The 72,089-nt window shown below is 39.5% G+C and overlaps 1 protein-coding gene across 2 annotated transcripts; it reads right to left on the bottom strand.

Annotated features, from left to right (window-relative positions):
• Window positions 1-20,689: 20,689 nt before the first annotated feature.
• Ctxnd1 (cortexin domain containing 1) lies at window positions 20,690-71,573 on the bottom strand. Of its 2 annotated transcripts, XM_058577652.1 has the most exons (4): window positions 71,068-71,573; window positions 34,587-34,859; window positions 27,430-27,583; window positions 20,690-26,139 (listed from the first exon to the last, which is right to left on the bottom strand). In XM_058577652.1, exon 4 carries the CDS (start codon window positions 26,075-26,077, stop codon window positions 25,898-25,900), a length of 180 nt encoding a protein of 59 aa, XP_058433635.1. In that variant the 5' UTR covers window positions 26,078-26,139; window positions 27,430-27,583; window positions 34,587-34,859; window positions 71,068-71,573; the 3' UTR covers window positions 20,690-25,897. The 2 variants fall into 2 exon arrangements, with proteins under 2 accessions (XP_058433635.1, XP_046294945.1); XM_046438989.2 differs by lacking the exon at window positions 34,587-34,859.
• Window positions 71,574-72,089: the final 516 nt, after the last annotated feature.

Raw genomic sequence — 72,089 nt, 5'->3', positions numbered from 1 at the left:
CATGTACAATAGTCAACTCAATGTGGATCAAGGACTTAGGAATTAAGCCAGAGACTCTGCATCTAATAGAAGAAAAAGTAAGCCCTAATCTTTATCATGTGGGATTAGGCCCCAACTTCCTTATTAAGACTCCTATAGTGCAAGAATTAAAACCAAGAATCTATAAATGGGATGGAATCAAACTAAAAATTGTCTTCTTAGCAAAAGAAACAATCTGTAAGATGAATAAAGAGCCTATATTCTGGGAGCAAATTTTTACCCCTCACACATCAGATATAGCACTAACCTCTAAGGTATATAAAGAACTCAAAAAGCTAAGCACCAAAAAAATAAATAACCCAATCAACAAATGGGCCAAGGACCTGAACAGACACTTCTCAGAAGATGATATACAATCAATCAACAAATATATGAAAAAATATTCATCATGTCTAGCAATTAGAGAAATGCAAATCAAAACTACTGTAAGATGTCATCTCACTCCAGTCAGAAGGGCAGCTATTTTGAAGACAAACAACAATAAGTACTGGTGAGGTTGCGGGGAAAAAGGTACACTCATACATTGCTGGTGGGATTGCAAACTGGTGCAGCCAATATGAAAAACAGTATGGAGATTCCTTGGAAATCTGGGAATGGAACCACCATTTGACCCAGCTATTCCTCTCCTTGGACTATACCCAAAGGAATTAAGAACAACATTGACTCAGCCACATCAATTTTTATAGCACCACAATTCACAATAGCTAAACTGTGGAGCCAACCTAGATGCCCTTCAGTAGACGAATGGATAAAAAAAGTGGCATATATATACACAATGGAATTTTACTCAGCAATAAAAGAGAATAAAATCATGGCATTTTCAGGTAAATGGATGGTGTAGGAGAAGATAATGCTAAGTGAAGTTAGCCAATCCCCACAAAAACGAATGCTGAATGTTTTCTCTGATATAAGGAGGCTGACTCATAGTTTGGTAGGGAGGGGGAGCATGGGAGGAATAGATAAATTCTAGATAAGGGCAGAGGGGTGGGAGGAAAAGGGAGGGGCAGGGGATTAGCAAGGATAGTGGAATATGAGAGACATCATCATCCAAAGTACATGTATTTGTGTCACAGACTTGATATACAACCAGAGACATGAAAAATTGTGCTGTATACATGTAATAAGAATTGTAAAGCATTCCACTGTCATTTTTTTAAAAAATCAATTAAAAAGTCAATCAGTCATCAAAAAATGAAATTATGTCATTTGCAGAAAAAGGGATGGAACTTGAGAGCATAATATTAAGCAAAATAATACAAATTCAGAAAGTCAAGGATCATGTTTTGTCTCACATTTGGAAACAGAGAGGAAAAAAGAAAAGAAAGTTTGGGGTAGATCTTATAAAAATCAAAGGAGATGCATACACTAGAGGAAAGGAACTGGAGAAGGGAAGGGAAAAATATTGGGGTGGGATAACTGGCCAAATTATACTGATAACAATATAAATATGAACTGTGTGCATATCTAAATATACAACAACAAATTTCACAATTATGTACAACTATAATGCACCAATAAAAACTATGTGGAAAAAGAATGATTTTTGATGAGTACAGTATTCTTGATTAGCAGGTTTTTATACTTCAGTTATAAAAAAAAAACCCACGCTCCTCTCCTGACCTTTCAAATTTCTGCTTATAAGATGTCTTGGGATACTCAGTTATGTTAAATCTGATCAATGATCTTTGACATTCCTATATATGGATATTTGTATTATTCTCTAAATTTCGTAAAGTTTTTGTTATTATTTATTTCAATAAGCTCTCTACTCCATCAGAATTCTGAAGGCTTACTTGGATGATAATAACCCAATTACTTGTTCTTTTAATGGTGACTCAAAGTACCTGTAAGCTTTCTTTTTCTTTCTTTCTTTCTTTTTTTTTAATGGCAGGGATTGAATATTGAGTGCTTAAATATTGAGCCACATCTTCAACTCCTTTTTCATTTTTTTTTTTATTTTGAGACAGGGTCTTGCTAAGTTGCAGAGGTTGCTTTGAGCTTGCAATCCTTGTGCCTCAGGCTTCTGAGTAATTGGGATTATAAACATTCACTATAAGCTCTCTTTATTCCCCTTCATTCCTTTTTTTCTTTTCTTTTCTGTCTGTAATGTGTCTTGTCTTCAGGCTTGCTAATTATGTCTACTGTTATTCTGTCCTGCTGTTGATGATATCACTTTTTTTATTTCATTAAGTTTATCTTTAAGCTCAAAATTTCTGTTGTTTCTCAGTTTAGAAACTTAAAATTATTTCTCTGTATTTTCTTCAAGTATACTGAGTCTCCTTAAAATATCTATTTTAAATCCTCTGACAGTTCTCCCAGATTAATTACTATCTGTCCAGTCTTTAGCACCTTCTTTTGGTTCTCAGGTTAGGTCATGGTTTCCTAAAAGCTCTCAGCGCTTGTTGTTTGACATCTTCTGGGCATTGAAACATTAGGTATTTATTCCAGTCTTCTTCATGCAGCTTTTGTTTTGCCTGTCTTTCCAGATAGTCTAAATTGATTGCTTATGTTTCTGAACAAATAATCAGTTCCACTATTTCAGCACTGAATTATTCCCACTTACTGGTGTCCTGAGTCTGTTGTTGATATGTATTATCTCTATTTCAGCAGTAGAGGGTGATCCAAGACCAAGTTTGTCCCAGAGCTTCAGTTGGTGTGTTGTTCAAAATAACAGGGTAGTACTAGAAAGAGTAATCCATTCCTACACTCCTCTCTGTGGATGAAGATTAGGGATGACACTAATTTACACTAAATTAAACTTAATTTAATTAAAGTTGTTTTCCTCATTTTCTTCCTTTATTCATGAGCAAAACCTTTAATGTGATGCCAAATGAGATGTGGTAAAAATGAATACTCCTAAACTCTTCCAATATTAGAGAGAAAATATGCTTTAAGTACAATGTTTACTTTAGTTTTTATATACATGTCCTTTATCAGATTATGCAAGTTTCAATAGTTTGTTTAGGTTTTTAATCATAAATGGACTTTAGATTCAAAGTGTTTTTTTCTGTACTGATTGAAGGTAAAGTATATTGATAAGATGTATTTTATTTGTATGGTATATTACATTAATTTTTAAATAACCACTGATATTTATAGTAAACTCATGTTTAATTATCCAATTTCAGATTGGATAGATGCATATACATCTGTGATACCTTCACCACAATCAAGGTAATAAGCATACCCATGTTAAGTGTTCTTATGACAACACACACATACATGCACAAAGAGACTCATGAGAAAATATTGGGTAATTATGGATGTATTAATAGATTTTTGGACGTTAAACCAAATGTGTGTTTTTGACAAATGCCACTGGACTATGGACTATAATCCTTTCTATATGTCATTGTATTCATTTAAAAAATAATATATTAAGGACTTCTTTGTCAACATTCAAGAGAGATAGGTTTCATAGGGTTTTCTGTGATGCATTTGTGTGGTTTATATGTCTTCCCTTCTCTTTTTTTTAAGTTTTATAAATGACATTCATTTTCATTAAAAATTTGTAGAATGAGTCAGTAAGACCACATTGGTCTGAGTATTCTTTGCATGAAGAATTTCACCTAAATATCTTTAGATTTTATGTCTATTAATCTACACATGAGACTGTTTTGATTATTTCTACCCCTACACAACATTTTTATGATTTATAGTATTCAATATTTCTGCTATTATCATGGAAGTACATGTGTGAAATAATGTGAAACATTAAAGTTTTGGGGTAATACATGAATACTCTATGTTTCAGAGGTCTTTTTATAGGAAGGAGAAAAATGACTGTATCTGCCACCCAGACTGTAGGGTATGGCTGCCTGCTTTCTGGTTTTGAGGCTGCACATGTGGCTGGGATGGCTCCTGGTGATCAGCCAGGAGGTGGTGCTGTGGGCAGTGACAGAGGAGAGGTCCATGACTCTTCCGCCCTAGTGGACAGCTTGTGCCTTCCCTTACAGACCATGGGATGGGTGTACACGTGAACTTGCTCCACCCCTCTGACCTTTATTCTGATTGGCTCCTGTGCAGTATATAAGCTGTGTGTACTTCCTTATTAAATGAGATCCTGCTTTGACTGTTCTCCCTGGCAAGTCTGATTGTCCTCCCAGGAGGGAGGGCTGGGTGTAGGCAGCCAGTTGATCTTTACCTTTCTTGGCTCCTCTTGGTGGGGGTGTGCTTTTCCCACTTCTCCCACTGGTCAGGAGGATACAGGAGCTAAAAAACCCAACATCTGGTGCCCAGAACAGGGACGCTGAACACAGACTCGGAACAGGAACACGAAGAAAGTATCGGTGAGCCAAGCCAAGCGAGTACCGAGGTAAGGGTATCCCTGGAAAGATGGGGCAATCTCACACTCCCTGGTTGATACTTCTCCTGCTTCCCTGTATGGCTGAGGGGAAGGAGGAGGAAGAAGTTTGTGAGAGGGAGCCAAGCCAGGAGCCAAGCCAGCCATCTCAAGGCTCGCCCCACGCCCTGCCGGCGCTGGGGATTCTGTGTTCCCCATCTCGTCCCACTCCACCCTCAGGCATTGGGCCACCTGGGACCACACAGAACAGTTGGGGAAGAAGAGGGAGAATCTGGGAGAGGACCCCCCCTCTGGGGGTCTACCCAAACTTATCTGCCCTCAAAGCCTGTTTCTCCCCTGGCCCCTAAGAATCAGAGTGCCATTTTTTGGTTCAAATGCACCTCTAGCTTCCCAGGAGGAGAAAGGCTTAATCACACACCAAGTGCCCCTGTCCCAGACAGCCAGGACGGGGAGCAGCCTCTGCCATATTGTTGCCCCTCCCCCCACAAAAAATTCTCTGCTGTCTTGTACAAACCCAGAAAAGCCGGTTAAGCTGAATTCACCCTGGGCCAATTCATCCAGGGTCTAGCCCACCAACAGTGTACCACCCAAGTTCCAATCTGCCTTAGATGTGTGGAGAAAACTTTAACTTTGATGTGTCCCTTTTTCTTTTTTACAAATTTTGACATCCCAGGAGCCCTCACTCCACTTTCTTGGGGAAACCTACTACTGAAAAGTTGGGAGATATGGAGTGTGCCTGGTGCCTGGGGTGGGACAAAACCAGAGGAGCTAATCCTGTAAGTAAGGGGAGGAACTGAGGGACTCCCAGCAGCTGCCAAATCCCTTTTGCTTCAGGGAACTCCCTCCTTCCTTCCCTGTACTGTAAGGATTACTCCACCTCTGTCTAGCAGTAATGTGTTGATATTACAGATTGTTTCTTGGGAATGACCTTGGCTGAATGTGTGTCTACAAGATGATGTTTTATTGTAACAATCTGGTATCTGAATGGGTTTTTGAAACTTTGCACAACCTTGCAGTTAAAAGTTGGGTTTAGGTAATTGTCTAGTTTATGATTTCAGATAATTAATGCCAGAGAACTTAAATACTTAGGATGAGAAACTGAAGAACTGTACTTCCAAGTTGGCAGGTAACTCCCAATCATTCAGTTTTTTCATCAATTTTTGAATTAGGTAGCCTGGGAAGATTTCATTAGGTGTACCAGTGCATTATTAATTTGGGCAAGGATAGTAATCTGTTCCCCTCAGTGTGTAGGATTTAGGAAAGCAAAGTGTTGGTCTGGTTTATTGAAATGACATTGAATAGCAACAGTCTTGGAAATTTTATTTTCAACATCCAAACCTGGGAATTATGACTTAAGGTTAAAATGCCTTGGGCATGAGGCTTCTGCTCAGAATAGCAGTTTTCTCTGCTCCTTCCACACCTCAGCCAGGACTTAAGTTGAAATGCAAAGGGAAGAAGTCTGCAAGCTCAGTAGGAGACTGATCTGGTGACCCAAAAAAGGGGGGGGGGGTAAATGTGTCTTTTACCTGAACTCAAACTAGACTAAACCAAAAAGTAAATTGTATGGCATTTACTAATTACTGGCCAATCATTTTTTCTAGGACCCTTGCTTTTTCTTAGATTCTACATTTTTTGAGCTCATGATTTTGATCTTACAGACCTAGGTTAATGTTTTTCTGATCAGTTCTATTTTTTTATCAACTGTGTAGTTTTTAAACATTGCAATGGAGATTTCACCTGTGAAAAGGTACAAGGCCTTTACTATTGTGTTATTTGTGCACACTTGTGTTATGTGTTGTATGTCTGTGTGTGCGTATATCCATATGTCATACACATGGTATGAAGATTGGCAGATATATGAGGAGCTCTCATGAAAAATTTTAAAAAAATGGATCCAAATATCTTTCATTCACGTGATTTAAAGGGTTCAATTTAAATGGGGTAAATAGATGAAAGTACAGATGTCTTTAAAATTAAGCTTATCAGTCATATGTTAAAAGGACAAAGGTTCCTTAAAACATTAATTTACCCATAACATTGTATTTTATTAAGTTTTGTTTCTTGTTTCTAGAGCAAATAATCTTAAAGAAATTAAACAGCTGGTTAAACAAGAACTGTTATTCTAGAGAATTGTGCTATGTTATTTCTTTAAAAGCTAAATTTAGTTCACATATAAATATCAATGTATCAATCTGGTGTCCTAAAATTGTATGGTAATTTTAGGCTTAAAAGAAAAACATGTTGGAGATTTGTTAGTATCATTTGATGTTCTATGGCTGAACCTGTTGTTGATGGGATATATGGGGTTTTGTGTTGCTTTTTGCACTGAGGTATGATTCTTTAATTGTAAGAATGAAAGACCATTCTGGACGTTTTGCCTGGTTGTGGCCGGATTCCTCGTTGTCTCCCTTGTGGCATTTTTCATGGCCATGAGGATGGGAACTGGACTTGCTGGCCTCAGTGCACCATGTTGTCAGCCCTACCTCCAATCTCAACTTGATTCCTTGGCTGCGGTAGTCCTCCAAACCTCCTGACCGCCCAAGAAGGAGGACTATGTCTGTTCCTACAGGAGGAGTGCGGTTTCTATTGAGCTCCTCCAGTTTCTCAAGGATCCAGAGCTGTTCAACTGATGGTGGTCAGGCAGCAATACACCATCTTACAAGATACTGACTGTGAACCCTATGAGGTTGGCCATGGACCCTACCAGGATGTGCGGATGTAAGCCAGGAGCAAAGGCATCTGCCTTCCTTGAGGCTTCCCATTGGGCCTGCAGACCCTGCAGGTAGGATTGCCCAAAGAGCTAGAGTGGTAGTCAATGATGGGTAAGATCCCCAGAGGGGGACAACCTAAGAGGCACACTCTCGAGTAAGGCAAACAACTGCTAATAAAATGAAAAGGGGGAGATGTAGGGTGTGGCTGCCTGCTTCCTGGTTTTGAGGCTGCACATGTGGCTGGGATGGCTCCTGGTGATCAGCCAGGAGGTGGTGCTCTGGGCAGTGACAGAGGAGGTGGACCACTTCAGGATAGGTCCAGGACTCTTCCATCCTAGTGGACAGCTTGTGCCTTCCCTTACAGACCATGGGATGGGTGTACATGTGAACTTGCTCCACCCCTCTGACCTTTATTCTGATTGGCTCCTGTGCAGTATATAAGCTGTGTATACTTCCTTATTAAATGAGATCCTGTTTTGACTGTTCTCCCTGGCATGTCTGATTGTCCTCCCAGGAGGGAGGGCTGGGTGTAGGCGGCCAGTTGACCTTTACCTTTCTTGGTTCCTTTTGGTCGGGGTGGGCTTTTCCCACTTCTCCCGCTGGTCAGGAGGAGACAGGAGCTAAAAACCCCGATACCAGACTTATTTTATGAGAAAAATAGAGCATTTGTCTAAATCAGGGATTAGAATATTTGACTTTAAGGGATTCTTTGTGTTTTTGTTTTTGTTTTTCTTGTTGAAAAGAAATAGACTATTATGTAAACCTGCCCAAGCCAAAAAAAATAAAAATAAAAATAAAAGAAAGAAAGAAAACAAGAACATAATGTGCAGTAGTTTGGCTTTGAGTTTTAATCAATATGGCAGACTAGGACTGGGGATACAGCTCAGTTATAGTGCTTGCCTAGCATGTGTGAGGCACTGGGTTTGATCCTCAGCACCACATAAAAATAAAATAAAGGTATTGTGTCCATCTACTGTAAAAAATACTTTTTAAAAAGATGGCAGACTAATTTTGATATCAAGGTAATTCTGAATGCAGAAAAATTTCTTTCTCTTTAATTTTTTTAAATTGAGAGGAATTGGTATTAGTTCTTCTTTTAATGTTTAGTACAATTCAGAATGAAATCTTCAGGTCCTGATCTTTGATGTCAGGGTGCCGGAGTCCGGCTGCAGCAAAATAACCGGGGGGTGACGAATAACTTGTGTACATTGATACAGCAGGAGTAGGAGCCGTTTATTGCAGGACAGGAGCAGTATTTATACATTCCACACAGCTTATCTTATTAGCATAAACTAGATACATCAGTCAACCAATAAGGAATCTCCACACTTAATAGCTCGCTTTTGTTACTTCTCAAACCACTCCCTCTGGCATTTTGCCAGGCACCATCCAGACTTGTTTACGAACTCTAACATTCCCCTGGCAAAATGCCAGGTGTTATTTTTGACTTGTTTACAGACTCTAATATCAGGGTTTCTATTAAAAGTCCAAACTCTGTTCAGATTTCTATTTCTTTATAGCTCAGTCTGGTAAGTTATAGGTGCACAGAAGTGTACCAGTTCTTTGTCATCCAATTCATTGTCACATGATTGTTCATAATAATATGATGATCCTTTGTATTTTAGGGGTATTAGTTGTGATGTCTCCTTTTTATCTATTTATTTGAGTATTCTCTTTTTTCCTTAATTAGTCTAGCTAAAATTTTGTCAATTTGTCAAATTTTCTAGTTCAGATTTCATTTATTTCTTCTCTGATCATTATTATTTCCTTCCTTGTACTAGTTTTGCAAGCCAATATCTCTTATAAACATAGATGCAAAAATTATTAACAAAATACAAATAAACTGTATTCAACAACACATTGACTAGATCATTCACCATACCAAAGTCAAGAGATATTTATCCTAGGAATGCAAGCATTATTCAACATGCACAAATGAATAAATGTGACACATCACAGTAAGAGGTTGGAAAACAAAAAAAAAGATTATTTCAATAGATGCAGAATTATTTAATAAAATTCACATCCCCCAGTGATTTATAAAACTCAACAAATAAATATAAAGAAATGTACTTCAGGACAATAAATGCAATATATGATAAACTGATAAATTAACATCATACTGAACTTGAGATGGCTGAAAGGATTTCCTCAAAGATCTGGAACAAACCAAGGAAGTCTAATTTTACCACCTATCTCATAACAGTGTAAGTTTGAGCCAGAGCTATTTGACTATAGAAAGAAATAACAGGCTTCCAAATCAGAAAAGAAAATGTTGAATTTATTTCTCCTGGAAGATAATATGAGCTTATGGAAAACCCTAAAGACTGCATGAGATCAAAGATGTTGGATTAAGAGAAGAGTGCATTTTCCAGTTTCTCCATGACTTGGGATTCAGGCAGTGGAAATATTGCTTCTCAGTGAGGTGGATAACAGAGAAAATTCACTGAAGCTCATTATTGAACATTCAGAGATTCATAGAGACCCAGAATTCCATGTCCTTTAAACTAAGGACAAGAAAGCACATTGAGTTAAGCTGGTGGTGGCCGCAGTGCCAGTTCACTGCAGAGGGGAGGGTAACACAAACAGAAAGAGAAACCCAGTGGACAAATTTGGTAAGGAAAACCTGTAGAATAGAAAAACAGTCTGAACTTAGCTGATTCAGAAGCTCCACAATGCGTTGGTGTTTGAAACTGCTTCATGTTTCTCAACTTATAAGTGGAGAACCTAGGAGGAGAGCAAACTCAAGGAGGTCATGATTGAGCAAGGACCTGGGAGACCACAGTGAATATGGCTACCCTGTCCTGGCTAGTGCTTATCATGTGGCCTACTGCATACCTGCCAGAACACAACTGAAACAAACAGAGAAGATTGAGCCTAGGAGAAGTCAGTTCAGAGATACAGAGGGTGACTTACAAGACCAACTAAAGAGGGTCAGAAAAGTGAACAAGGGAACTATTTCCTTTTATTTTTTGAGGATTAAGGGAATTTTTGTTTGTTTTTAATTGTTTTTGTTGTTATTTTTGTTTCTTTTGCTTCTGTCTCTTCTTTCTTCTCTTAATAGCCAAATTCTCTTGTTCTTCCTCTTTTGTTGTCTCTTTATTTTTCTCTTCCTTCTTTTTTAGCCTTCATTTATTACCTTTATTCTGCTTTCCCTCTATTCACACTTTAAATATTCTAAATTTTTTTGTGTGTTTCTACCCCCATTTTCTTTTCTCTTAATGAATTGTATTTTACCATCCTTTAAAACTATTTTTTATGTAAATTCTGCCACCAAGTTTCATGTTCTTGCAGCTATTAGTACTGTGGATAGCATGGATGACACCAAACTGTTTACTTTAATGCTAGAACTAGTTTGTAGTTGTTTGTTGTTGATGTTGTTAATTGCTGAACCATGTAGATCATTTCCATAATTTTTTCCTTTTTTTCTTTTTTATTTGTTTTAATTAGTTACACATGACAGTACAATGATCTTGTCATATCATACATTTGAATCAGATGGGATATAATTTCCCATTTTTCTGATTTTACAGGTAGCAGAATTACATTGGTCATGCAGTCACGTATATACACACAGTGATAATAATGTCTATTTTATTCTGCTGTCCTTCCATTCCCCCCTTCCCTTCCCCTCCCCTCCCCTCCCATCACTTCTCTCTACCCAATCTAATGTGACACACTTCTTCTTTTTTTTCCCTCACATCTTCATACCTGTATTCTGTATAACAAAGGGGGTCTCCTTCCCTCTTCCATGCAATTTCCATTCTCCCTCCCTTTCTCTCCCACCTCTCTTCCCTATCAAAAGGTAATTTTCTTCCCATGCTCTTCCTTCCTACCCCATTTTCAGTTACCTTCCTTATATCAGAGAAGACATTTGGCATTTGTTTTTTGGGGGATTGGCTAACTTCATTTAACATAATATGCTCTAATGCCATCCATTTCCCTGCAAATGCCATGATCTTGTTATTTTTTAGTGCTCAGTAATATTCCATTGTGTATAAATGCCACATTTTTTTAATCCATTCATCCATTTAAGGGCATCTAGGTTGGCTCCACAGTCTAGCTATTGTGAATTGTGCTGCTATAAACATTGATTTGGCTGTGTCCCTGTGGTATGCCGCTTTTAGGTCTTTTGAGTATAGTCCGAGAAGAGGAATAGCTGGGTCAAACGGTGGTTTCATTCCCAGTTTTCCAAGGAATCTCCATACTGCTTTCCAAATTGGCTGCACCAATTTGAAGTCCCACCAGCAATGTATGAGTGTACCTTTTTCCCCGCATCCTCGCCAGCACTTGTTGTTGTTTGACTTCATAATGGCTGCCATTCTTACTGGAGTGAGATGGTATCTTAGAGTAGTTTTAATTTGCATTTCTCTGATTGCTAGAGATGGTGAGCATTTTTTCATGCATTTTTTGATTGATTGTATATCCTCTTCTGAGAAGTGTCTATTCAGGTCCTTGGCACATTTGTTGATTGGATTATTTGGGGTTTTTTTTGTTGTTGTTGTTAAAATTTTGAGTTCTTTGTATATCCTAGAGATTAGAGCTCTATCTGATGTGTGAGGGGTAAAAATTTGTTGCCAGGATTTAGGCTCCCTATTAACTTCACATATTATTTCTCTTGCTGAGAAAAAAACTTTTCAGTTTGAATTCATCCCATTTGTTGATTCTTGGTTTTAATTCTTGTGCTATAGGTGTCTTATTAAGGAACTTGGGGCCTAACCCCACGTGATGCAGGTTAGGGCCTACTTTTTCTTCTATTAGATGCAGAGTCTCTGGTTTGATTCCTAGACCCTTGATCCATTTTGAGTTAACTTTTGTGCATGGTGAGAGATAGAGATTCAATTTCATTTTGTTGCATATGGATTTTCAGTTCTCCCAGCACCATTTGTTTAAGATGCTATCCTTTCTCCATTGCATGCTTTTAGCACCTTTGTCTAACATAAGGTAGTTGTAATTTGTGGGTTGGTCTCTGTGTCCTCTATTCTGCACCATTGGTCTACCAGCCTGTTTTGGTACCAGTACCATGCTGGATTTTTTTTACTGTTGCTCTGTAGTATAGTTTAAGATATGGTATAGCAATACCACCTGTTTTACTCTTCCTGCTCAGAATTGCTTTAGGTATTCTGGTCTCTTATTTTTTCCGAATGAATTTAATAATTGCTTTTTCTATTTCTGTGAGGAATGCTGTTGGGATTTTGATCAGAATTGCATTGAATCTGTAGAATGCTTTTGGTAATATGGCCATTTTAATAATATTAATTCTTCCTATCCATGAGTAAGGTAGATATTTCCATTTTCTAAGGTCTTCTTCTATTTCTCTCTTTAGGGTTCTATAGTTTTCATTGTATAGATCTTTCACCTCTTGTGTTAAGTTGTTTCCCAAGTATTTCATTTTATTTTTTTGAGGATATTGTGAATGGTGTAGTTTTCCTCATTTCCATTTCAGAGGATTTGTCACTGATATACAGGAATGCCTTTGATTTATGGGTGTTGATTTTATATCCTGCCACTTTGCTGAATTCATTTACTAGTTCTAGAAATTTCTTGGTTGAACTTTTTGGATCTGCTAGGTATAGGATCAGCAAATAGTGCTAGTTTAAGTTCTTCTTTTCCTATATTTATGCCTTTAATTTCTTTTGACTGTCTAACTGCTCTGGCTAGTGTTTCAAGAACTATGTTTAATAGAAGTGGTGAGAGAGAGCATCCCTGTCTTGTTCCAGATTTTAGAGGGAATGCCTTCAACTTTTCTTTGTTTAGAATGATGCTTGCCTGAGGCTTAGCATAGATAGCTTTTACAATGTTGAGGTAAGTTCCGGTTTTCCCTAGTTTTTCTAGTGTTTTAAACACAAAGGGAAGCTGTATTTTGTGAATGCTTTTTCTGCATCTATCGAGATGATCATATGGTTCTTATCTTTAAGTCTATTGATGTGGTGAATTACATTTATTGATTTCCATATGTTGAACCAGCCTTGAATCCTGGGGATGAAATCCACTTGATCATGGTGTATGATCTTTTTGATATGTTTTTGTATCCAATTTGCCAGAATTTTATTGAGGATTTTTGCATCTATATTCATTAGAGATACTGGTCTGAAATTTTATTTCTTTGAAGTGTCTTTGTCTGGTTTTGGAATCGGGGTGATATTGGCCTCATAGAATGAATTTGGAAGTACTCCCTCTTTTTCTATTTCCTGGAATAGTTTGAAGAGTATTTGTATTAGTTCTTCTTTAAAGGTCTTGTAAAACTCTGCTGTATATCCAGGGCTTTTCTTGGTTGGTAATCTTTTGATTGCTTCTTCTATTTCTTCACATAATATTGGTCTGTTTAAGTTGTGTATATCTTTCTGACTCAATCTGGGCAGATCATATGACTTAAGGAATTTATCGATGCCTTTTCTATCTTCTATTTTATTGGAGTATAAGGTTTCAAAATAATTACTAATTATCTTCTGTATTTCTGTAGTGTCTGTTGTAATATTGCCTTTTTCATCCCATATGCTAATAATTTGGGTTTTCTCTCTTCTTTACATTAACATGGCTAAGGGTCTGTCAATCTTATTTATTTTTTCAAAGAACCAACTTTTAGTTTTGTCAATTTTTTTAATTATTTCTTTTATTTTGATTTCATTGATTTCAGCTCTGATTTTAATTATTTCTTGCCTTCTACTGCATTTGCTGCTGATTTGCTCTTCTTTTTCTGGGGCTTTGAGATGTAGTGTGAGATCATTTATTTGTTGACTCTTTCTTATTTTGAGGAATGAATTCCATGCAATGAATTTTCCTCTTAATACTGCTTTCATAGTGTCCCATAGATTTTTACATGTTGTGTCTGTGTTTTCATTTATCTCTAAGACTTTTTTAATTTCCTCCTTGATATCTTCTGTAACCCATTGTTCATTCAGTAGCATATTGTTCATTCTCCAAGTGATGTAGGAATTTTTCTTCCTTATTTTATCATTGATTTCCAATTTCATTCCATTATGATTGGATAAAATGCATGGTAATATCTCTACTCCTTTATATTTGCTAAGAGTTGCCCTATGGCATAATATATGGTCTATATTTGAGAAGGATCCATGAGCTGCTGAGAAAAAAAAAAGTGTATCTGTTTGATTTTGGTTGATATATTCTATATATGTCAAGTAAGTCTAAGTTATTAATTGTGTTATTGATGTCTATAGTTTCTTTATTCAACTTTTGTTTGAAAGATCTGTCCAGTGGTGAGAGAGGTGTGTTAAAGTCACCCATGATTATTGTGTTGTGGTCTATTTGTCTCTTGAATTTGCGAAGAGTTTGCTTGATGAACATAGCTGAACAATTGTTTGGGGCCTATATATTAATGATTGGTATGTCTTGTTGGTGAATGGTTCCCTTTAGCAGTATGTAGTGTCCTTCTTTATCCCTTTTGATTAACTTTGGCTTGAAGTCTATTTTATTTGATATGAGTAATGGACACCCTTGCTTGCTTCCAAGGTCCATGTGAGTGCTATGATTTTTCCCAACCTTTCACTCTCAGTCTGTGTATATCTTTTCCTATCAGATGAGTCTCCTGTAGGCAGCATATTGTTGGATCTTTTTTTAATCCAGTCTACTAGCCTATGTCTTTTGATTGGTGAGTTTAAGCCATTAACATTTAGTGTTACTATTGAGATATGGTTTGTACTTCTAGCCATGTTTGTTTATTTTTGTTATTTAATTTGATTTTTTTCCTCTTTGATTAGTTTTTCTCATTACTGTACTACTACCCACTGATGATTTTTGTTGTTGTTTTTCATTTCCTCTTCATGTAATGTTTTGCCAAAGATGCTTTGCAGAGCTGCAAAATTCATTTAACTTTTGTTTATCATGGAAGGTTTTTATTTCATTGTCAAACCTGAAGCTTAGTTTTGCTGGATACAAGATTCTTGGTTATAACCCATTATCATTCAGCATTTGAAATACATTGTTCTAGGATCTTCTTGCTTTCAGCGTCTGTGATGAAAAATCAGCCATTATCCTAATTGGTTTACGCCTAAATGTAATCTGCCTTCTTTCTCTTGTAGCTTTTAAAATTCTCTCCTTGTTCTGTATTTTGGATATCTTCATTATAATGTGTCTTGGCGTGGGTCTCTTGTGGTTTTGTACATTCGGTGTCCTGTAGGCTTCTAGGATTTGGATTTCTGTTTCATTCTTCATGTCTGAAAAGTTTTCTAAAATTATTTCATTGAACAGATTGTTCATTCCTTTGGTTTGAACCTCTATACCTTCCTCTATCCCAGTAACCTTTAAATTTGGTATTTTTATGGTATCCCAGATTTCTTGGATGTTCTGCTCATGGTTTCTTATCAGCTTTTCTGAGTTGTTTAGGCTCTTTTCAAGATGATATATTTTGTCTTCATTGTCTGATGTTCTGACTTCTAATTGGTCTACTCTACTGATGAGACTCTCATTTGAGTTTTTAATTTGGTTTATAATTTCCTTCATTTCCAGGATTTCTGTTTGGTTTTTTGTATAACCTCTATCTCCCTGTAGAGTTGATCTTTTGCTTCTTGGATTTGTTTATGTAATTCATTGTCAAAGTGAACTTTCATTGTCTGCATTTGCTGTCTAATGTCTTCCTTAAGACTCCAGATCATCTGACTATGTATATCCTGAAATCTTTATCTGACATTCCTTCTGCTTTAGATGTTACCTCTTCTAATCTTGACTTGTCCTGCATTGTTTGTGGTCCTTTCTTTCCTTGTCTTTTCATATTGCTCACATTTCTTTCCAGCTCTATGTGACTATTGTGTTAATATTTCCCCCCTATATATTTATATTGCTCTTATATAGTTCCAAAATCTCTTTCTCTTGTGGAGAAAAACAGTGTTAACAGTTTCCAATATCAATAATACATCATCTATGAGCAAGTTTTCATTATTAAAACATGTATAGTTAGACTCTATGTCTACAGATGTTGGCTTCAATTATTATTTAGAATATAGTCATTAGTTTCATAAGAGGCATATCATTTCTGGTGACACTTAGAGAACTGAGGATCAGGCATAGGACATCATGTTAAGGGGGAAAGGAGTGAGGGTATGGGATTACTCTAACTTAATTAGGAGAACTCTAATGAATAGACAGGGATAATTTATGGAAGAATGTATAACTTCAAACTCCGTATCTGTATTTAGAAAATTACCCTACATATAAATAGTAAAAGAGGAAGTTGAAAGTGGGATAGAGGGAGGAAGAAAAAAGAAGAAAAAAAAGAAAAGAGAAAACAATAACAAGGAAAGAAAGAAAGAGAGGGAGAAAGAAAATAAGAGAAAACTAAAGGGGGGATGAGGTGGGGCCTACGCAATTCCTCTATATTATATTATTCTGGTGATTCAGTTCTTAAAGTTGAATTTCATGCAAAGTTCTTGGATTCACATATGTTGAGGTGTGAGGACTAGAGGGGGAAGTGTAGAGAAGATTGGATGAGAAGAGCAAGAAAAGAAAACAAAGAAAAAAAAGTCTCAGAACTCTGTTTTCTTTTCTTCCAGTAAGTGGAGTTGTCTATTCCTGGCTTGAGTCTCTGCGTTCAGGGTGGTGAAGGTAGCCAGTGTGAAAGGGCTTGAGCTTCTACAGGGAGCCTCCCTACACTTAGTCTCTGAGTTGGAAACCAGGTGCCTGTACAATTGCTGTTCTGCATTGATAGATACGCCTTCCAAAAGCTTGTGGGAAATATTTTGAATTATCACCATGGGGGTGGGGGAGTTGGAAACTGGGTACCTGATCAGCCTCAGAACTGTGCTGATAGCCACTGATAGATGGCGAGTAAGGTTTTCCAAAATGGATTCCATCTGTTAACTGTATAGGGTATTTGGTGAGGTGGGGGTGCTGGGGTAACCTTGTGCTGTGACCAGACCTTGGTCTGGAGACCCACAAGCAAAGCCTCTGTTCTGCACCACCTTCCGTTTGTGCTGTGCTGAGCGAGTGCCGCACAGCCAGGACTTCCACCTGTGCTGAGCAGAGCGAGGGCCGGGCCTTCCGTCTGCCTCCATACTTTATTAGAACATACAGAGTCGTCAATTCTAGAGAAGCAATCACAGAGGATGTACCCCATATGCCCTACTTAAGCAACACATTGACCTAATATACAAGAAGGACCCCACTCTGTAAGGACTAAAGAAAAAGTGGACTCTCAAGCTTTGACACATCTCACACATCAAAGTACTAGCAGCAGAACTGTTACCAAAGAACTAGCAGGGAAACTATACTACAAAACACATTTGGAAACACATTTAAATTCACAAAACCTGAACACTTTAACAATAGAAGGCCCTGTCCTAAAAAGAGCCACAGATAAGAGTTGAAGAGAAATCCAACCCAATAAACTCACAAATATCAACACAGGAAAGCAAGAAATATGAAAAAGCAAGGTAATATTATACCTCCTAGGTTCATAATTCACCAGCAATTGACCCCCACAGTCTCAAAGTGGGTGAAATACCAGATAAAATATTCAAAAGAATGATTATAAAAAATTATCAACAAATTCCAAAAGAACACAGAAAAATAACTAGATGAATTAAGAAAGTCAGTACAGAATATGAATGAAAATCCAACAAAGCGATAGATAATGAAAAAGATCCAAATAAAAATCTTGTAAATGAAAAGCACAATGAATCAAAATTTTAAATTAATTTACTATGTAGAAGACAGACTCTCAAAGCTGAAAAACAAAGTAACTAGACTTGAATATTCAGATAATATTAAAGAAAATAAGTAATTATGATCAGAATATACAAGAACAGTCCATGACATATTATAGTTGAAATGCCTAACGTAAAAAGAACAAGAATGGTACAAAAAGTCTGGGGATCAAGTCAAATAGATGATCTACTTATTAAAGCATCAAAGATGGCAAGTAACAAGTTCCAGCCTGAACATAAACATGCTTAGATCTAGTGCATTTGTGGCAAGGTCTATATGATCAATGGGAGGAAAATCAGCACTTTATCATTAGATAATATTTGACTAATAAAGTGTTCCACTGTTTGTTAGAGAATAAAAAAATAACATGAAAAAGTATACTAGGCTGAACACAGCCAGGTTTAGAGTTAGAGCCTTCTGTGAGAAGGACAAGTCTTATACTTTGAATATCAAATGATATTTTTATTAAAAATGGAACTGCAAATGTGATAGTCATAATTAAGTATAATTCTAAAGTTAGCTAGAATAGAGGTGTGGTTGATGAGTGTCACAGAAGTGATTGAAATCTGGCAGTTGCTAAGGATGCTCTAATTATTTGATTGTACATACTAAAATGCTGAGTGAAAACAACAGAAAAAATTGAGATATGGGTGAAAAAATACACCATCATGGGAGCCTGGATGTCCCCAGTTTATATGGCTACTGGAAGGAAAGCACATATGCCAGCCCTCTTGTTTTATAAATAAAGAACTCTTTTTGTTGTTCAAAAAGCATGCTCCCAAATTAGTTTGGGTATAGAAATAAAATTTTGTCACTATCCTGCTTCCTATGCCAGTGTCCTCAGCTTAGCACTATATCTGAAAGAGCCTTTGTAGTTCTGGTAAAAGAGGCATTTTCTTCATTCCCCAAAAAGTGACATACAGACTTCTTGTGATCCCAAAATCCAGAGACTACAGGAGAACATATGTGAAGTCCCCCAGAAATCTCTTTAGTAAACAAAGATGTATTAGTGATATGACATTGAATGAAAAATAAATTGAAGTCAGAATTATTATGTAACCATATAACCCAATCAATAAATGGACAAAAAAACTGAACAGGCACTTCACAGAAGAAGAAATATGAATGGACAAAAAAAAATATGAAAACATGTTCAACATCTCTAGCAACCAGAGAAACGTAAGTTAAAATTACACTGAAATTCCATCTCATTAACTGGAACTTATACCAATGAAATTATGGCACTTGCTGGTGAATGGACAGAACTGGAGACAATCATGCTACATGAAGTAAGCTAATCAAAAAAACAAAGGATGAAGGTTCTCTCTGATATGTGAATGCTAACCCACAAGAAGAGAGAGTGGGAAGAGGAAGGATAGAAGTCCATTGAAGGAATAGAAGTCCAAAGGGAAATGACTGGAATGGGGAGGGGAGAGAAATATCCTCCAGACAGTAGAATCAGATATAATATTCCTAACCTTGTATTTGAATACATGACTAGGATATTTGTACAACCACAAGAATAGAATCCTAATTAGAATAAATTATACTCCATGAATGTATAATATTCCAAAATACATTCTACTGTTGTGTATAACTAAAAAGAACAAATAAAATTAAATTTAAAAAGAAGAATTATTATTTAACAATATTGACAGGAACTAAGTCCAGTCAACCCACCTGAGAACATTTACTAAAGAAAATGAGCATACACATAATAAATTTTGGATTTTTAGCTGTTCCTACTCTGCTGATCTCCAGGAAATAAGGAAATAGTTTTCCCTTTGGTGACTTCCCTAACAATTCAGGGCCAGGACTTTGCTTGCTTGTAGAACTGACTTGAAAATTATGAGCCTGCAAGGAAATGAACTGATAGCATCCTTTCCTTATAACAATGTCCTCAGGGGCACAATTCACATATACAAAAAAACTCCAAGACTCAGCTGCATGAATGTATTTCTCAGCCATATTAAGAAAAGTATTAAAGACTAAGGTGGGTTTTCAGAGGATGCAGTGTGCTTTCAATAACATATATAATTCTCTCAAAATTTTATTCTTATATCTCACTGAATTATAACTAATGCATAGATATTTACAGATATAAATAACAGTATTATGGGCACATAAATTTATATATTTGTGGAGGGAAGTTTGTAATATTGTAATGATATATTTGAATAAAAATTTTATTCAACTATTTCTCATTTTGGTAAATTGGTACAACAAATTATTTATCATTCATTAAAAAGTTCTATTGTAAGACAAAAAAAATATATAAACTGATTTAGAATAGTTTGATTATACTACTCTGGTTTTTTAAAGAATTTACTATATTTGAGAATTTACTATATTTCTAAGACTAATACTTAGAACTATTTAAATAATTATATAATAAAATATGAATTTTAAATAGTTTGCAGCAATGAAATTTTAGAATATGACCATATGACCAAATAAACCTGTGATGGTTTACTTTATGTGCCAATTTGTCTGAGCCACAGAGTGCCCATATATTTGATTAACTATTCTTTCTGTGGCCCATGAGGGTATTTCCAGATAAGAATAGCATTTCATTTGGACAAGCAGACTGAGTAAAAGAGATTGACTTCCCCAATGTGAGTGGGGTTTATCCAATTCTTTGAAGGCCTGAAAAGAATAAAAATTTGAATAACAAAGAATTCTGTCTGTCTGTCTTCAAGCTGGGTTACTTTTCTCCTGGTTTTGGACTAGGACCTTACTGGAACTTACACCAATGACTCTCCTGATTCTCAGGCTTTTAGATTCAAGAGTGTAACTGTATCATTTGTTCTCTTGGATCTGCAACTTATTGATCAAAGATCTTGGATTTCCAGAGCTATGAGAAAGTTACGTTGTTAAAGCCACTTAGTCATGATATTTTGTTATGGCAGCCAATGCTGACAAATGTACATACTCAAATCCAGACCACCTTTGGAAATTCATGTTTACCAGTTTTACTTAAGTGTGTGTACAAGGAGAGGAAAAGAGGTAAGAGATCTCCTAGCTAGTTCTCTAGGCACAGGTCACAACTCTTTATCTCATATTCCTCATAGTAATCAAAAAAGGCATAATACAGCCCCTAAATATCATCTGCTCTAACAATGGAAGGCTGGGGAGAAACAAATAACAAAGATGGGTTATAGGGTTTCCTGCCCTTTTCTCCATCAATTTTGTCAATGTATTAATTAGTCCAGGTGTTCTTTAGTGTCTTTCCAGTGTCCTTATAATAAATTCCTTGTTGGCCTATGTGTCACCTACTTCCTCTCCCACTCATCCTTCACTATACATCTAGAGAAATCTTGCCTGGACTCATCCCTTCATTTCTTGGTGGCTAAGAACATGAGCTTTAGAGTCCGACTGCTTAGATTCACATCTCTGTTCTGCTATTACTAACTGTATTGTTTTAGTAAGTTACTCAAATTCTTATATCTAAAAGAGGTTGATTTGTGTCCCCCAGAATAAACAAACATACCCTGAGCCTATGAAACTGCTAATCAATCCATCCTAGTTTAAATGGACTGACCGGGTGGTAACTTTGGGAAGGTGGGGTGTGGCTGGAGGAGCTGGGTCCTGGGTGTGTCCTGAAATGGTTCATCTTCCCTGGGCCTCCCATTGTTCCTGACCCCACCATGAGGGGTGTAGCTTTCCTCCACAGCACCCTTTGGTGATGATGTTTTTCTTCTATCTTGGGTCCAGGGAAATAGGGGGTGGTCATCTGTGGATTGAGACCTCTGAAACTGTGAGCCAAAATCAACTTTTTCTTCTCTTAGTTTTTCTTCATTTTGGTCACAGAAATGAAAAGCTAACTAAAAACATCACTTTTTTTTTTCTTTTCTTCTCTTATTCTTTTCTTGTTTTCTTTCCTAGGATGAGTTTCCTATTATGTATTTTTATTATTCTGTGGCCTGAGAGGTGATCACCTGTCCCCTGTTTTCTTCTACTTTGACTCTCCCTGACACCCATTTCCATTCTTTTATGAGGAGAACGTAAACTTGATCAACAACATCACTTTTTATTGGCCTCTCATTATACACTCTCTGCTTTAGGATGAAGGTGTCCAGCCTTATGTGGACACTAGCAAGTCTTTTAGATACATAAGAAAAATATAGGATGCCAAGGCAGGAACTAAAGAATTCATTAATAACAGTGAGCACATGAATGTTTTTATTGTTAGAATTAGGTAATTATTTAAAAGTGAATTTGCTTGCTTATAAGTTCCTCAAACATGCTTACTGCTTGTCTCATCACAGCCAAGGAACACTCACCTAGTATGGAACTATTTATAGGTCCATTAACCTGGCATAAGTTCTTTGTGCTTTCATGTTGCTATTGCATCTTCTTGTTCATGAGAACAAATTCATGGAGAAGTTTGAAATATCTTTGGCTTTTCAGTAAAGTGCAACTTGATAATACAAAAAGTTTTGTGTGCATGTGGTGTGTGAATCAAGTTTTTCAACTCATATTCTTATATTATACATAACCCTAAAATGTTTTTAATCTTTTAAATTAAAATATTTTATTATTTTATTAGTACATTATAGTTATACATAATACTGGGGTTCACAAATGTGGAACTAGAGTAAAATTTTTAAAAGGGAGATCCCATGAAAGTGAAAGGGAGATCAGTGGAGTAGAAGAAGGGGATGGGGGAGAGGGATAGGAAAGGACAGGAACTACAGAATGAAATTGACAAAATCATTCTATGTATATACATGAATAAACCTCAGAGAATTCTACCTTTATATGTATCTATAAAGCACCAATTTAAAAACCAACAAATAAATAGGAGGAAAACAAGTTAGAAGAAAGAAAACAGGGGAAGGAAAAAGGGAGAGAAAATTGGGATGCATTTTTTTTTTTGATAGTGGGAATTGACTCCAAGGGCATTTAATCACGGAGCCACACCCCCAGCCCTATTTATCTGTTTATTTATTTAAATTTTCTTAAAGCTTCAATAAGTTGCTGAGGCTGGCTTTGAACTTGCACTCCTCCTGCTTCAATGTTCTGAGTTGCTGGGATTACAGGCATGTGACACCATGCTCAGCTGGGACTGCATTATTTTTTTATTTTAGTTTTTGATAGAATTTTATTTTTATTTATTTATATGTGTTGCTGAAAATCAAACCCAGTGCCTCACACATGCTAGGCAAGTGCTTCATCACTGAGCCACAAACCCAGTCCCTGGGACTACATTTTTAAAAGCTACTCTTTGTACTTCTTTGTCATGCTGACTTAAGTTGATTGAACGTTTGTCTAAATTAGTTCATGTAACATTATTTCCATGTATGTATTTGTGTCTTCACACTAGATCATAAGGAAATTGGAATTTTTGTCAAAGCAACAAGAACAATTCTGAGTCTATAATGGAAAGTTTATAATAGTATTTTTAGTACTTGTACTAAAATTTTTAGTATTTGCACAAATTTAGTTTTTGTACTCATGCAAGATATTACTACCATGATGTTTCTTTCTCCCTTCATATAGAGCACAAATCAAGCTCTATCTTATATAAGATATGCAAACATGGAATAAGCTACCACGAGTCATGTTCTTGTGACCCAGAGATGATGATTTGAGTTAAGGGAAAAAGTGCCATTTCAGGGATTGGTATCATCTGAGAATGTAGCTATGAACTTCATCTTAAAGGAGTGGAAGGACCTAGATGGTGCTAACAGGACTCTGTACAGAATGTGGTACTGGAAAGCTACAGCAACCTATTGTCATTGGGCAAGTGAAATTCCCCAAGCACTTTCTTTTTTGTTGATAAATACAGGAATAATTTCTAAGGTTCAGTGTTATGTAGGTGTAAGATTCCCAGTACATGAAGAATGTGTGTCACAATTTTTTAAGGAAATATTTAATTTGGCCCCTTGAATGAACAGTTCCTAAAGTTAAACATGTCATACTTCAGAAGACATGAGTTAGCTGTTTGGTAAAGTCCTACATAATTTCCCATTAAGAAGTTCAGTAGATTAGACAAAGGGGAATGAAGGGAAGGGAGTGGTAATAGGAAAAGAAAAGACAATGTAATGATTCTGACATAATTTTTCTATGTACATAATGAATACACCACAGTGAATCTCACCATTGTGTACATCCACAAAACTGGGATCCTAATTAGAATAAGATATATTCCATGCTTGTGTATTTATACCAAAATTCACTCTACTGTCATATATAACTAAAAAGAACCAATAAAGCTGATTAATAAATCTTTAAAAAAAAAAGTGCTGCATTAACAAACCTGAGGTGATCTTCAAGCCAGAGCAAGAAACAGAGACAGAGACAGAGGAAGTACCATACCAGAGCCTTCTGGGTCAATAATCACACACTGAGAATATTGGCTGGAAGGAGTAGAGGCCAGGAGATACTGGTCACGTTGAGTTGTTTTTACCCATTTTTCCCAGGTGCCAAATCTGTTTTTAGCTTGTCTCAGGGGCACCAGACACAAGCATTGTTCAGACTAAGGCAGACTCTCAAGTATAAATCTATACTCTCCTTTTTGTCAAGTATTTTCTTAAGACTTACCAAAGATCCAATCCCTTTCTAGTGCTTCACAGACTTTTCTTTGGTTAGTTAATTTCTCCTAAATTTTCAGTTGATTTTAATTTTTTATGTCAACTTTTATTGACACATATTAATTGTACACATTAATGGGATTCACTTGGCAATTCCATACATGCAGACAGTTGTGCATTGATCATATCGGTCTCTGGACTGTCTTCTTTGATCCTTCCCTATTCCCCACAGCACACTTCCAAGTCCCTAATAATCACCTTGTTACTTTCAGGTTGACTGTTTTATTATTACCACATATTAATTGTACAAATTAACACTATTATGTTTCCATACGTGCATATATTGTATATTGATCATATTGATAATGTCTGCCCTCCTTACTAGTCTCCTTTGCCCTTTCTTCTGCCAGTCTTCTACATATCCCCTAAAAGAACCTCTTCTGCTTTCAGGTTGTTTTGTTTTGGTTTTTGTTTTATCTCCACATATGAGAGAAAACATGTGAGACCCACAGAAGAGTCATTGTCAAAAACTTATTCCTTGACCACCCCTCCCTCTATAGCACATTTATAAGCAAAAATCTCCCTCTCCTATACTTTCATTCATATGAAGTAAATAAGAAATGAAAAAAGGAAAAGAAACAAAGTCTTCCCTCCTTGTCTTAAAATAAGAAAATGGAGGCACCAAAAAGTGAGGTGACTTGCTCAAGGTTACAAGACTTTGAACAGCTAAAGAAGGACTGGAGCCCAGCTATCCCCCTTAAAAGGTGACTGGATGAAGTAATTTTGTGTGAGGAGAAATTAGTGGAAAAGTTAAATGAACAACCAAAGAAGTTAATTATTAAATCATGACATAACTCCCCGAGGGAATGCTTTCTGGTTACTAGAAACAAGTGACAAACAGTGACGAAATGGGAGGTCTTGTGCTCTCACATGGAGCAACTCGGCATCATGCATACTGTATGAATTTGACTTAAAAAATGTGTTAAAAAAGGGTGGAAGAAATATATCAAAATGGTGACTTCTGGAAGGTGGGACTGTGCTATTTTTCCCTTTTCCTTCAAGTTTTCTGTATTTTCCCGGGTTTCTAAAATGCACATTTCATTTATTACAGGAAAAATATATCCCTCTATATTTTAGTTTAAAAAAAAATACTGCTTGGAAGCAGCCTCTGTGCCTTTTGTGAATTTTCAGGGAGGCACTCTGAGCCTCCTTTCATCCTTCACTGCCTGCTCCATCACTAGTTCATGGGAAGGATCATGGTTTCTGGAGGGACATCTCTGCTGGGAGCCTCCATGTGCTATTTTGCATTTTAAGTACAGACCACTTTTGTGTGGTGGGGGTGTCTAGGTGACCACCCCACAGTCTTATAGTGGCACCCGAGCATGGAACTAGCCTCCTGAGTCCCAGACCAGTGCTCTCCTCTCCGGGGGCCGTAGTTTCCTGCATCCTCAATACTGGAGCATCTCCCTGTGGCACTCCTGTGAAAGTAGGCAAGACTAAAGTGAACCTTCTCCATCTCTGGTGGCCAGATCCACTCCTTGCCTCTGTGGGCCAGCAAGTGGATAGCCAGGCACTCTGAGGGGCATGTTGGGGCACCACTGTCCAGAGAGCACCAGGGTCTTGCCCCCATGTGGCTGTTCTGTGCCTCAGTCATCCAGGTGTTGCTCTTCCCAAGTAGATGTGGGAATGGCACTGTATGGGTCCATGATGACCTTGGCACAGCGAATGATCATTACTATGAGGAAGAGACAAAGGAAGACAAAGCAGGCCAAGGTCAGCCCCTTGTCCACATCGACATAGACAGGCTCAGGCGTGGGCTCCTCCATCTCCTGGCGGCTACTGTAGGCTCCTCCTGCGGCTCAGGCTTGACTGGTACCATTTTCCACCCCTGTGGAGAGCCAGGGCAATGGAGAGGGGAAGGTTAGGGCCACTTCTTTGGATCAGTACAGAATGATGATATCTTTTTTTTTTTTCTGTCCCCGACTACCACCCCAAGCAAGAACCTGCTGTTCAGGGCACCCACAGGAGGATAAGAAAGGGAAGAGGTTATATGCATACCTTTTAAGGGAGCCACATGGTCATAGCCCTAACTGGTGTCTCTAACTGTGCAGCCTATTCCTTCCCAGGGTGGATGGGAAATGTGACAATGATTCCCAACAGGGGTGGGGCTCAAGTGGGGCTGAGGGCAGCTTGAGGTTAGAGCCCTTGCAGCTGCCTTCACTCCCTGAAGCCGTTCAGGAAGAAGATGAGAATAATGCTTTCCACTTAGTCAACCCAACATTTGAACACAATCAAATGCATTTTTAAAATTAGGCAATGAATTTTTCAAATAAAACTGAATGTCAAACACAATGTATGAACAGATGAAGAGAAGCTGCTGTTATGTCAGAGGAAAGGAGCCATGCAGGGTCTATGTTTCCTTTCCCTCTGTGCAGGCCTCAGGTGACACCATTTGAAAATTGCAGGCGCAATGGGAAGTAAAATTTTGGCAGTCAGAAGGAGTTGAAGCCCCATTGCTGCTCTGCAGAGCAAGTCTGGGCAACTCACCATCATTGACCACTCATTCATCTTAAGGAGGTTTACTGACTTTTCAAGGACCTGATTTTCCTCCTGCTGACTGCAGGAAACAATGCATGCTTTACAAGAGTGTGAATATTATAAGCAATAAAACTTAAGTGTAAAAACTCAGCACAGTCCCTGGCCCCAGTGAGCAGTCAGTAAGTACTTGAAATGATATACGAACTCTGGGAGCAGGCGAGGGTGGGCAGAGCTGCTTCCTGCAGGGAAGGAGAACCTCAAGATAAAGGGCCAATTGCAGTTCTCTCCATTCATAACAAGCATTCCTGTACTCATCTCTGAACTTTCATAGCACTAGTATTCATACTGTGCTGTCACATCCAGTTTTGTTTTTAAACTTCATGACTGCCCTGGAAGCTAGTTAGCCAGGCATCAATACGTCCATTTTATGAATGTGAAAACTGAATCACGGAGCAGAAAAATGATTTACCCGAGGTCCTACATTACAAACCCAAGATCTCTACATATCCCTTCCTCTTCTTGTGAAAGGCAAAGTGAGGATACACACCCCCAATCTGAGCTTTAAGAACATGGCTGTGTAAGCATTCTCAAAGCTTATTCCAGACCTTGCCTCTTCTTACCTACTCACTGGGCCACTGACCTGCTTTTGGAGTGGTCACCACTTCAGAAGGACCTTGGGTCAGGCTATTCCAGGAAGAAGGGGGAGCAGCAGGACATCACAGCCCAGAGCCAGTGAGAACAGCATGGCCTTTCACTCAGAGAGAATCACTGTGCTGGCAGTGGCCCTGGAGCAACTGAAACAGAATGGGACAGAGGAAGAATTGTTATTTCCTGAGATGCTCAGCCCCGGTCCTGATCTCTCCTGGCAAAAAGCATTGGCCCTGGCAGCTTCTTCCTGGTGCAGGGCTGGGAGCTGCCATGCTGTCAGCTCGTGCTGCCTTTCCCTTTCCTTTTTAAATATAACTTTAAATATTATAGCAAAAATGCACATAACATAAAATTTATCACCTTAACAGTTTTGGGGGGAATCAATTTGGGAGGAATTTTGTTTTATTTTTGTTTTGGTGCTGGTACCAGGGATTGAACCCAGGAGTGCTTTACCACTGAGCTATACACCCATCCAGGATGTAGCTTTTTATTTTTATTTTTATTTTTCATTTTGAAACAGGTTTCACTGCTTAGGGTCTCACTAAATTGCTGACACTGGCCTTGAACTTATGATCCTCTTACCTCAACCTCCTAAATTGTTGGCTTTATTGCCGTGCACCCCTGTGCCCAACCCCATCTTAACTATTTTTAAGTGTACGATTCCGGGGCTGCAGATGTAGCTTAGAGGCCTGGCATAAGAGAAGCCTGAGTTCAGTCCCTAGTACTGGGGAGAAAAAGTACAATTCCAGTGGCATCAGATACATTTATATTGTTGTGCAACCATCATTATCTTCCATCCCAGAACTTCTTTATGGTTTCACACTGAAATGCTCTATCCATTAATCTGAACTCTCTGTTCTCCTTACCCCTAACCATTGGTAACCACTATTCTTTCCATCTCTATGAATTTGACTACTTTGGGGACCTTGTATATAAGTGGACTCATTCTGTGTTTGTCCTTTCATGACTCTCTTATTTCATTTAGCATACTGATCTCAAGTTTCTTCCATGTTGTATCCTATGCCATAATGTCCCTCCCTTTTTAAGTTTGAATATGTCATTGTATAAACACATGACATTTTGTTATCCATTAATCTGTCACTTGTTAGCTGAGCTGTCTCTATCCTATCAGCTATGGTAAATAATGCTGCTACAAATGAGTGTACGAATCTCCTTGAGCCCCTGATTTCAATTCTTTGGGGTATATACACAGAAGTGGAATTGCTGGATCACCTGGTAATTCTATTTTTAACTTTTTGAGGATTAGATTTAACATTTTTATATAAATGATACATGTGCATAATTCAAAAGCATAAAAAGAAAACAAGGAAAAGCAGGGTTTTTAATTTTTTTATTAACATGTATTACTTGTATATATTAATAGGGTTTAATGCAGTGTTTCAATACAAGCATATAGTGTGTACTCATCAAATCCAGCCTCCCTTTATCCTCATTCCACTACTCGTTCCCAACCTCAAGTAACCCCTATTCTATATCCAGGTCAACTTTTTTTAAACTTCCACTTCTGAGTGAATATATAGTACTTGTCTTTCTGTGTTTAGTTTGCTTCATTCAACATAACATAATGTTCTCCAGTTCCATCTGTTTAAATGTAAATGACAGGATTTCATTCTTCTTTATGGCTTTAATATTCCACTGTGTGTCTGTACCATGTTGTCTTCATCTATTATGGAACTCTTATACACTGTTGGTGGGAATGTCAACTAGTACAACCATTATGGAGAACAATATGGAGTTTCCTCATAAAACTGAAAATAGATCCATCATATGATCAAATTATCCAATTTCTGGATATAAATCCAAAAAAAATTTAAATCAGCAAACCAAAGAAATACCTACATACCCATGTTTACTGCAGCACTGTTTGTGATAACTAAGATACAGAATCAACCCAAGTGCCTAAAAATGAAAAAGCAGTTTCTAGTGATCCAATTCACCTTCAGAAAGGTAGCTATTATTTTTAGATCCTTCTACATCCTTCTTGTCTATAGGTATCCTATGCTTATGAAAGAAAATTACATATTTGTTTTTCATACACATGCAAGCCAATTATACCAACTGTCCCACATCTTACTTTTTCAATTTGTTTTATCTTGGAGATTATTACATATCAATATATACAAGTCTGTCTCTTTCTTTTTAATAGCTGTAGTATATTTCATTGTATGGATATACCACAGTATACTTAACCATACTTCTGTAAAACCGTTTTTCTATAAAAGATGATTTCTATTTTTTTTTTAAGAATAGCAAAGTCTGGAGAATTGGAAAGTGAACATTTTTTTAAAGAGAGAGAGAGGGAGAGAGAGAGAATTTTTAATATTTATTTTTTAGTTTTCAGCGGACCAACATCTTTGTTTGTATGTGGTGCTGAGGATCGAACCCGGGCCGCACGCATGCCAGGCGAGCGCGCTACCACTTGAGCCACATCCCCAGCCCCAAAAGATGATTTCTAATATTTTGTTAATCAAACAATCATGGAACAAATATCCCTGTAGCTTTGTCATTTTCCATATGCCTGAGTATGACTTTCAATTAAATTCCTATAGAGGAAATTGCTGTTCTAAAGATAAATCCATTTTAATTCTGATTGGTCTTATTCCTTTTAGAAACTGTACAAAGGTAAACTTCTACTTTCAAAGATTGAGAAAAGCTGTTGACCTACAACTTTGTAAACAGAGATAGTAAGCTTTTTCATTTTTGCCACAATGAATTTTTTCCTGAACATTTTCAAACATAAAGAAAATTTGAAAGAAGTACACAGTACAGTGATATTTTGCCACATTTGTTTTATTGATAATCAGTCCCCTATCCATTATTCTTGCTGTTTAATGCATTTCAAAGAAAGATATAGATATAAGTATATATCAACATGCATAGTAATAACTAAAATTCAATATTGTTTATAGATTTTTAAAGGCAAATTTTACATACAGTGAAATGGACAGATAATATATATATCACTTTAAAAATTTGACAAATGAATGCATCCTTGTAACTGTCAGTGTAGCTTTAATTTTGATTTATTTTAGTGAAAAAGATTAACATTATTTCATATGTTTAAAGCCCATTTGCATTTCCTTTTTTGTGAACTTTGTTAATATCCTTAATCCATTTCCTCCTGAGTTTTTGGTCTCCCCCTATTTTGGCCTTGAAAATGGAGTTTAGGTATATATACTTATTTTATTTTTCTGATTTTTATTTTATTTGTGTTTTTTCTTCATTGCCAATTGCTACTCTTATTCCTCTTTTTCTCTTCCAATATCTAATTTTAGTCACTAGTATTAGCTTTCTTACTGTTTACCTTTGTTTTTTAGATGTGCTTCAATCTCTGTAGTTTGAATAGTCAACTTTAAATATCTATTTCCTGCTATTAAATATTAGGAAACTAGGAATCTTGCTCAGGAGTCCACCTTCTTTCAACATTCTCTTCCCATTGGCCATTGCTCTCTTATTTCTACATGGTCAGGGTATGTAGCATTCACAAATTACTATGATATTTATGTCCATCTACATTTTCTCCAAGTTTTGCAGTGAAGTCAGCTTAAGGATCATCCCCAACCCCACATTTCTTTTATTTTTGTGCTGTAATCTGAATATTTTCTAATGAAATAACTTCCAATTCATGCATCTGATCTGCTGTGTCCAATCAGTTGCTAAACCTATCAGTTCAAATTTCAATTCAGCCTTATTTTTTGTTTTGTTTTTAGATATACATGACAGTAGGGTGAATTCTGACATATTATACATACATGGGGTGCAACCTATTACAATTTTGATCCCATCCTTGTGGCTGAATATCATGATGTGGAGTTACACTGGTCATGTATTCATATATGAGCATAGGAAAGCTATAACCAATTCTTTCTGCTGTCTTTCCTATTCTCATCCCTCTTCCCTTCCCTTCATTACCCTTTAGTTTTAGAATTTCTATCTGATCTTTTGATCCTTTGAAATAATTGTCAGCCCTACAATGAAATATTTCTACCTTGTCACTTGTTTTCCTGGTAATATTTATCACAGTGATTTTTTTGGGAGGTCTTGTTTTATTTTGCAGTACTGGGGATTGAACTCACAGCCTTATGCATGGTAGGCAAGTGTTCAACCACTGAACTACATTTCCAAACCCTTATCATAATGTTTTTATAATCCCACATTTTAGAACTTCTATGTCTAGGTCTTCTGTGAGTCAGCTTCTATTGTCTTGTGGGTTTTTTTCTTCATTTTGTTCAATTTCTTGATAACACCTGATAAAAATTTTGGTGGGATTTTTTTTAATATTTAGTTTTAGTTGTAGTTGAACATGATATCTTTATTTCACTTATTTATTTTTATGCGGTATTGAGGATCGAACCCAGGGTCTCGCACCTGTGAGGCGAGTGCTCTACCGCTGAGCCACAACCCCAGCCCCAATTTGGGTGGGATATTGAACATTAATATGAAACACTGCATGGCTAGAATAATATTCTCCTGCAGAGAGGGTGCACTACTTCCTCTGAGAAGGAGCTGGAGTGCAGGTATAGCATCTTAAGCCACTGTGGGGCTGAGCCAAGTTGAGTAGTTCATTTCTTATAAACAAGGATAGTGTCTACATCTGGTTTGACAACAATTCTAGTGTTCTGCCCTCCAGAGTTCCAAGCTGAGGACCTGAGATATTTCTTTAAACTGTCCATTCTATTCAATGTCTTAAGATAACAGAAAACTGTTTAGGAAGGATATTCAGGGTTCTTCAGCAATTGGTGTTTGATTCTGTCCTGTGAATTGTAAAAGCATGAAGCTTGAATATGTGTGCTGTTTGCTATTAGCCACTAATAAGTACATAGCCAGGACTAGAAATGTGTGTTTGGTTGAAGTTCTGCTGTTCTTTGGCTCTGGGATTTTTAAAAAATTATTATTAATAGGCATAATTATTATACATGGGGAACAGTGGGATATTTTGATAGCTATATACAACATGTGATGATTAAGTCAGGGTAATTAGTATGCGCATCATCTCAAATACTTTGTGTTGAAAATATTCAAAATTATTTCTTCTAGAGATTTGGAAATATATAATAAGTTATTAACCATAGTCATAGGTTCTAGGTTCTATATAATTAATTCTGATTGGTATTATTCTTTTTAGAAACTGTACCAAGATAAACTTCCACTGTCAAAGATTGAGAAAAGCTGTTGACCTACAACTTTGTAACAGAGTTAGCAAGATGATCCATAATGGGGGGGAGGGACATGGGAAAAATGGAGGACCTTTGATGGGGCAAAGGGGAAGGAGTAGTAGGGAAGGACTATGGGGGAAAGAAAGATGGTTGAATGAAATGAACATCATTACCCTAGGTGTATCTAGGGTCTTAGTGCACATATGGTGGGACACTACATCATGTACAACCAGAGAAATGAAAAGTTGTGCTGCAATTGTGTATAATGAATCAAATGCATTCTGCTGTCATATATACCTAATTAAAATAATTTTTTTCAAGCTACCTTGAATTTTATTTTGTAATTATGGCTACAGAGCTGTCATGTTTTTATTACACTATGGACATATACAAAAAAGTCAGAAGCATTAAACTGTAATTGATTTTAAAATAGATATAACCATGCCTGTCAGGGAGAGCAGTCCAGATGCTTGTCAGAACCCAATGAATCTCAAGAAAACACATTTTCACCTAGTCTTGGTCAGATACTTCCAGCGACAGAACATTTTTTGGAGAGTGTTTCAAGAATTGCCATGGCATATGAAAATGAGTGGATGCTTGGGGACGTTATGCAGCTTTCTCACAAACCCAAGGTGCGTCTTGCCTGTCTTAGTCTTTATGTTTACGCACATTTGGCTTTTCTGTTTTAATGTTGGTTAGATACCTATGGTTCCCTTGAGCAGGATGCATTCATTTATTCATTCAACTGCCCACTTGTTCATCTGGATGGGACCACCATCTGCCATCAGCTTCTGGGATTGATGGATGCCCTGGGTTGCTCCAGTCTGTCTGTCTGTCTCTCTTGCTCTGCAGAAGGTTCTTTTCCCCTTTCACTCCCTGTCCATCCTCTCCAAGTTAACTGGAATTCCAGAGAATAGGACAGGATTTGAAAAGGGATAAGGATGGGCTGTGCTCTCCTGCGAGACCCTCCTGTCTTCTTTCCTTCTTTTCCCTATTTATTTCATCTTCCCCCTTCCATCCCCCTTCACCCTTCTTTGTCTTTTTATTTTTTTCATTTGTTTTAATTAGTTACACATGACAGTACAATGATCTTGACATATCATACATTTGAATCAGATGGGGTATAATTTCTCATTTTTCTGAGTGTACAGGGAGCAGAATCATATTGGTCATACAGTCATATATATACAGCAATAGTAATGTCTATTTTATTCTGCTGACCTTCCCTTACCCCCTTCCCCTCCCCTCCCCTCCCATCACTTCTCTGTACATATTATGTGACACTACATCATGTACAACCAGAGAAATGAAAAGTTGTGCTGCAATTGTGTATAATGAATCAAAATGCATTCTGCTGTCATATATACCTAATTAAAATAATTTTTTAAAACATATACAAAAGAAGGATAAGAAATTCTGTAAAGCAAAGAGGTGGGTTCAAGAAAAATACCTCAAATATGATGTATTACACATACAACACAAAATAAGTCATACATTGCTGTGTGCACATGTTTGTGATGGGATGGGAGGCTCTTCTGATCCGGCTTTGATTTTTCTATTGTTTGAGAAATTATAACCTTAGAAAAGTTCAAAAAAACCCAACATACTAAGCACCTACATTTCCATGGTGCAGAATCTGCATAATTATGTGACTATATTTGCTTGGTCTTTTCGTTTTTTAAGAAGTAAATCCTCATGTAATTCCTAACCTTCAGAATCATATCTCTCACTCTCTCCATAAGTACCACAGTCACGAATACACTCCAGAGACCCCTAAAACTTCTAGGGTTCCTTAGATTTCACTCTTAACACATGATCTAGCCACCTACTTCCATTTCATAGAGGAGGAGATTGGAGAGTAGGGAAAGGAAGGGATTTGTCCAGAGTCACAGAGCAACACCACAGGTGAACGTGGATCAAGCCCAGGTTTCTATTTCCTACTGTGCCTGGAGGCCTACGATGTGGATTTTACCTGGTCATTTACTGACTCTCAGATGAGGATAAATGTGCTGAGCTTCATTCTCCTGTGTTTCACAGTAGGACTGAGTCTGGCCTCTCAAGCTCTGACTCTGAAATTCCAGGCACAGAGTCTGCCTCAAATTGATATCACACACCTCATCCATCATAGGCATGGGACCTCAGTGGGATTTTCTTGTGACTTCCATCTTGTCTGGGACCAGAATGGAGCCCCAGAACCTGGCCAACATAGCCCAGGTGATGATTATCAGTGTCTTCTGGATCCTTCCTGTTGGGGAAAATGAAAAGAATGTGGACTCAAAGAATAGATTTGTCTTTTGACCTTCCAGATGGAGTGTGCTCATTAACCTTAATTACCAGGCCAGCACAAGTCCCATTCAGCTAGAAGTGAGGACACAACACTCAGAAGGGAACACATTGAACTCTGCTGCTGTTCCCTGGGACCTGAGCTGCTGATCTTCCCATGGCCTGCTTAGTGGTTCCCAACATAATGGCACCTTCAGTCAGCACCTAAGCTAAATACTTCATCTGTCATCTTCTTGGGGTGGAAGGAGGTGGCTGCTTCAGTCAGAGCAAGCAAATGACCCTCAAGGGAATTGGCTCCTGGTGACCAAGCATACTTGTCAAGGTGTACGGTTTTAGTAGCAGACCCAAGTGGAAGAGTTCTACCAACTGCCATGAGAAAAAACAGAGAACAAAATGAAGAGTCCAAATACAGGACCTAGAACAAATACTGAGTTGTGATTTTAGGAAAAAACCTAGAAATAAGGCAATCAAATTAAAAGAGTGCACAAATCCAGGATTTACATACAAATTTGTGTACTTCCTCAGGACTGGGGTCAGGGTGGTGCTCAGGGAAGGCACATACATTTGAATGGTCTCATCTCATCCTCTATTTTTTACATCTTTTTGTTTTGGTTAACCTAAGTTATACTCACATATAACCTTTTTTTAAAGTCTATTTGTTTATTTTTTAATGTTTTCTTGCATGTAGTTATGCATAATACTAGGGTTAATTTTTATTTTTTCATATATGCACAGAATATAATTGGCTCCATTTCAGTCCCCAATATTTCCTCTTTCCCTCTTTCCTCCTCCTGCTAATCACCTTTCTCTATTCTATAGGTCTTCCTTCTATTTATTCATTATGTTTTTAAGTTGATACTTTATAGATACACAAAAAATATTGTGATTGATATATATGTATATATACATATATGTGTATATATATATACATATATGTGTGTGTGTGTGTGTGTATGTGTGTATGTGTGGGTGTGTATATACATATCCACAGATAGACAGACATAGCATAATTTGGTCAATTTCATTCTGCAGTTCCTTCCTCCTCCCTCTTCCTCTTCCTCAATTCACTTCCTCTACTCCTCTGCTCCACTGATCTCCTTTCTATTTGTGTAGAATCCCCACCCACTCCATTTTTTCCTTATTTTGCTCTAGCTTCTGCATACAAGAGAAAATATTAGACCATTTACTTTCTAAGCCTGGTTTATTTCACTTAGTATCACCTGCATCTGCATCTTTGATATCATTTACTAAAATGCCAACTGGGGCAATTTTACATTTCATAAATGCAACAATTTATTTGTTTTTAAAATCATTTATGTAACTATTAATACAAACTTAAACTTAAAAAAACAGTTAAAGATTATAAACCTTCTTGAAGAGATATGAAAAAAATGTTCTTGCTGTTTAGGTTGCTTCAGGAATTTCACCAATCATCTGGGGTAATGTAAGCACAAGCCTGGCATGTCAGACCTTCTCTTTAACTGACCTCAGACTCAGATCCGTTCACTCACTGCCTCCATCATTGCTCTTTGTTCTCTGGCAACAAGGTGACCATGAGGCATATAGCCAGGCTCATTCTAGGCAGTGCACTAAAGGTTAGTATTAATAATTAATGCTAATTTAACTATTAATTTACTGAATATTAGCACTCATTAAGTGTTTCTTCTCAAGTGAGTAAAACTTGTTCCATCTTCAATCTGCTTAGTTGGTCAAGCCAAAATGAATCAAAAAGCTGTTTCCAGTTCTGTTGTTTTATTTATTTTTCTTTTCCTTTTTTTTAGGGGTGCTGGGGGTTGAACCCTATGCCTTACACCTGCTAAGTACACAATCTACCACTGAGCTATGTCCACAGCCCAGTTCTGTGGCATTCTGCCCTCCCACAGCCAAAGGGTATATACAGAAAAGGAGGGATTTCCCCTTTTTTGCACAATGTATGGACTTGGTCTCATGTCACTTCTCTGTTCCTGGACAGGTATCTAATGAGACAATAAGATGATGGTTGGTGGAGCTTTGATATCTGTTTGGAAGATCAATCCTTGGGATGTGAGCTCAAATCCACCCCATTCCCAATGACTCAGACTCAGCAGCCTCACTTTCTGTGCCAGTGTATTCATTGCTGACCCTGTGTGTGTCTCAGTCTGCTCAAGCTCGATAACAAAATATCATAGACTGAGTAGCTTAAACAAGTACTTATTTGCTCACAGTTCTGGAGGTTGGAACTCTCAGATCCAGATCCAGCAAGGATCTGGGAGTTGCTCATGAAGGCCCTCTTCCTGGCTGGCAGATGGCTGCCTTCTCACTGTGGCCTTGCATAGCCTATCTTTGGTGTGTGTGTGTGTGTGTATGTGTGTGTGTGTGTTTATTAGGCCACCAATGCTAATGAGTTGGGATCCCATTGCTATGACCTTATTTAATCTTAATTACTTTCTAAAAGCCCTATCTCCAAATATCATCATATCATATTAAGGGTTAGAGATTCAACATATGGTTTTTTGTTTGTTTGTTTGTTTTTTGTTTTGTTTTGGTTTGGGGGGGCAGGGACAAAATTTAGTTCAGAGCATTAAGTTCATTGAGGGTAGTATCTGGTTCTGACTGAGGAGTATGGACTTGGATCTATATCTAAAGCCTAAAGCTAGCTCACAGCAAAAGTTGGATGACAGCTGATATCTGCCTGTTTCTCTCCAGGAATCAACAGGAAGAAAATGAGGGTGTTGAAGAATTCCACTTATCACTGTGTGGATAAACAGCAGGCTGTAAGGACATTGTGCATTCCCTCCCAGTAGCATAAATCCACACTGACCATGAGCACTAATCAGCTGGTTCTATAAATAGAAGTGGAGCCATTAGGGAAGGTGACCTGTGAGAATGACATCCCCAGCTGACAAATGGGTTAAGTGGATGGCATTTGCTCAAGTCAGAGGAGACTCCAGTGTCATAACCCCTACCACTCATGTTGTCCTATGGGACTGCACCTTGTGATCTTGCTCCTCTGTCAGAACAATTAACAGGTTTATCAGAGGGAAATGATGAGTATCTGCTAACCCATAATTAAAAGCGTGATGGCTGTTGGGATTGCAGAGGTGCACGGAAGGAATGGGGTAAATGGAATATAGTATTGTGTTTAGGACTTCTCTTTCAATACCTAAACATCCTTAATCTCTTAGAAGCCTTCCAAAATAAAGAAACAGTATGAAACAGCACTGTTTTTAGACAAAAGTAAGGGACTATTTCTGCCAAGAGAATGTATGCTCATTGTATCATACTTCATAACCCATCATTACAGTTCCGCTGTGCCAATTTATGAGATGGTGCTCTTGCTGTTGCTCTCCCTCAGGTCTTTCTGGGTTCCCTTCACCATTATGCAGCACAACACCTCACTGCTGCATGATTTTCTTCCAGAAGCCCACACTTATGACTTCCTAGAAGCATACCCTTGGGATACTAGAGTTTCTCCAACCATGTATGCAGAATGCTACAAGTACCCAGGAGATTATGATACCATGGGGTGGTCCATGGCTAATGATTGTCTCTTGCAGGAAAGTGAAAGTCCAGCCCACTGGTCTTGAGGGGGGACAGATTCTGTAGTGTAATTTATCCCCCAGAGCATCTAAAACCAGGCGAGAATTGTCTTTCACCTGAAATTGCATCGCTAAGATTCTAGTCCCTCTTACCCTGCTTCTTCCAGTTTTCTACTAGATTCATGTAGGAACTCTTCCCAAATACATCTTTGTCCGTGAGTTGCTGTCTCAGAGCTTGCTTGGGGTAAACTGACCCAAGACAGATAAACATTAGTCCCCTGTGTTTATCCCATACTTTAATTCAAGATATCAAATGTCCACTGGAAGTCAGATAGGTAGCATAATATGTTCAAGGTTAAACAAGACCCAGTTCTTGCCCTCCAGGATTCTTAGCCTGTCTGAATAGAAACAGATGCAAAAATTAGGACATTCGTGGTCAAAAAAATCATGTACTAGAGAGAAGTCCAAGGGTGTGACTGGACAATCTTTCACTAGAGCTGAAGATTTAGATTGTCACTCATGGATCTCCCCACCATCTCTTCAGAAGCCAGAAATTGAGATGATATTACCCAGAAAAAAATCTTTGGAGGACCCTTTGAATTGAATTCCCATAGCATATATGAGAGAGCCACAAAACTTCTGAGAATGTTATATCAGCGGAAACACCATCAGGTTAGACTAAAATGAAGAGACAGAGGAAACCAAAGAAAGCTGTTGGGCTCCTAAAATTCTACAAGTGGAAAACTTGCTGATAAAACCAACAAATATATGTTACCCTTCAAGCAAAATAATTCTTTGGAAAGAGTTGTGGCCCAAAGGGCAGAGAGGATAAGAACAGAGGGTGGCAACTTGAACTATATAGGATTAGCCTCAGGCTTTGAAAACTAATGGAATTTTTCTGATTGGATTTTGAAATTTCTTGGGACTAGTGAGTCCTTTCTTCATTTAATCATTTTTCTTTTCTCTTTTGAAATGGGAATGTGTACAGCATTTAGCTTGTCTGTCCTACCATTGTATTTTCAGAGCAGATAACTTGTTTTCTAGGTCCACAGATGGAAAGAAATTTTTTCCAGGATGAATCATACTCAGAGTCTGAATGTCACCCATACCTGATTTAACTGAGATTTGGGGCTTTGAATTGATGATATAATCGGTTGAGACTCTGGGCAATGTTGGAATAGGTGAATGTATGTAAGACAGACACTAACTTTGGGAGCCAGAGCGTATACTGTGGTAGGTTGAGTAACCCCACTATAAATCTACAATATATTCCTTGGAGTTTCTGAGTATTATCTTATGTGGCAGAAGGGACTATTAAAATGTGATTAAGTTAAGGATCTTGAGATGGGGATATAACCCTGGGTTATCTGGGTGGGCCCAAATGTAATCACTAGTGTTCTCATTAGAGCTGGGGACAAAGGGAGATTCAACTACAGCAGCAGAGAAGGCAAAGCGAGCACAAAAAGAAAGACTGGGACAATGTGGCCAGGAGCCTAGAAATGTTGGCAGCTTCTAGAAGTGGTTTCTAGAGGAAAATTGAAATCTTCTCTGGAGCTTTCAGAAAGAAACTGACATCTTGATTTTTATTCTCTAAAATTCATTTTGGATTCCTAAGCTTCAGAACCATAAGTGAATACATTTGTGTTGCTTTAAGGCACCAAGTTCATAGTAATTTATTAATCTTATACAAGCAGTCACTGTGGAGTTTTAACATAATGCACTTTTGTAAATAATCCTTTTAATCTTAATATTCAGTCTATAAAAGACATGGGCTATTCTTGCTCTATTCCCCAAGTTTAGAGAAATGAAAACAAATCAATCAAGGGCACACAAGAACATGATGTTTGGCTACTAGATGAGAAATGATTCACCATTCCTCATCATTCCTAAATGAATGTCAGAAAAATACACCTTAAAATGGAACCAAAAACCAAAATGATGTGTGCCAACTTTGAGCACTGACAGCCAGAGAAACCACCCAGCTGGGGAAAGGGAAGAGAAAGAAGTTTCACAAAGCTAAGGAGACCTTCGTCAGTGCTATTGCTGAGACATGGACCCTATTGCAATGGGAGTTATAGATTCACCTTCCTGACCTGCTGATCCACCTGGTTACATGATCCCATCTCTAGTAGTGGCAACAGCAACAAAAGAAGCCAGAGTGAGAACATCAGTAAAGACTATGAGAAAAGAACTGATGTGAGACAGCTGCTTGTATTTGTACTAAAACATCCATTCCTCGAGGAACCTTAGGACCTTGTTGTCTCTTACAGAATTCCTCTCAAGTATAAAACACCTGAAAAAAAAATCATCAGCACTAAAATGGGTGCTAGCTTCCCAGTGGTTATGAAGGACAGAGGTGGGAGAAACAATGATACTATATACACTAGCTCCACAATACCTCCTAAGGCAATGTGATACTACAGAAAACACACACACAGGAGACACATGCTTGTGGGTCCAAATTTTGTGGAGGGTCTTTAGAATATTGCTCCTGTTAGGCTTCAATCTCCTCGTTTGTAAAATATGGCTAGCCAAGCCCATTTTATGGAGTTTCCAAGCTAATCAAATGAAAGAATTGTCCATTTCTTTACCATGTCTTTTCCCCTTCTCCCATTAGCACAGGGACAGGATACACTCTGGAAGCTTCTGGTTGCTTCTAGCTGTAAGTGACCCTGATCTTCTCAGAAGTTTCTTTCTAAGTTTTACTACCTCTGGTGACTCCAAATTTGGACCTGTGCCTGCTTGGATTTGGCTTGCTGTGGACGCTCTTCTGTCCCTGAGTTACCTGCTTGCCTCCCAGTTTCAGTATGTATATAAGGACCTGGTGAATTTTTATATTACTTCAAATTTTTAACTATGAGAAAATGCTCCAGTGAACATTCTTATATAGGTACTCTTAGGCCAGGTTTTTTTCCCCTTAGGAATTCCTGAGTCATAAAATAGGCATCACTCTAGCTTTATTAGATATTTCCAGTCTTTCCTGATCCACAGTTACCCCCAGAAGTCTTGAGAGCACCTACCCCTGACCATCCTTGGCATGACTTGGTACTGTCAGCCTTGAATTTCTGTCATTCCATTAGGTTTAAATGGAATTCATTATAGATTTAATTGGCATTTCTCTAATTTCCAATGATGAACATCTCATCATTTTATTGAATATAGTGTTTTCCCTTTTGAATTCAGTCTATTGGGTTGATTTTCTTTTTTGTTGTCTTTTTGGTTTTGGTTTTGATTTTGTTTTTGTTTTTGTTTTACTCAATTCTAAATGTCATCTAAATGTCATTTCTTCTTTGGTACTATGTTTTGTACTTTTTTCCCATGGTTTTTTTTTTCAACTTTATTTATAGAACCTTATTCTTGTTTAACTGTTTTAAATTTTTAATGTAGCAAGCATTATTGCTTTCAGTAAATTATAAAATTGATGAATTATAAAGAATTTTTTTCCTTTCCCAGTATCATAAATATATTCTCCTATATATAGTCTAGAATTTTGAGATTTTTTTGTCTTTCACATTTAGGTCTATAATCTATCTGAAGTTGATTTCATTTCAGATTTTAGATTGAGCTCTTCCCATATGAATCAACAATCATCTCATCCCCATTGTAATATCAATTCTCACTTCCATCTGCACAATAATCCATTTCTGGGTTCTCTATCCTTTTGGATTTGTTTACTATCTATCTCTGTGCCAACACTATACTGTCTTAGTTTGCAGTAAAATGGTTTTACCATATGGCTTGCTCTTGGCTAACCCAAGTCCCATACCTTGTAATTTTTATTCAAGGATACCCTGGCTCCTCACTATTTCATGTATGTCAGGATTACATTGTTACATCCATGAAGAGCTCTACTGGGATGTTGACTGGAATTGCATTGAATTTGTAATTTAATTTGTAATGAATATCATCCTTATGATATTGCATTTTTGAATTTTTGAAGACTCTTACCATACCCATTAATCATGTTTTATAATTTTCTTAATAGGGAAACACATTTTTCTGTTTAGGCATTTTGTGGTTCATAGACTCAATTATATTAGTAATAGCCTTTTTTCTTTTGTATTTCATAACTGGTCCTGGTTGGTACATAATACCAATAGAAATTTTATATAAGAAAAAGAGATAAGGTGACTACTTCAATTGGTAATTTCCTGATGGACTTAGGGTAAAACTTCATAAGGTTTTGTGCTCGTTCTTTGATGTCAATCATTCAACCTGCCTTCCCCTCCAGACGCTGTTATTGAGGATTTGGAGTAGTTGTGTTAGGTTGGAGATATATTTCAGCAGAAAATAAGGAAACTATTCCAATGAAGGTTGAAAAGCAATTAGGACATTTTTCTTTTTAAGAGTCCTCTTATCCTTGAATAAGATATTAAATCTCTGTATATTCAACTTGTCTCCTCCATGTAAAATATATGATAATAAATACTGCCATCTTTAAAAAAAAAAAAAAAAGAGTCCTCTTCCCCATTGTTTGCTGTGATGGCCCCATCTATCTATGGCCCTCTGGTGTTAGGAGCCTTCCAGAGCATATCCTCTGCTTCATTTAGGAACCAGTTCATGTACATGACCCTGTGGCAAGTGGCAAGTCTTCCATGTTTGGAAGGAACCCTCTTAAATCAGAGTTTTTCCATTTCTCCAGTCCCTCTATACCTGAGTATTCCAGATTCCCCATGATGAAACACCTGACCCTTGACCCTGGATCTTCTGCTGCTCTATTGGGCACACTGTCCACTCCTCTCCTGATGGGGGTCAGCCTTTGACATGAGGGCGGAACATTCATTCAGCCATTGACGGTCAGTCTGACCCTATCTTTTTCATGTCTTCCAGAAATTCCTGTTAGTTTTCAGTTCCCCAACAGCACCCTACCTTTTCTTCTAGCATCAGTACAGACTTTTGCACCTATTTTTTTTTTATTTCTTTGATAATTTTGGTGGGATATTTTTCTATATACCACTAAACAAGTAATTAATCACCATTTTGAATGAACAGGATTTCTCCTCATCTCTTTGCTCCTTTGCCTATTAACTAGTCTAGTCTTCATATTTTATTCATTGAAATCATGGTTTATTGAGTTTTATTGACTGAATCAAACAGATGCTGTTTAAAATTTACTTCTATTTTGTGAAATACATCATTTCCTATGTGTTTCCTCTGGCTCTTGAATTCTAGCTTCTTCTTTAAAGTTATGAAGAAAAACAAAATAAGCAAGCAACTGGTATATAGTAAGTGTAGTTCTGAAGCTTTTCTTCTATTATTCCCAGGGAGCTACTGCCCCCATGTTCTTCTGCTTTTTGCTTGTTTGTTTTATGGTACTGAAGATTTAATCCAGTGCCTTGTGCATGCTAATCAAGTGTTCTACCACTGAGTTATATTCCCAGTCCCTGGTCCATGTTCTTGAGCTTCTCACATGTAGCTGGGTATTTTGAAAGCCTCTAGCATGACTCTGAAACTGGTGTGAAGCTGGGAAACAAGACCCCATCACCTGATAACTTGACTTTCTCTGTCTTCTCCCTCCTTCCCACAGTCCAGGTTGGAAGGGAATGTTTTCAGGCTTTCTGGATCATTTACATTGTGCATCATCTGTTGTTACTGGTTCACATTGAGGTGAACACAGAATTGGAAAGCAAGCATTAGTAAACTTTTAGAACAATCCGACACTGTGGTGACATCTCAATGTGTGCTAATGGACTCTCCTTGAACAGGACACAGACCAGTTTTGTGTGAGCCACATGTAGTCTATTCTGGGTATTTTTCACATGCAGTAAAACCATGTACAGTCCATGACAGATTGGAAATTTGGGGAAAAGCTTAATAATAACAGTTCAATTTCCAAAGGCTTCTAGGAATATTGCTTTTTATCAAACTCTCCTTCTATTTTACCTAGGCCTGGCCACCACAATGGGGGCACCAACCTTTCCTTGAAATGGAAGAAACAATGATCTCTTTAGTCTAATGGGAAATAAAACATGCTACAATATCTGTTTTTCCTTAGTATTCAGGCTCTCTACAGAAATTGACTTGACTAAAAACTGACTTGACTAAAAACATTCTAGTAGGGTATATGATAGCCCAAAAGCTAAATGAGCCATTCTTTTTCTTTGCACCCTTGTTATAGAGTTCACTTTGAGTGGACTATAATAAAGATTGGGTGGGAAAAATACAAAAGATTCATTACATATTTTTTTAAATGCTATGTTACATTTCTCTTTCTCAAAAAAAGGTTCTATCCAGACCGGAATTTGCTGAATATGAAAATTCTCCTTTCACAGGCTGAAAGTCTGTTTACTGAAGTGAGGCCAGAGGAGCAAATGAGAGCAAGAGGGCACGTTTCCCACTTGGGGGACAAGAACACTGAGACATAGAACCCCTGGGGGTGTTCAGAATTATTTGAAGGACTTGTGCCCTACAATCTTACATAAATAAGGCTTAGTTAGGTATTTTCTGGGAATTTTATAGGCATTGCCCATCGATTAATTAATTTCTAGAATGTCTTTCTAGAATGCTAGTGTCAATAGCATTGCATAAGGTTTAAAAAAATCAATTCTGTTTCCAGATCTACAGCAATATAATTGCAAATTGTATCCTGCTGGGCTGGCAAGTGTGATGACAATCTCTAAACACGTCTGTGGAGTGGAGCCATGTCTTTATTGATAAGGATGAAGATTTTTAGTTCCTACTACTTAAATATTCATGACCTCCAAATGTTATAAACATGAGCACATGCTCACAGACTAATTAAGAAAAATTGGACGAATTCCGGCTCCCGGAACTGAGCCCGCGAGGACTGCTTCTTGGAGCCTACTCTTACCCGAGCACGGAGCAGCCGAGTTCCGGCTCCTGGAACTGCCCTGGCCCAGGGCTAGGAGCCCACGGAAACTGCTTCTCGGTCCGGGTCCTGCTGAGGGCCGGTCAGGACTCACCCGTTGCTTTGGTTGACCGGCAAGGGGAACGAAATGCTGCCATTCGCATAGGATACCAACATGGCAGAGATCTGATGTCATCAGAAAGCGGCGGAGGAGAGAACTTCATCAATACCAGCGGCAACAGAAACAGTTGGTCTCCTGGTAGGGGGGGTGAGGCACAGACACCCGAGTCTCCTCAATTTGTCGTCGAGCCAGAGGGGAGGAGCCGGGCCGCCGCCAGCGCCCTGAGCAGGCCCAGCGGCTCGCCAGCGTGGTGACCTCGTGACTCCAATTGGAGAGGTGGCGGAGCGGAGCCGCCACCCGCACCCTCAAGGTGGGCAGACCCGCGACCCAGTGGTACATGGGCATGGTAGGTGGGGCAGGGCAGAGCCGCCGCCCGCGCTTGCAAGGTAAACAGACCTGTCACAGACTGGCGGGTCAGGCCCAGTGGCCTGCCAGTGTGGTACACACGTCACCCCAACTGGAGTAGGGGCAGAGCAGATCCTTCTCCCACGCCCGGATCAGGCCCTGCCGGTGTGGTGGCCACGTGACCCCAATTGGAGTGGGGGCGGAGCGGAACCGCCACCCGTGCCCGCAGGGTGAGCAGACCTGTAACCAACCTGCAGATCAGGCCCAGGGGTCCGCAGGCGTGGTAGGAGGGGCAGGGCAGATCCGCCGCCCGCGCCTCCAAGGTAGGCAGACCTGCGACAGACCGGCGGATCAGGCCCAGGAGCCTGCCGGCGTGGTACACACACCACCCTAATTGGAGTAGGGGCAGAGCAGAGTCGCCGCCCATGCCAGGAACAGGCCCAGCGACCTGCAGGCGGGGTAGTCACGACACCCCAATTGGAGTAGTGCCTGAAAGGTAGGCAGATCTGCGACCGACCAGCGGGACAGGCCCAGTGGCCTGCCGGTACGACAGACACGTCACCCCATTTGGAGTAGGGGCAGAGTAGAGCCGCCGCCCGCGCCTGCAGGGTAGGCAAACCTGCAACCGACTGGTGGATCAGGCCCGGTGGCCTGCCGGCGTGGTACACTCGTCACCCCAATTGGAGTAGGGGCAGAACAGAGCCACCGCCAGCGCCCAGAACAGGCCCAGTGACCTGCCGGCGTGGTAGCCACGACACCCCAATTGGAATAAGGAGAGAGCAGAGCCACCGCCCGCGCCTGCAGGAAAGATACGCAAGAAGTATGAAAAGACAAGGAAAGAAAGGACCACAAGCAATGCAGGTCAACGCAACTTTAGAAGAGGTAACAGCTGCAGCAGATGGAATGTCAGATAAAGAATTCAGGATATACATGCTTCAGATGATCTGGAGTATCAAGGAAGACATTAGACAGCAAAATCAGACAATGAAAGATCACTTCGACAATGAATTACGCAAACAAATCCAGGAAGCAAAGGATCAACTATACAGGGAGATAGAGGTTATAAAAAACAAACAAACAGAAATCCTAGAAATGCAGGAAGCAATAAACCAACTTAAAAACTCAATGGAGAATACTACCAGCAGAGTAGAACACTTAGAAGATAGAACATCAGACAATGAAGACAAAGTATTTCAACTGGAAAAGAACATAGACAGCTCAGCAAGACTGTTAAGAAACCATGAGCAGAACATCCAAGAAATATGGGATAACATTAAGAGACCAAACTTAAGAGTCATTGGGATACAGGAAGGTACAGAGCTCCAAACCAAAGGAATGAGCAGTCTATTCAATGAAATAATACAAGAAAACTTCCCAGACTTGAAGAATGAGACAGAATCCCAAATCCTAGAAGCCTACAGGATGCCGAATGTGCAAAATCATAAGAGATCCACACCTAGACACATTATAATGAAGATGCCCAACATACAGAATAAGGAGAGAATTTTAAAAGCTACAAGAGAAAGGAAGCAGATTACATTTAGGGGTAAGCCAATCAGGATAACAGCTGATCTTTCAACACAGACTCTGAAAGCTAGAAGATCCTGGAATAACATATTTCAAACACTGAAAGAAAATGGGTTCCAACCAAGAATTGTGTATCCAGCGAAATTAAGCTTCAGGATGGAAGATGAAATTAAAACCTTCCACGATAAACAAAAGTTTAAAGAATTCGCAGCTAGAAAACCATCTCTTCAAAACATCCTCGGCAAAACATTACAGGAAGAGGAAATGGAAAATAACAATGAAAACCAACAGTGGGAGGTAGGTCAGTAAAGGGGGGGGAAATAATCAAAGAGGAAAACAAACCATGTTTAGTAACAGAAATAAACAAATATGGCTGAAAGAACAACCCATATCTCAATAATAACCCTAAATGTTAATGGCTTAAACTCACCAATTAAGAGACACAGGCTAGTAGAATGGATCACAAAACAAGACCCAACAATATGCTGCCTACAGGAGACGCATTTGATAGGAAAAGACATGCATAGGCTGAAGGTGAAAGGTTGGGAAAAATCATATCACTCATATGGACTTCGGAAACAAGCAGGAGTGTCCATACTCATATCAAATAAAATAGATTTCAAGCCAAAGTTAATCAAAAGGGATAAAGAGGGACACTACATACTGCTTAAGGGAACCATACACTAACAAGACATAACAATCATAAATATTTATGCCCCAAACAATGGTGCAGCTATGTTCGTCAAACAAACTCTTCTAAAGTTCAAGAGTCTAATAGACCACCATACCATAATCATGGGAGACTTCAACACACCTCTCTCGCCACTGGACAGATCTTCCAAACAAAAGTTGAATAAGGAAACTATAGAACTCAATAACACAATTTATAACCTAGACTTAATTGACATATATAGAGTATACCACCCAACATCAAGCAGTTATACTTTTTTCTCAGCAGCACATGGATCCTTCTCAAAAATAGATCATATATTATGTCACAGGGCAACTCTTAGACAATATAAAGGAGTAGAGATAATACCATGCATCTTATCTGATCATAATGGAATGAAACTGAAAATCAACGATAAAAGAAGGAAGGAAAAAGCATACATCACTTGGAGAATGAACAATAGGTTACTGAATGATCAATGGGTTATAGAAGACATCAAGGAGGAAATTAAAAAATTCTTAGAGATAAATGAAAACACAGACACAACATGTCGGAATCTATGGGACACATTGAAAGCAGTTCTAAGAGGAAAATTCATTGCTTAGAGTTCATTCCTTAAAAAAAGAAAAAACCAACAAATAAATGATCTCATACTTCATCTCAAAATCCTTGAAAAAGAAGAGCAAAACAACAGCAAAAGAAGTAGAAGGCAAGAAATAATTAAAATCAGAGCTGAAATTAATGAAATCGAAACAAAAGAAACAATTGAAAAAATTGACAAAACTAAAAGTTGGTTCTTTGAAAAAATAAACAAAATCGACAGACCCTTAGCGATGCTAGCGAAGAGAAGAAGAGAGAACTCAAATTACTAGCATACGGGATGAAAAAGGCAATATCACAACAGACACTTCAGAAATACAGAAGATAATCAAAAACTATTTTGAATCCTTATACTCCAATAAATTAGAAGATAGTGAAGGCATAGATAAATTTCTAAAGTCATATGATCTGCCCAGATTGAGTCAGGAGGATATAGACAACCTAAACAGACCAATATCAATTGAGGAAATAGAAGAAACCATCAAAAGACTACAAACTAAGAAAAGCCCAGGACCGGATGGGTATACAGCAGAATTTTACAAAACCTTTAAAGAAGAACTAATACCAATACTTTTCAAGCTACTTCAGGAAATAGAAAAAGAGGGAGAACTTCCAAATTCATTCTATGTGGCCAACATCACCCTGATACCTAAACCAGACAAAGACACTTCAAAGAAAGAAAACTACAGACCAATATCTCTAATGAACCTAGATGCAAAAATCCTCAATAAAATTCTGGTGAATAGGATACAAAAACATATCAAAAAAATTGTGCACCATGATCAAGTAGGATTCATCCCTGGGATGCAAGGCTGGTTCAATATACGGAAATCAATAAATGTTATTCACCACATCAATAGACTTAAAAATAAGAACCATATGATCATCTCGATAGATGCGGAAAAAGCATTCGACAAAGTACAGCATCCCTTTATGTTCAAAACTCTAGAAAAACTAGGGATAACAGGAACATACCTCAATATTGTAAAAGCAATCTATGCTAAGCCTCAGGCTAGCATCATTCTGAATGGAGAAAAACTGAAGGCATTCCCTCTAAAATCTGGAACAAGACAGAGATGCCCTCTATCTCCACTTCTGTTCAACATACTTCTCGAAACACTGGCCAGAGCAATTAGACAGACGAAAGAAATTAAAGGCATCAAAATAGGAAAAGAAGAACTTAAATTATCAGTATTTGCAGATGATATGATTCTATACCTAGCAGACCCAAAAGGCTCTACAAAGAAACTATTAGAGCTAATAAATGAATTCAGCAAAGTGGCAGGATATAAAATCAACACGCATAAATCAAAGGCATTCCTGTATATCAGCGACAAATCCTCTGAAATGGAAATGAGGACAACCACTCCATTCACAATATCTTCAAAAAAAATAAAATACTTGGGAATCAACCTAACAAAAGAGGTAAAAGACTTATACAATGAAAACTACAGAACCCTAAAGAGAGAAATAGAAGAAGATCTTAGAAGATGGAAAAATATACCCTGTTCATGGATAGGCAGAACTAACATCATCAAAATGGCGATATTACGAAAAGTTCTCTATAGGTTTAATGCAATGCAATCAAAATCCCAACGGCATTTCTTGTAGAAATAGAGAAAGCAATCATGAAATTCATATGGAAAAATAAAAGACCCAGAATAGCAAAAACAATGCTAAGCAGGAAGTGTGAATCAGGCGGTACAGCGATACCAGACTTCAAACTATACTACAGAGCAATAGTAACAAAAACAGCATGGTACTGGTACCAAAACAGGCGGGTAGACCAATGGTACAGAATAGAGGACACAGAAACCAATCCACAAAACTACAACTATCTTATATTTGATAAAGGGGCTAAAAGCATGCAATGGAGGAAGGATAGCATCTTCAACAAATGTTGCTGGGAAAACTGGAAATCCATATGCAACAAAATGAAACTGAATCCCTTTCTCTCGCCATGCACAAAAGTGAATTCAAAATGGATCAAGGAGCTTGATATCAAATCAGAGACACGCCGTCTGATAGAAGAAAAAGTTGGCTACGATCTACATTCGGTGGGGTCGGGCTCCAAATTCCTCAATAGGACACCCATAGCACAAAAGTTAATAACTAGAATCAACAAATGGGACTTACTCAAACTAAAAAGTTTTTTCTCAGCAAAAGAAACAATAAGAGAGGTAAATAGGGAGCCTACACCCTGGGAACAAATCTTTACTCCTCACACTTCAGATAGAGCCCTAATATCCAGAGTATACAAAGAACTCAAAAAATTAGACAATAAGAGAACAAACAACCCAATCAACAAATGGGCCAAGGACCTGAACAGACACTTCTCAGAGGAGGACATACAGTCAATCAACAAGTACATGAAAAAATGCTCACCATCTCTAGCTGTCAGAGAAATGCAAATCAAAACCACCCTAAGATACCATCTCACTCCAGTAAGACTGGCAGCCATTATGAAGTCAAACAACAACAAGTGCTGGCGAGGATGTGGGGAAAAGGGTACACTTGTACATTGCTGGTGGGACTGCAGATTGGTGCAGCCAATTTGGACAGCAGTATGGAGATTTCTTGGAAAGCTGAGAATGGAGCCACCATTTGACCCAGCTATTCCCCTTCTCGGTCTATTCCCTAAAGACCTAAAAAGAGCATGCTACAGGGACACTGCTACATCGATGTTCATAGCAGCACAATTCACAATAGCAAGACTGTGGAACCAACCTAGATGCCCTTCAATAGACGAATGGATAAAAAAAATGTGGCATTTATACACAATGGAGTATTACTCTGCATTAAAAAATGACAAAATCATAGAATTTGCAGGGAAATGGATGGCATTAGAGCAGATTATGCTAAGTGAAGCTAGCCAATCCCTAAAAAACAAATGCCAAATGTCTTCTTTGATATAAGGAGAGTAACTAAGATCAGAGTAGGGACGAAGAGCATGAGAAGAAGATTAACATTTAACAGGGATGAGAGGTGGGAGGGAAAGGGAGAGAGAAGGGAAATTGCATGGAAATGGAAGGAGACCCTCAGGGTTATACAGTGGAGGGGGTAGAGAGAGAGGAGGGGAGGGGAGGGGAGAGGTGGGGAGGGGGGAGGGGGGAGGATGGGAAAGGCAGCGGAGCACAACAGACACTAGTATGGCAATATGTAAATCAATGGATGTGTAACTGATGTGATTCTGCAATCTGTGTATGGGGTGAAGGTGGGCGTTCATAACCCACTTGAATGAAAGTGTGGAATATGATATGTCAAGAAATTTGTAATGTTTTGAACAACCAACAATAAAAAATTTTAAAAAAATTTAAAAAAAAAGAAAAATTGGACATGATTTAAAAATAGACTGAAAGGATTCCTACAGGCCTTTCTGTGTCTTGCTGGGCATGTCTGATCAGCAGCTTACAGTGGGTTATCTGATTCTCTATGTTTCTGTGTCTTTGATTAATCTGTTTCTTATTATTGATTTGAATTTTTAACAACTCTGAAAGATAAATATAATTTGCAGGATACTGATAGAAATGCAGATGATTTTTGCCTTGATAACAATGCAAGGAATTTTGTATAGTAGGAAAGATCACCCGAAGGCTGTAGTTTCATTACTTGTGGGACAGAAACAAATTCTATATGTAAATTAGCAATTTTATTCAAGCAACTTTTCTTTCAGCAACTATAAAGATTCACTTTCTCTGGTTCTCTTTGACTAGCTGTCTTAGTCAACTTGGGCTGCTATAACAAAAACACCATAAACTGGGTGGCTTGAAAAAACTAATGCATATTTCTCACTGTTCTAGAGAATAGGAAGTCCATGATCAAAGAGCCCACAGATTTAGTCTGGTGAAGGCCTGTTGCTCATAGGAAGTGTCTTATCAACATGTCCTTACATGGAAGGTACAAGGCAGCTTCCTCGGGTCTCTTTTATAAAAGCACTAATTTCATCCCTGTGGCTCTTTCATATTACCTAATTATCCTCCCAAAGTCCCCACTATTAATACTATCATATTGGAGATTCAGTTTCAGTCTATGAATTTGGGGGGTACACATTCAGACCATAGTGCCAGCTTTTCCATATTACCTGTTCTCTCACTAATGAACTCAAGAATTCATTATCACTGACTCACTTTATATATTTCTATGATTTTCATGACTTTACCCTTTTGGAAGATCATGCTCTGTGCCCTTGGAAATAAGGCAATGTATGAAAATTAAACATCATTCATACTAGCTTGACATTCAGAGAAAATGTACTATCTCTATTTGGACAATAACTGAAATAATCCTTTTCTAAGCATGTAATACAGTTTGAATTTCTTCCAATTCAATGATCTTATGATTTTCAGTACCTGAAGGCAGCATCCAGGCTCTCTAAGAAAAAGTGTGAAACTTTCCTCATGGTTTCTCTTTCCCTGAGAGTGTGTCTGGATTCAAGAGATTGTGACTGTATGGGTTATGAGCCCTGTGGCACCCAGGAGAAAATGCCCTTGGGGTGCTGTGGCCTTTGTCCACATGGTCTCTGGAGTCTTGTTGTTATTATTACTGCTGCTACTGCTGCTGTTGTCATTTACTTAAAAATTCTCCTTTTAAGTTTTTGTGTTGAGGGAGCTTTGGCTTTTGGTTCCTTGGTTTATGTGAATTCTCACCAGCTTTCCCTGCCTCCAGAACTTCTGATCCCCTTGCCTCTTTACCACCCAGCCTGATGTCCCTAGAGCTCACTCCAGATTCTGTAATGAGGTGCTGGGCCACTGTGCTGGCCTCAGGGCTACAAAGAAACCCAGAGACACCTCACTCTACCAACTATTTTCAATAACCTGTGTTTCTAAAGAAATTTGTCCATTTCATCTAAATCATCAAACTTGTTGCTATATAATTAGATATTTAAACTGTTTACATTTAAACTGCATTAACTACTTCGAAGAAGATTACTTCAGTTAAAGGTCAAATAGGGATATTACATTTTCTCTGAATATCAGCACTTTGGTATGATGTTCAATTCTGACACAGCACCATGTTTCCAAGGGCACAACAGAAGTGTAAAAATATAAATGTCCAAATTTTTAAAGTGATGACTCTCACCCAAATACCTAAAATGAACAAGTGGAAACTTACTGTTTTTAAATGTTGGCCAAATCTATAGTGATGCCTCTTTTTCATTCCTGATATTGGTGTTTGCATTTCTTTCCTCCCTCCTCTTCTCCTTTATCAGATTATCAGTTTTATTGATCTTTGAAAAGAATCAGCTCTTTACTTTGTCCTATTTTTGCTTTCTATTTCATTAATGTTTACCCTTGTCTGTATTATTTCCTTCATTTGATTTTCTTTGGATATAATTTGTCATTCTTTTTCTACTACACTGAACAGGAAGCTTACATACATTGATTTTAGACCCTCCTCTTCTAAAATATGCATGTTGAGCTATAAATGTTCCTCTAAGTAGTGCTTTAGCTGTAACCCACAAGTTCAAATATTTTCTAATACAAATTGCTTTCTTCTTTGACTCATAGGTATTTAAAAGGATGTTGCTTAATTTCCAAACATTTAGAGATTTCGTAGCTATCTTCCCATTCCCAATAGCTGATGTAGTTCCATCCAGTCTAACTACAATTTCTCTGGATCTACCTCACCCCAGACTCATATGGGCAGTCTTCAAAATGGCTTTCTGTCAGCCCCAAATGGTCAAGACCCCACCACCCAGTCCTCAGTGTTCTTTCACCTTTTCTCATGTGCCTTGTTCCCCCCAAGTCTAACTAGAAGAGAAATTGGAAGACATCTTTTCTCTCTCTTTTATCATACATTCTGCCATTTTTGTCCTGCCTTTTTAATTTCATTTCCCGTGAATCAACTTCTCCTTCCTGAACACAGCTAATATCTCATTAAGGACATGAACATGGCACTAAACCACAGGAGAAATTTATGAACCAACTCCTCTAAATTAGTTTGTGATATGCTAAATAAAGAAGGAAATAGGGGAGTTTGGAAAATTTCTCCTGGAGAAAAGAGCCTGGCCTACAAGGCTATTATTCTGCTACATAATCATATTTTTGATTATCAGGAACTGACTATCCCCATGGCCTTTCTTTCTGCATGCCTCCTGTAATGTTCTAATTTCCTTCCAGGCAAGCATCACTAGGACAATCTAGGCTCAAGGTCACACACCCTGGAGTAAGAAAAAGAAAAATATTGTAAAAATATTTCCCATCTCGCAACAAGAGAAAAGTCTATATGTTGAGAATAGCAGCTACTGTTTGTGCATAATTTATATTTCAGAAGAAGTTTGCCATTCATAGTGTTGTTTAAGTATTAACAATTGGCTTTCTGTTTTTCTCTAGCTAAGCAGGATCACAGAGGTGTCCAAGTCTCAGGCACCTGGGTAGTAAGAAGCCTCTGGGTATCCCATTGGATCAAGTCAAAGAAACTAAGAGTGACTCTGGTTGTGATGGGAGAAAAAAGACATAAGATGTGCATGAGGGGCAAGGCTACAGGAACAGAGTGGGACTTGACTGTGACAAGCACTGAATGACAAGCACAGATGATGGGGTGTGACCTAGGCAGTAGCAGCAAGAATGTGCAAAGTGTGGTAAAAGCTGCTGGACCAACCCCTTGCTTCTACACTCCTTCTTCCTCTTTCAATTACAGAAAAACCACTGACAAAATCTCATGTGTTTGGAGATATCTAATACCTTAGATCAGACCAGTGGCCAAAGACACTTTTAGGAAGCCAATCTGGCATTTCTAATCTGATTGCAATTTCATCTGTGGTCCTTATTTACCTTGTACATTATTAAACACTGGCAAAGAGCTCCTAGTGGATTTCTTTTAAAAAAAAAAATCTTTTTTTTCCTCCAAATCATGAAATTGAGTCGAATAACTTAGATAAGCAGTGAGAATCCTCCTGGCAACCTGACACACCTCTTCTCCAGTTGCCCCTCACAGAAGCCCTTGAAATCCTCATGACCTCACACACAAGCCTTCTGAACTTGTGCTGCCCTGTCTGCAACCTCACCCCAAAATAAAACCTTTCCCTCCCCAGAGCATCAGCAGGAAGTTTCTCTTCTCAGACATATACTCAGGTATTTATGCTTTTGTAAGCATGTCCCACCAGGACAAGAAAAAAATCCCAAAGCCCTTTCCAAGAGTAAACAGAAATTAGGCACTTGCAGAAAGTCTGCATCCTGGCAGGATTTGCAGTGATCAACAGATGTGTCCTGGGATATAATCAGCAGCGCAACAACAAAAAAGCAGTGTGGCTTCAAGTCTCGTGCTTATCTTTAAAATGGGGATAATAATATTCCAATGAAGCTCATTGGATCTCTGAGAAGAATAAATGAGAATATATGTCCAAAGTGCTTAGCATAACACATAACCCATAGTAAACACGCAATAAAAATATTAGCTGATGTTTATAGTAGTGTTTTTATGCCTTCCCTCTATAGGTTTCTGGTCCCCCAGTCAAGCTGCAGAAGTATAGGATGTTCCTATCCTCCAACCTGTGGGACTACCTGTTCTGTGTGGTGGCTTGCCCACAACCCATCTCTGGGGTCTCTTCTAATAAAGGGACATGCCACAATGATTAGGTCTCCCAAGGATCATTCCTTACAGACCAAAGTGAGCTCAAAGGTCTGGGGCTGCAATCTACTGGTCAGGACCAGCCCATGACAGGCTAGGACCCTTTTGGTACAAAAAGTCTGGGAGAAGCTACACAAACCTACATCCCCCACAATGAGTCAGACCAATTACAATGAGCAGCAAATGACTGATTTGGCTGTCTCAGGAGTAATTAATCTCCCTGAAATTAATGACCCCTCAAAGGCAGGCATCCAAGTTGCAAGATTCATTTACATCTGCAAAGATGTTTATAGGACAGACAATGCCCCATCTAACCCACCCCCGCCTCCCTTGGGCACCATGGTCCTCAGAAATCCACAGAGGTCATCCATGATTCAGCAAATGCTCAGGGGTCACCATCATAAGGGCCCCTGCCTATCTCCTCCATGCCCATAAACAGAGAAATCTGCAAAATAGGAGAAATTCTGCTGTGGAGAAGCTGAGTGACCTTGAGCAAGTCACTGAGCCTGGATCCTTACCAGCAAATGATCATGTTGTTTTGGAGAATTGGGTCCTTGAGTGTTCAGGGCAGCATGCAGAAATTAGAAAACAAAGGCAACCTTGCTGTCTTGATTTAATGCATTGATAAACCTCCTGGGGGGCAAGGGATGTCTTGGGGACAGAAATTGATTATGGAAACCTGACATTTTAGAGGCTGCTCTTCTGAGACCAGGGGAATTTGGATGAAACTTCGTAGACAAATCATTAAACATGCTTTACTTTATTCAAGCAATGTGATGAATCTGTGCTAAATCAGTAAAGTGGTTGCGGTCAGGAAAGAGTAAGAAGCAGGGCAAAGGTAGGATTATGAACAGAGTGAGATGGGGCTGTGCATAATACGCAGTATGTAGAAATAAAACCTCTGATACCAGGCTTCTTTTGATAGGGCTATGTGAAATCACCTGTGTCAAATATCTCCCTTATCAAAACTGCCATGTCCAGTGTCCTGCTCCCCAGAATTCTACAGGACATCATTCATTATCCAGGCCAGTTCTGGACACAAACCGACCATGTTCCATTCTCTGCTGCATGACCATGGCTTTTTTCAAAGAGACAGTGACAGTGAGGCGTAAAGAGCAATAGGCTGAGGGTCAGTCCCCAAGCAGAGTAATGGCTCTGTCCCTTAGTAGTTGTATGATTCGAGGCATATTGCATAACTTCTCTGTGCCTTGCAAATGGGATTCTTCCCCTGCCCCTTAGCTAATCTTCCCTGGAAGTTTACAAGGAAGTCAGGGAAGGTTGTTCCTGTACTAGTTGGCTAGAAAGATGCAAGGCAGCCCTTCCAACCTGACTGAGCAGATGGAGAACCAGTGCACTAGCCTCCTGAGTTCCTCCAGTTAGGGTATCCTGGGGGTCCCTCCTTAGCTGCTTGACAGGAAGCCTGATATTCAGTCTCCCAGTACACAAGAATACATCATAAGGCAGGCTGTGGAAGGATGCAGGACAAGAGTCCTCCAGATCCAAGGGCCATGGTACACACAGCCCCATGGTAGAGCACTGACCAGGAAGGCTAGCCTCCTTGACTGGCATCTCAGAAACAGTTTGCCCTAAATCATGCTCATTTGCATAACCCAGTTGTAGACTTGGTTGACAGGGACAGCAGGCATACTGGGAGTGCCATGACAAAACTCTGGAAGGCTGCAGGGAAAATCAAGTCCTAGTTTTCATGTTTGGCCTGACCTCTTTCCTAAGGGCCAAATAACACTGAATATCTTCACTGGGGAGTTCCAACATGTGGCTCTGGGGCCACAGTCATCACTGTGTAGTTCCATATCCAAGACCTAGAGCCCCTCCAGCTGTCTTACCATGACCACCTGACTCTGCTACTCCCTTCCTTTCCTCAACAAACTTGTATGTGCCTTGGCCCCTTGCCCACACTGGATAGTATGGAGCCAACCTCTTATCCCCTTTGAAGCTCAGTTTGCTCATCTACAAAATGGATCACAGCCACTCTCCTTGTCTGTCCTGCCAGGCATCCCACTGGGGACATGGCTCAGCTCCCCTAATAAACTGACTCACAAGTTTGTACCATTTGTTCAACTGAATAGTACACTCAACCTACTGCTGCCTTTCTGTCCTCCACACACACTCCCCCACCTCCCTCACCAACAGCTCTCAGCAATGGAAATCAGCTCTTAATCACTATGTAAAGTGGAAGTCTCTCTATATAAAGACTCCCTTCTGGAAGTTCTGAGAACTTTCTAGACATCTGTTAAGGGGAACAGGATTTGTTTCCCCAATTCATTGATAAGAGCTCTTGAAAATGTATCTGTTTATTGGAGATACTTTGTACAAGATATAAAAATCAGTAGCAAATGTCACTTGAAGTGAAAATAAATTCAATGAATAAAGACTACACAGTCCTTATGAAAATTATAAAAGACGTAATTTTCATATAATCAGGAAGCAGTAAAAATCCAAATCCAGGCACCTGGATATTCTGAAGGCTAGAAAATGCCCAGGACATACCTAGTCTGCTTTAACTTTTCATCCTGCTTGATGCCAGACCCTGAGAGGAAATTGCTGGGGACACAGGTTCTACCGAGACTAGCTCCACAGTGTAAAAAGTGCTGAAACACAGCAAATACTAGCTGCTGTTCACTGGATCCTTAAAACACAGTGTGCTTCACACCTCTCTGGACCTCACCACCACAGCCTTGTGAGGGAAGCCAAGCTATTCCTCCTTTATAAACAAGCAGATGGAGGTCATTATTAGCCACTGCTAAGTGAGAGATGAAGCCAGAGATGAACATTCAAGAGTGGCAGCCAAGCCCCCTGGATGACCACTAACTTAGGACCCTTCCCAGGGTAGGAGGAGCCTCACAGAGCCTCTTTTGGAGGCCTCCCACTAAGAAATGTCTCCACTCTGGAGACTAAGGGGTTTGGATGGGGGAAGGTAATAGGTAGCATTTCAATTTTCCACAGTCAATATCTCCTAAAATAGTGGGCATACAGGCAGAAGAATCTGCCTCTCCTTTCTCTCTAATCCCCTTTCTTCCCTCCCACACACTCCCTCTCCTCCTTTTACTTTCTTGTTTCCTGCTCCCCCTTTTCTCCTACATTACTCTCCAATCACCTAATATCTCAAACACAATATGGACTCCTCCCACATGCATGCCTCTGTTCAACAGATCTTTTTGCCTGGAGAGCCTATATTCCCTTTACATGCTCAAACATGTAAGGTCTTCTATAACTGTGAGGTCAAGGACCTTGTTCACCTCTCACCTCTGTCTGGTCCAATGTTCTCTGGGCCAAGCTCCAAGAGTCCTAGGATGCTCAGTGACCACGCACAGTGGGGACAGCAATCCCACCATGTGCCCCACTTTCCCACAGTGGGGAAGACTGAACAGGCTGTAGAGACAGCAGGCAACATGAATGCTAGGTGTACTTTTCTGGAAGCAGAGTTGCTTGTTTCCCACTCCTCTTCCACCCACAGCACTGTGATCATAATAACCTGCTGACAGCCAGAGCCAGTGAGTCCTGATGATCAGGACATTCATAAATCCAACAAGGCCAAGCCCACCTCCTGGAAATCTGTCTAGCACAGATTATGGAAGAAGGAGCAGAAATACCAAGGTCAAGTTCTTACCCTTCTATAAGTAGAGAACACAGATGTGCAAAACGATAATAAGTCCTTTCTTCTGCCTGGTTTCACCGTTGGAAATATGACCATATCCCACTTGTTCATTCCAGTATCACCCTTGTAAGGTAGGTAGGGCAAGGATGAGTATTCCTATTTTACTGATGAGAAAACAGAGGCTCGCAGGCTTATTTACTATGTTATATGCTATGGAAGTTGAGAAGACTCAAGGGCACCCTAAAGAAATAGGAGGCTGCATCTGGACCTGTATCATGGTTATTCTGTGTTTTGGTCTAAAATGAGTGCACAATAGGTATCCTTCATCCAAGTCTCAGGACTTGGTGGCTAGTCAGCATCTCTGAAATCTGCAGAAACTCCTGGTGCACAGGGGACTCTGTGAGCCAGGGCAAAAAGTTAATTTAGAAGACTTAGCATAGAGACCTCAGGGTCAGAACACCTTATGGCAAGAAGAGGAAGCCAAGCTATGACTCCATCTGGCTCCCCTTCAACCAGAACTGCTCTGAACAGTCTCTTTTCTAAACTGGGGTGCCCCTGATGACTGTTTTTGAGACAAGTTTGTTCCCCATTCCCTAGTTTATCTACACAAACAACACCTCATTTTCAATGTCTAGGGAACACCTAAATCAAAAGTCACAAAACAGTGGCCCTCGGTTGATCTGTGCAAAGATGCTATGTTTGAGCTTCAGGTGGCTTTAGGTTTACTTTTGAGGACTATCTAGGACGTAGCCCAGGAGTACAGCATCTGCCTAGCATGTGTAAAGACCTGGGTTCCAAAAAAAATTTTTTTATCAAAAAAAATTTTTTTTAAATATTGTTCTTACTTGAAAGAGTTGGCCATTGGAAATTTTCACATAAATTTTTTCATTAGTCTGGCTACCCTGTGACTGTGTTTCTGCATGGCAATGTGCAGCTGGAGCTGAGTGGCCACTGCCTTCTTTAGATTGCTCATGGAGCTGGTTTTCCACTATCACTCAGACCCAATCTTCATCATTATTTATGTCACCCAACTGATCTCCATAAGCATTTGATGTTTTTGTTCCATACATGTGTGGCTTTCAAGAAGCAGGCTATGAGTTAGAGCCTGCAAACTTTGTAATTGGGAGAGTGCAGAAGCCTTGGACTTGTAAAAGGGTTCACCTATGCCCACATGAGCTGCCACCCCCATCTGCCAGTTCCCTGATTCCTTTTAACCACCACCTCCTCCTCACTCAAGAAGGAGCCATGTGAAGGGCATCTGCCTGTTTCCCTTAACCTGCCTCACAGAACAGATACCAGTCAGTACTTCCACCAAGGTCTGACTTTGGGGATCTCCAAAGACTCCTATGTGGCCTAGTTGTGGGGGCTACTATAAGCTATTTCACATTGGCAAAGTTAGATTTTCCCAAGTTATATCCCCCAAGCCTGGATTACAATGTAAGCTACACTAGAGACTGTGGCTATTCCAATGGATATCAAGATATTTTCTCACTTGGGGGATTCCCTTTGCCAGTTGTCACCTTGGAATGTTCTCTAAGCCAAGCTCTAAGAGTCCTAGAAAGTAAGGCATGGCTGGCCACTTGGGGGATGAGTGGTGAGGGGTTTGGGTAGTGGAACCCTGCCAAAGCAGATTCTCCACATGCTAGTGCCCCAACAGTTACAATACAAGAGTCCAGAATTATTTTCTAGGCTAGGCAAGTAGTAACACATTAAAATAATCGTTCTGGTTGCCATCATCATCTTCCTTCCTTCCTTTCCTGCAAAATTCTGATCCAAAGTTGCCTTTCTCCTTGCTCTCCATGGATAAATAATGCTTCCAACTGAGAGTCAGAAAGATGAGGTACAGACAGAGTTGCAGACTTGGCACCTCACAATGGCTTGGTCCACCAATCACCAGGGAGGTGAGTCCCTGCAGTACCTGAGTCTCTGTGCCCTTCTCATGTTGGTGGAGCAATGACACCCCATCTATAGGGCTTATGGCTTAGATGGTATAGACAATATGGAAGAGCATTTTGCATAAGTGGAAAGAGCTATGTTTCCAGATCCTGGGAGGAGAGCAATGGATTTTGGAGGAAACTGCTCCTGGCCATCCAGAGGGCAAAGAGCAGTCTGGCTCCACTGGAGTTCCCCATAGTGCCTGGCCTCAGACACCCCCATGGCTTGCCCCTCTCCTGCATCTCCACAACTGAGCACAGAAAACTTTCTTCTCATATCCTAGTCACCAAAGATGTGGGAAGATCAATCCAGCCATATTACTCATTACCTTTCCTCTGCTTAGAGTCCTTGAAAATGCCTGCTTGTTTTCTGCTGAACATAAAACAATCCTATTCAGACTCTGCTAATGCCTTTTTCCTCTGAACCTAGCAAGCTAGATTCAAATGAACAGATGAGACCTGAGAATGGATGTACAAAGCCCCACACTTAGGACAGTAGGAGATACACTGTTAAAGGATGTGTCAAAATCAACAGAAACTGTAATGATCTTTTTAGTATTCTTGATAAAAACAAACCACCAGGAGGCAAAGCCTGAGGCAGGGTTGGTTGTGGGAGGCTGGGCCAGTAGCCACCTTCTTCTCAGATAAGTCATTGGCTAGACAAAGCCAGATTAAATGCTCCCAGGAGGAGTGCAGCTTATGAAGAGGTCTCAATTTCAGGAAGAGTGAAGAATCACCCTTGTTGGTGATCCAAGAAACTGTCGTTTGAGTCAGTGCAGATGGGCTCACACCAAGAAGTGATACATGGGACCCAGGTGGCTTTAGTGAATCAGACCGAGACATTACCCTCTGTAGTTGGTGCAAAGGAGATTCAAATGACTAGGAATTTCTCTCTTACAAGTTTCCTGTTGATGCTGATAGTGCAGGTCCAGCATTTGATCTGGCTTTGTCTAGCCAATGACTTTGTCTAGCCCCATGGGTTTGAATCTTTCCTTCTAAGAAGGGCAAGCTCAGCCCCTAACAGTGTCAGGCATCTCACACAGTATAAATGTTCTCAGGTACATAATCTCATCTGTGTACCACATGTAAGTGTTGAAAATAGGGACAGAGCCAATCTTTGGGTTTTGAATACCAGCCCCAATTCCACTTATTAGCAAGGCAACTTGGGTGAATGCTTTCACCTATCCTGTCTCAGACTTCTGGATAGAATAGGAGCAATGACCAGAGTTTTAGCCCCAGAGACTCAGAACTGGAGGCATAATGTCATGTGGACCACCGAGAAAAGTGCCTGCACAGAGCTGGTAATCACATGTCAGCCATTCTTGGCCATCTCTCTATAGGCAGGGGCTGGTAGCTGAGCAAGTGAGGCCTCTGACAACCCTCAATGCTATGGGCATCAAGGCCTCTCCACTCTGTCCCCAACCCACCTCACAAAGTATGTTGCCCTTGGCAATCTTGTGCTTATCGCAAGACTAAGGTAAAATTTTTTTCTCAAACTAGCTATTCTTGTTTTATTTCAAACTAGTAATAATCATTTCTTTTGCTCATGAATCTGGGAGTGACTGGATTCTCCTGGGAAGTCCTGGAATGGAATTCTACCATGTAGAGGGTGGTTGGAGCTGGGGTTCTCAGGAAGGCCCCTTCACTCATTCTGGTGCCAGGGTGAGGAAACACACAGCTGGGCCTGGGGTAGCTGAGGTTCCTTCTCAGGCTTCACTGTCTGCATATGGTCTCTCCACAAGTGGGGCTCCAGAACAGCCAATTCCTGTCATGGTGGATCAAAGGTCAAAGAGGGAGCATCCAAAGAAAGACTAGAGAAGCTCTGTGGTCTCATTTACCTCAGTTCCAGAAGCCAATGCAGCATCATTTCCATCCCCTTTTATTTATCACAGCAGCTACAAATATCCAACCAGTTTCAATGGGGGAGAGCATGGACTCCATCAATAGATTGGGGTGACTGTCAAGGAATTTATGGACATGTATTAGAACTACTCTGAGGCTCTGTCCTTGCCACCTCAGCTTCCTTCTGTCACCTCTCTGTCCCCCTGCAATACCTCATGCCTACTTCTATTGCCTGATCCTGCCTATGGTTTAAGGACCTTCTCAAACTCTTCTGTCTCCAAGATCTCCTGATCTGGCCTCACTGCACACATGCACACACACAGAGTCGCCAGTGGTCATGACTACAACTTAGTGCACTTCATTCTCACAGGCTCCAATTTTGTCAAAATACAATAATAAACAAAACAACACCAAAAATTTACACAGAGGAAAGCAAAACTTCAGGAGGTACTAAAGAATAGCTATGTGTCTGAGATCATAAATAGCTGTTATTTCCTTTTTTATATTTTCCAGAAGTTTCTGAACCTTCCACATAATATATCTATAACTTGTATAATCAGAAAAATGCTTTTTCCAGAACAAAAATGCTTACAAATCAACAGAAAACTGATCCTGCTTTGAATCCAAAGGACTTAGCTATTAAGCTATTAAAATCTTTGTTCTCCAAAAAGGCAAATTGTAATTCCAAAGTTCACTTTATTTAAAAAATGAACCCTGAAAAAAATCTACCATGAAGCAACTAAAGCTGAGTAAAGAATTTTTCTACTAACAAGACTGAAACTGAAGCAACTCAGGATCTTCTTGTAGGAGTAATAGTTCAAAGACACAGTGGCATCAGGTCTATAAGCACAGTGGTTTCTCTCCAGATCTGGGCTCTGCTGTTTGCTCTTCTGTGATTTTCCAGGGATGGAGCAATGCAAATTGGGACCAGGTCAGCCGGACAGGGAAGATTCGCCTTTAGGCAGTGCTGCCAGCCCACCACATCCTGATGTTTGTCGAAAGCAGGAAATTAAGAAATGTCCTGTGGGAAGCCTACTGTGGAAGTACATATGCAACACTACATTTAGAAAGGGTGGACTGTGAGTAATTTTTTGTCCAGACACAATGAGCTGTGGATTTTAGAAGATTAAGAGTTTGTCAAGTAAGTGTGCAAACTGCTAATTTGGCCAAGATTAGTTAGTGACTCTCAGAGTTTAAACTCTACATTTTATGATTAATAATCTCTCACAGAGGGACTGGGGCTGTGACTCAGTGGTAAAGTGCTTGCCTTGCATGTGTGAGGCACTGGGTTCGAGCCTCAGCACCACACAGAAATAAATAAAGATACTGTGTTTTCATCTACAAGTAAATAAATATTTTTAAAAACAAAACAAAAAAAATAATAATCTCTCACTTAGTATTTAAAACATGCATTGTCAGTGTTTAAAATATGCAGTGTCAGTGCCAGGAAGTTCTGGTTTAGCGCTTCAGGATAAGGGCCCCGAATCTGCATACAATCTTCCAAGTGATTCTTTGAGCATCTCTTCTGCCTTGTTACTCTGTAAGACATGTTCCCACGGCCCGATCAGTCCACATGAGTCACCCCAGGCCTGCTGTATGACAACTATGGCCTCTTTAATTCCACATTTTCTCCTCTGTGATCTCCCTCTAAAATTTAGGAGGTCAGTATTCCTAACTCTGTTTTACCCATGAGAAAATGGTGACTCAGAGCAGCAGAATGATGTCTGTGGTCACCAAACTGGAAGTGGTAAAATTTGAAGCTGGATTAGGAAATCCAACAATGGAGGGCCCTGTGTTTCCCCAGGGAGGATTATCTCCAAGGCTGTCTGATAGGTGAGTACAACCAGCAAAGGTGTTGATTACTTGGTCAATCCTTTCCCCCATTTGATCCATTTTAGCAACATTGCATATACAGAAAGCTCTTTACTTACATTGTCCCTCAACTCCCACCTGAACTTCTAGGTGTCCTAAGAGGGGTGACTTTTGTCTTTGGGAAGGAGTAGAAAGGTTAAATTAAAAGACCTTGAGTGCTGGTTTCCAGAGGAAGCAAAAGTCCCACTGATTTGCAGTGTGGTAGGGATACCTCCTCTGAACTGAAGAACAAATGGCTGACTGAGGGTGGGGAGAATGGAAAAGGGGGAATTCAGTTGAAGATGGTGATTAAGGTGACTCTTCCACTCAAAACAACCTCCTCCACACTAACATACAAACTTGTTATTTTTTTAAGGGAAAATCTCAAGTTGGAGAAATTGCTGAGCATAAAAATGTATTTTAAGAGTTAGATTTCACTGGGCATATATATTGATTAGCAATAATGTCCTTGTTCACTTGGATATGTGGCTGCTCGGGAAAGCAGGATTTTCAAGGCTCCACTTGCTAAAAGTAGCAACTTTCTTTGATTCTTTTGCAGAAGCTGAGAATGAATATGCTACTATTATAACTGGAGCATGAAGAAGGGGAACACAGGTTTTGACCATGAACAATTTGAGCATAGCATAGATGCCAATGGAATGTGGCAACTTGGCCATAGCATTGATGCCAATGGAACCAACTTCACTTCCTGGGAGTTGAGTTCAGAATGTCAATTTGTCAAGTCATTTGGCCCCTCTGATACATCACTTAAAAAGAGGAGTGATGGACTATTTTACAAGAGGAGAGCCATCTTGGAAGCTGTGCAGTAGTACTCTTGATGAAGATTTAGATGGCAGGTCTACCCCTACCCTCCAGGTATCTGGTGCTTTGGCTATTATGATGCATGGGGGTGTCACTGCTGAGCCGGCCTGGTCTGTGCCCTCTCAGATGCAAATGAACCAAGTCTCAGATCTCTTCTGCCTAATACTCAACAATGTAAGTCACTTCTAAGTTATTTTTTTTCTTTAATTTTTATTGTTAGTTGCTCAAAACATTACATACTTCTTGACAAATCATATTTCACACTTTGATTCAAGTGGGTTCAAGAGTCTAATAGACCACCATACAATAATCATGGGCGACTTCAACACACCTCTCACCACTGGACAGATCTTCCAAACAAAAGTTGAATAAGGAAACTATAGAACTCAATAACACAATTAATAACCTACACTTCTAAGTTAATGCAGACAAACTGAGGAGGGCCCAGACACATTCTCTCAGGCCTTTAAACAGTGCATTGAACAAGCTAGAGGTCCTATGTCTGCCTGGAGGAGTCTTGGGCATGTTTAGCTACACAGAAATCGTTTTTATAACTGCCTTTTTTGCTCTTAGGAGGCACAGGGGGAGAGGGTGAGGAGGTTAGGAAAGAAGAGTGAACACTTTGAATAATTTTGCCACCACATTACTAAACTGACTTAAAACTTCTTAATCATCATCATCTACAGTACCCACATAGATACTGTTTCCTAAGCCAGCTTCAGTCTACATTGTAGTTTGGTAGGAAAGAGTATCATAACCAAATAGTAATGTCTGCTCTGGGTAGGAGAAGGAGGCATGACAAGCATCTGCCTTCTTTTTGTGTGTGTGTGGTTTTTTTTAATTATCATTATTTTTAGTTGTAGATGGACACAATACCTTTACTTTATTTATTTATTGTATGTGGTGCTGAGGATCAAACCCAGTGCCTCATACATGCTAGGCAAGTGCCTTCCACTGAGCTTCAACCCTAGCCCACAAGCATGTGCCTTCTATTTAAGGACTCTTAAAACACAGGGAGCTCCACCTGAGCCAAGGAGGTGTCTGTGTAACCATGACCACTAAGGCCATGTGGTGTCAGGCCACTTGTTAGCTATCAACCTCTGGATAACAAATGGGTGTCATAATGCCCGCCACCTCTAGTCAACTCATCATGGCCACCTAAGCATGAAAATTCACATCTATAGAAAGAACACTATTCTTATAATCATCTGTGTCTACCCTAGCCTGGTCTGCAGGGGTGACAGAACAATCCCTGCCTTCCTGACCCTGATCCAACCTTGAGAGGCAATCAGGGTCCTTTCCCTTCATACCATGTTTGAAAAGCACATGCTCCATGCTAGTCTAGCTCATTCACATGCATCAAGGGTATAGATGGACTATTTTGAAATACTTGGGATTCTGAAGGACTAGAGAAGGATACAAAATCCTCATAAGGACAGAGGATAAACTCTATATTGAATACAAAATATGTAGCTTGAGGACATTTCCTGAGACCCCAGGGTCACATTTTCTGTCACTAGGAGAAGCTCAAGTCTAAGTGGAGAGTGGTCTTTCTTTTTATTCCTCTGTCTGAACCTGTCCTTGCTACATGAGTGTAAAACCTTAAAGTTCCACACCATAAGTATGTGTAATTGTTATAAGTCAATCAAAAATAAAATAACAGATTTTTTTAATCCTAGAATAATCTCAAGGGTCAGGATTATAGGGTGGGCACTAAGGAGAAGACCAGGGAAACACTTGCTGTGCTTCCAGTCTAGACCTTGAGTGAGGGGCAAATGCATTCCTGGACCACCAACCAGGCTGGACACCATAAAGGACCTTGATGCCAAAGCTTATAGGTACAGTGGAGGATGCCCATTTATGTGGAAGCCACTCTGTGCTACGAAGGGTCTAGAGGTAAACAGTGGGCTGGGGATTCTGGAATGAAGTGTCCCAGCCTAATCTCTTCCCATCGCAGACTTTTGTCTTCCCAAATTTCTCTTGGAATGAGTTTCTCAGAAGGGCTTCACCTGGAAGAGCTTGAAACATCACAGCCAAGGGGACTCAGTGGTGACCCTTCCAGGAATATCCAGCCACAGAGGCATGCATTCAAGGACACATGGAGGAAATCTATTGAGCATTGGAGTCCATGGAAAAATGGCAGGAGCAAACTATGGGAGGGAATGGTTGGCAAGAACTATGTTTGAAAAGCACATGCTCCATGCTAGTCTAGCTCATTCACGTGCATCATCAACTACAATTCCTGCATCCATACAACCAGGAAGGCAATATTGCCCTAAGTTTATAAACATGGAAACTGAGTCTTAGGGCAGATTCTAGGACCTTGCAGGAGATAACCAGTGCAGTCATGACCATTCACAAAGCAGCCACTCCCTAGGCTCAAAGATTAAATTATCTCAATTTAATCTTCAAAATGTGAAACTGGTAGCCATAATTAAGTAAAGCTACATTTTTTTTTTAGTGCTGACTCTGTATCAAAGATTTTTTTTTTCCTTTAAGCAATCTCATACAATAAGTACAACCAACACAGGAGAGAAGAATGTAAGCTTCCAAATCAAATATCCCAGTTTGGAACACAGTTTTTTTTTTCTACTCTCAATTAACCTTAGGAAACTCAGAACACTTCTCTGATCACGAGTTTCCCTTTCAGAAAAATGGAAGGGGGAGGGGTGTTATTCTGAGAATTGAGTGATATCATATTTAAATTGCTTGGTCTACATTAGGTGCTTAATAAACAGAACTGACTTAGTGTTGATTATAGTAGGACTTCATAAATAAGAGAACTGAAAATCAAAAAGGCAACTAGTTTAAGTCCATCTGACTAGTGGCAGAGCCAGGACTAAGCATGGATCTATCTGACAGACACTGAATTCTTGCTCTCCTATGTACACAGGATAACTGATTTCCTCAGTGCTGATTCTGAGCTGGCAAGAAGCACACAAATCCCCATTAGCCAACTCTCTAATGATAGAAGCCAAATCATGCACTTTAGGAATATTTCCTTCCAAAGTAGTTCAAATATTCAAAAATGTCACTTTTAATAATGAACTTCAGTTACTTAAAAAATCCCCAGACTTGGACCAATTCCATAGCCTTCAATGCCAAAATTCAGAGCCATTATGGTCTTCCTCTACATTTGAACTTATTAGAAGCATTAATCTCAGAGACTTGGAACCTCATCAATTTCATAAACATTGTTCTTTCTATTGTGGCCAGACAGGATAATTTAAGGGCATTTTGCTTCATACCGTTTTATCTTTCATTTAAGGCTTATAAACTTAACAATAGTATACATGAACCATCTTAGGGCTACAAATTTTGAGTCTTTGCTGTAGCAGTGTGTCCTGGTAGTGTAAATATTTGTCAAAGAAAGATCAACTAGCATGAACGTATATTCAGAATGGCTGCTCTTTCATTAACCCAGTAAGGAAATAAACTAGAAAAATACACAGTTCTCTAAATGACACTTATAAGTAGTCACTGAACTTCTAGTTACTTTTTAGGCTTATCAAATTTTAGATTTTTTTTAAATCATTTCCCTCATAACCTTGTTTATTTTAAATTTCACCTGAAAAATGTAACACCTAGAAATTTGCTGTAATATTTGAATTATTTGAATTCCTGTATTCATAACTTATGTCTCATTCAGAAATAATAAAAAGTATTTCTGGAAAAAGTGATTAAGAAATTAATCCTTTGGAACAAGAGTATATCAATGCAAAGATTACATAAATAAATGAATAGCTTACTCACAATTTTTCCTTTTAATAAAGATAAAGCCATTTGTTTCAGAAGTTCTCCTAAGGAAGTAAGGTTTTGCTTGCACATTATTCCCACTAATGCATCCTCAAAGCTGATACATACCCCATGCTAAACCATCTCTGAAAATGTAGCTTTAATCAAAATCCAGCTTATAAATTACATCTAAATCCTTGAATGTTCGGCTTTATGACATCCTAAACCTACTTTGTAGGTCCACAAAGATCAAAAAGTGGCTTCATGAAAGTGAGGAAATACAAGACTCCAGTCCCAGAGCCTCCAGCATTAAAGCCCCTAATTCACTGAATACATATTTGATGCGAAGTAGTGAGACTGCATCATAGTGTCCAGCCAAAGGCTCTGGTCCTCTCGCTAGAATCTGAGGAGACTCGGGTAAATCCAGAGGATGACTGAGAACCTTTCAGCCAATGCAGATGGGGTCAAAATGGAACCTGTCCAGGAAGGCCAGCAGGAAGGTTGTGATGGGACTCTTCTCCCACCCAGGAGACAGGCCATTGTGACACTATTGTGCATCTAGTGACAAAATGCATCACCTTGGACTTTCTGACATTTCCTTTTCCAGAAATTTCCCTGTGGGCAATAAAAACCCCAATGATCAGATCCATAATACATTCCCCAGAAGCATTTTCACTTCTCCACTGATGGGGGGACATAAAATTGTGTGTGTGTGTGTGTGTGCGCACACACACACACACACACACACATACATACATACACAGACACACAAATATGTATAAAACATTGAATTAGGCTTTTCGCAGCAGATCAGAACAAAATGTATCTCAGACTTGCCATTTCTTTAGAAAGACTGCCACCAACAGAACTTTTCCCAGAAGTTACATCAATTATGACCTTCATCAACTATGCTGAGAAAAATCTGTTCTACGTTACTGTCAGCCACAAGAGGAAACTGAAATTTAGGCGCTGAACTTGAGGAGAAGAAATTCTAACTTTGATTCAGTTTCAATTCACACTACCCAAAATCCGCAGGGGTAGAGAGACCAAGAATCTCCCAAATCGGGAGATAATGGCTCAGCACAGCGATGGTGGTGCCTGAACACAGCATGCACTCTCCCAGGATTTAGACCCGAACCCGTAGCCTAATCGGTTGCTGCAAAACGGGCCCATGCGTGGTTCCCATTGAGGCAGCCCAAGGGCTGCTGTTACCTGCCACGTAGGTCTGATCCTCCCGGCCAACAGAGAAGCCCCGGGGCGCAGTGCCGCTGAGGGGAGAGTCCGGGCCTCAGGTGTCCACGCGGCTCTCCTCGCAGCTGTGGCGCTTCTCCGCCCGACTTCAGCTAACAGTTCCTCTGCCTGCGGCCAGCGGGCTCACTCAGCTGCGGGGACCCGCGCGAAGCCCTCGCAGCGCCGAAGATCCTGCGCTTCAGCCCCGGAGGCGCCGCGGTGGCAAGTCCCGGGATCCTCCTGGGATGCTCCCTATTCGGCCAGGCCCATCCCGAGCGCTTGCGGAGCCGCGGCCCGGCCAGCGCCAAGCCCGGGACTACCGCGGTTCCTTCGCTGCAGCGCTTTCCTGCGCTGGGGACACCTGGCGTGGGGCCGGGGCGACGGCGAGCCCCAGGCCGGGCTGAGTGGGCAGCGGCCGGGCTGCGGCTGAGTCAGCGCCCCGGCGGAGCGGGCGAGCCCGGGCCAGCCACCGAGAGGGTGCTCTAAGCGGAGCTGCTGCCGCCCTGGCATTTTAAAAGCGAGGCAGCTGGACGCTGTTCAAGCGGAAACGGAGGGAGAAACTTCGGCCCCCGGGGTGGAGCTTTGCCAGCGCGAGGAGTGGGCCCAAGGGCCAATCTGGTTTATTCTGAGATGTTCTTAAATGCGTTCTCTCTTTAGAGACTCCTTTTACAGTGAAAAACAAAAACAAAGGGGTAGTGGGGGGCGGGGGCGGACCATAAAACCCAGCTCAATGCCTGCATTATGCTTAATAGCAAGACAAACGTTTCCATTAAAGTTAGAGGAAGCTCAAACGGAAAGAAAGTCTGATCAAGGCAACCAGACATAAGAAGGAAATCAAGTGTAAAACTACTGAAGTTGTGCCTTTTTACAATATCTGTATATTCAGTTTTTGAATTGGAAAGCAGGAGGAAAATTACTGCTGTTTTCAGCAGAGGTAGTTGTCTGGTTGGAGAATCCAAACTGAACATCGAGTGAAATCGATTTTCCAATGAATTGGCAGGTTA

This window comes from Marmota monax, unplaced genomic scaffold (assembly GCF_021218885.2).
Source record: "Marmota monax isolate L192 unplaced genomic scaffold, Marmota_monax_Labrador192_F-V1.1 WCK01_AAM20220418_F8-fsc00005, whole genome shotgun sequence".
Lineage (NCBI taxonomy): Eukaryota > Metazoa > Chordata > Mammalia > Rodentia > Sciuridae > Marmota > Marmota monax.
The sequence above is the reverse complement of the archived record's forward strand: the minus strand, read 5'-3'. Positions and strand labels throughout refer to the sequence as shown.

Coding starts and splice junctions, on each gene's coding strand:
- Ctxnd1 (XM_058577652.1), bottom strand. CDS start 26,077: ATGGAGGAGCCCACGCCTGAGCCTGTCTATGTCGATGTGGACAAGGGG.